This window comes from Lathyrus oleraceus, chromosome 7, assembly GCF_024323335.1.
Source record: "Lathyrus oleraceus cultivar Zhongwan6 chromosome 7, CAAS_Psat_ZW6_1.0, whole genome shotgun sequence".
NCBI classification, from domain to species: domain Eukaryota; kingdom Viridiplantae; phylum Streptophyta; class Magnoliopsida; order Fabales; family Fabaceae; genus Lathyrus; species Lathyrus oleraceus.
Window position 1 is genome coordinate 457,839,713 of NC_066585.1, and position 72,089 is coordinate 457,911,801.

The following is a 72,089-nucleotide window of genomic DNA, read 5'->3' on the forward strand; positions in this document are numbered from 1 at the left end:
ACTTCTTGTGCATCTTTGAACAGTGTAGGCCAGTACAATTCATACTAGAGGACTTTTGTTGCGATTCTATCTCCGCTAAAATGTCCTCCATATTCTGAGTTGTGACAGGCTTTTAGGATGTCCCTTTGCTCTTCCTCTGGAACATATCTCCTGACCAGGCCATCTAATCCCTTTTTGTAAAGGAATGGATCGTCCCACACATAAAACCTGCAATCATGCAAAAACTTTTTTCTTCTGTTAGAGTCAAAGTCATCAGGTATTAGTCCACCTACCACAAAGATAGCGTAATCGGCGAACCATGGGATATGTGTAACGGCTAGGATATGTTCATCTGTGAACTCATCTCTGATGGGGTGTGTTTCTTCTGTTTCTTGAATCGGAGTAATCTGAGATCAGTGATCAGAAATAATGTTTTCAATACCTTATTTGTCTCTAATTTCCAGGTCGAATTCTTGTAGTAGTGGGATCCATTGCAACAGCCTTTGCTTTGATTCCTATTTGGCAAAAAGATATTTTAAAGCAGCATGGTCAGTATACACAATTACATTTGATCCCAACAGATAGGATCTGAACTTATCAAACGCGTACACAACCACCAGGAGTTCTTTTTCAGTGGTTGCATAGTTCATTTGAGTAGGGTTCAATATGCGGCTTGCATAATAGATCACATGCAAGAGTTTCTCCTTGTGTTGCCCTAGTACTGCCCCTACTGCGTTATCACTAGCATCGCACATTATCTCAAAAGGAAGAGACCAATCGGGGGCAATAACTATGGAGGCTGACATAAGTTCCTTCTTCAAGGTCTCGAAGGCTTGCCTGCACTCCTTGTCAAATAAGAACAGTGTATCCTTCACCAGTAGACTAGTTAGTGGTTTTGCGATCTTGGAGAAATCTCTTATGAACCTGCGGTAGAACCCCGCATGTCCTAAGAAGCTTCAGATGCCTTTTTCATTTACCGGAGGTGGTAAATTTGCTATTACCTCCATTTATTCCATGTCCACTTTGATACCTTGGTTGGAGATCTTGTGTCCCAAGACTATTCCTTCACGTACCATGAAGTGACACTTTTCCCAATTCAGGATCAAATTTGTTTGCTAGCATCTTTCTAACACAAGTGACAAGTTAGTCAAACAATTATCAAATGAAGAACCGAATACTGAAAAGTCATTCATAAATATTTCCATATGCTTTTCGAGCATGTCAGCAAAGATTGATGTCATACACCTTTGAAAAGTGGTTGGTGTGTTGCATAACCCAAATGGAATTCTTCTATAAGAAAAAATACCATATGGGCATGTGAATGCAGTCTTCTCTTGATCTTCAGGGGCAACAGCAATCTAGTTGTACCCCGAGTAACCATCTAGGAAACAATAGTAATCGTGTTCGGCTAACCTTTCCAGCATTTGATCAATGAATGGTAACGGGAAGTGATCCTTCCGTGTTGCCACGTTTAGTCTTTTGTAATGTATGCATACTCTCCAACCAGTAACAGTCCAGGTTGGAATCAACTCATTCTTCTCATTTTTTATCACCGTAGTGCCCCCTTTTTTTGGTACCACATGGACTGGACTGACCCAAGAACTGTCGAAATAGGATAAATTAGGCTCGCATCCAAGAGTTTTACAACTTCTTTGCGTACCACTTCTTTCATGGCTAGGTTAAGTCTTCGTTGTGGTTGCACCACCGGTTTGTGACCATCTTCCATTAAGATCTTGTGCATGCAAACGATCGGGCTTATACCTTTCAAGTCCTCAATTACCCATCCGATTGCACCTTTGTATTTTTTTAGCACTTAAATGAGTTCTGCTTCTTGGACACTTTGTAGACTGGCATTGATAATAGCTAGACATTTTTTCTCAGTGTCCAGAAACGCATACTTCAGATTTATTGGTAACTGCTTCAGATTTACCCCTGTTTTTGGTTCTTCAATGACATCTGATGGTGGTGGTCTTAAATCTTTCCACCGGTGTGGTCTAGATCTAATCCATTCAGGTTATTTTTCAATCATAGCGAGCACCTCAGACTCTCCTTCATCTTCATCACTTTAAAAAATTGATAGACTTAAGACCCGTTCTAGTGGTGACTGGGGTCTATGCCTTTCATTTTCTTGAGCAATTACTTGATCTATTATCTCTATAGTGTTGCTTGTGCCAATATCATCTTTGTATTGCATTGTGTTCCTCACATCTATTTTTAACTCTTCATCGTAGACCTTGAGGGTCATAGTTCCTTCCTCGATGTTTATCATACACCGTTCTGTTTCTAAGAAAGGTCTACCCAATATGAAAGGAATCTCCTCATCTTCAGGCATTTCCAGAATGACGAAGTCAACTGGGAAAACAAACTTGTCAATTTTTACAAGAACATCTTCCATAATCCCATAAGGTCACCTCACAGAGCCATCCGCAAACTGAAGTGTCATTCGAGTATCTTGAATAGTGTCGATGCCTAATTTTTTATAGATGGACAGTGGCATCAAGCTTACACTCGCTCCTAAGTCAATCAGAGCCTTCTTGAATTTTCTATCACCAATAGTGCATGGAATAGTAACTGATCCTCTGTCTTTCTTTTTCACTGGAATTTTCATACCTTGGAGAATGGCACTGCATGTTTCAGTTAGGATGATCGGGTCTCTATCAGTGGAACGCTTCTTGGAGATGATGTCTTTCATGAACTTGGCATATATTGGCATTTGTTCTAATGCCTCAGAAAAAGGGATGTTTATTTCCAGTTTTTTGAACATTTCCAGGAACCTCTCAAAAAATTTATCATGTTGATCTTTCTTTTTCTGTCTTGGAGGGTAAGGGAGTTTGATGACTGATTTTGAAACCTTCTCTTTCTCCTTGACAGGTGGTAGTATCACTTCTTCATCTTGGTCCTTGGTTTCCTTGATTTCTAAATCCACTTCTAACAATCCATCTTTTTCAGCACTTTTTTCCTCTGTTGACTTTCCACTTCGAGTTACGATAACGTTAACAGTGTCATTTTCCCACGGATTTGTTGTCGTACCACTAGGTAGGGTGCCCGGGGCTTGAGAATTTGAAGCTAACTGTTGTACAATCTGACCCATTTGGACTTCAAGATTTTTAATGGAGGCCGTGGTGTTTTTCTGATTAGTCCTGGTTTCTTCTTGAAACTGTATGTTGTTGGCTGCTAATTTTTCAATAACGATTTCCCATTCAGCCTTTTTAGGTGCCTGTTGTTGCTGCTATTGCTTATATTGAGTATGATATTTCCCTGTACCTTGTTGCGGAACATTCCCTCTCTGATCTTTCCAGGAGAAATTTGGATGATTCTTCCAACCTGGGTTGTAAGTGTTGGAGTAGGGATTATTCTGCTTCAAGAATTTGATCTCTTCAATTTGTTGTGGAGTAGCAAAGCAATAGACCGTGTGATGAGGTCCATTACAGATTTCACAAGTGCTAGCCTGAGTTGGCTGGACTTGCGCTATCTATTAAGTACCTATATTCATAGCTTTCAACTTCTTGTCTACTTCGACAGCAACTGTGTCTTCCAGACGGATTTTATTTGTTTCTAATTTTAGATCAATCACCCCCTCTGGCTGACTAGTACACATGTCGTATAATTCTAGATGCTCATTGGCAGCTATTGCTTCAATAATCCTCTTAACACCAGTGGCTGTTGAGAAATTTGTTGAGCCACTGACTGCTGTATCAATCAACTGCTTTGTTTTTATTTTCAGCCCATTAACGAACATCTGCATTTGTTCGGTTTGATCCATATTGTGAGTTGGACACGCTACTAAGACCCTTTTTGAATCTTTTGTAGGCGTCTCCCAATGATTCACCATCCTTCTGTTTGAAATTAAGAATTTCATACCTTTTTCTCAGGAATACTGATACTGGAAAGTACTCATTTAAGAATGAAGTTTCCATCTCTTCCTATGATGTGATACTGCTAGCAGGAAGAGAATAGAATCATTCTTCCGCATCTTCAGCTAAAGTGAACGGGAACATTCTTAATTCTTTTGCTTCATCAATATGACCATCAATTTTCAGCGTGGTGCTCATGGTCAGAAATCTTTGCAGGTGTTTGTTGGCATCTTCGTTAACCTTTCCGGTGAAAGGTTTTCTTTCCAATTGATTGATTGTGCTAGGATGTAGTTGAAAATTCGTCACATTCACCGGTTGGTTGACAATGGTCAATCGACCACCCGGTGCGTTTGCACCTCCATAGTCACCCAGGAATCTCTCTAGAGGTGGAGGAGGTGGAATTTGAGGAACTTCAGCCATTGGTTCTTTGACTTCGGAGTGATCAGAGGTACTTTCTTCTTTGGAATCCACTCTTTGATTTATGCGTCTTCGGTGAAGGGTTCTCTCGATCTCTGCGTCAAAAAGAAATTCAGCTGAGGGTTCTCCTCGCATACAAATTAGTAAATTATAAATGACAAAAAAATAATTTTATTGCAGAGCAACAAAATTTTAATTGAATTTAAAATTAAACTCTATATTTTGGCAGTCCCCGACAACGGCGCCAAAAACTTGATCGGGAAAATAGCAAGTGTACTATTTTGCCTTTTATAGAAATAATGGAGAAATTCCCCGAATGTCGATCTCAAGGACTTCAAGCCAATATCGAGTTTAAATTATCATTTAATTAAACAAAAAATATTAATTTGGTTTTTAGGTGTAAAAATATGCGAATAAAGGTAAAGGTAAACAAGAATGAAAATAAGGGTTTATAGAGAAAAAGGAACAATGCCAGGGAAGGTGTATGATTTATCCCTGTAACAACTCTGAGTCACTGTTGCATCAACAAATATCAATTGCTACTGTCGTACCCCAAAATTTGTCCTACCCTTTTTTAATTCGCCTGGCTTATGGTTTTGTTCATTTGCATACTTTGCTTCTATTTGATCATGCATTCATCGATATTTGTATATGGTAACAAATTTATATCAAAGGTTCGATGATACTAGATTTAATCGGTTTAAGTATATTTTCGAGATGGATATTATTTGGTAATTATTCGAGTTTATTTCCCGTATTACTTGTGGTGGGGATCATCTCTTTATTTGAGATCTATGGTTATTTCAGAGGTTTGCTTGGATTCAAATAAATGGGCAAAGTTGGAATAAAAGAAAGTTTTCATTCATTTATTGGAAAATATCACTTCTCCAAAGTACTAAAAGTCATGGGTTAAGCCACTCAAAATTCAAGTTAAAAGTGGTAGAAAAATCAAGGCAAATGCATGAAAATTCAAGTTAATTATTAGTGACTTTTTGCCTTACATCCTAACTTGGTACTTTTGCTAAACTTCAACACCATTGGTCTTTAACTACCCTTAACTACCCATTTCTCCTCAAGCCATCAATTTACCTAATTACCCTTAACTATCATAACTTTCAAACTAACACAAAACTTCCAAACAAACACAAATCTCAACTTCCATTTTTTCACTCAATCCTAGTCACTCTTAACATTTAATCCTATGGTTGAAATTGGTGATCCGCAACTAATGATTAAATTAACTTTTAATCGTTGATAAATCAATTACTTGGATCATAATCCAAGGGTGATCATTCAACTACCAATTCTATATAAACATGTTATTTTTTACATTTTGGGGGGTTAACTAACCTAACTTGGAAAATTCACAATTAATCATTATTTTTCCATTACTTTTTTTTCTCAATTTCTTTCTCAATATTCATTTTCTCCCTCACCCTCACTAAAGTTCATCTTCATCACCATTTTAAAATTTCACATTGAAATTCTAAAATGGTGGAACTTAGCCATCAACAATTTCTACATTATCATCAACAATAATCATCTAAAGTTTATCAAGATTCATCAACAATCTTCATCCAAGATTCATCAATTCAAACTTATTAATCAATATTCTACATTTATGGTTTATCTTCTACATTCATTCATCATCAAGAATAATTATCAAAGTTTGGAAGTTAATTGGATTAATGGAGCTTATTCTTGAAGTTTTTCGGGTTTCACTACGCCAAAAAGGTTTTTTAACAGCGCATCTTAGACAGCGCTTTTAAAAGAAAGCGCTGTCTAAGGTTAAAATAAAAATAAAACACGGAAAATGTTCTAAAAAAATAATGAAAGCGCTGTCTAAGGGGGGGTCTTAGACAGCGCTTTTAGAAAGCGCTGTCTAAGACCCCCCCTTAGACAGCGCTTTTAGAAAGCGCTTTTAAATATAGACCTTAGTCAGCGCTTTTGAGAAAGCGCTGTTTAAAGTCTTTCAATTAAAAAAAAAATTAAAACCAAAAGCGTTGTCTAAGGTGGGGGTTTAGAAAGCGCTTTTGGAAAGCGCTGTCTAAGGCATATCTTAGAAAGCGCTTTCCACAAAAGCGCTGTCTAAGGTCTAATTAAAATTAAATTTCAGACTTCTATTTTCGTTCTCAGTTCTTTTTGTTTTCCCTCCTGCGATTAAACCCCTCCAGCGAACCCTAACAGCGAACGAGAATACATTGTAATCATTCGGTTTCAATACCAGAAAGTGTTTGAAGAATCGGTTTCAGAACGTCATTTCTACTGCGGTATGTTCTTCATTTCTGCATTTTTCATTTCTGATTCAGTTCGTCATTTCTACTGCGTTTTGTTCGTCTTTCACCGTTTCCGAAACCCGCAATACGTGAAACAAATTACACAAAGGTTATTCGTTATCGATTGCATACCCAAGACAAATTTTTTCATCTTTAGCATGTGAGTAACAATGGGCTCGGCAAATTTATCACCATCTTCTTCTGGCCATATTGATATGTCAATCTCAGGTTTGGTTTTTTCTTATAATCAGTGTTTTAGCATTCACTCATTAATGATTTTTGGTTAAATGTATTTTACTTGTCTGTGAAATTTCATTAATTTGGATCTGTGAAATTGGCTGTCTATTATATAGATAGCTACTAGATTTGATTATGACTTGGTTTGATTTTGAATGGATGATTTTTTATGTGTGTGGTGGAAGAAAGTTTTTATTTTGTCAGTATTGTTTTTCTTCCGGGTTAATGGAAAGTGCCCACTTTCTAGTTTTTTTTATGTATCGGACTCTCAGTTTAACCTTAATTTGAAATTCAAATCCAAAGGAGTATATTTATCATGACCTATGAAGCACATACACAGTCACTAGACACCGGATAGACATTGTAATTTCCGTCTTCATTGCGGTCCGTCCCTAGTCGCCTAAATTGTTCACGCTTCAGTCTCATTGAGGCCCAAGCGTGAGGAGGTGCGTTGAAATTTATGCCTTGATGTCCACCCCTAGTCGATTAAATTGTAGCATTTGGTCTGCCTTCATTGCAGCCTCCAACACCTTCACTGTGTTGGGTTTGAAGGGGTGGATTTAGTCCCATATTGCTTAGATATATAGCGCAGTCTGTGTTGTGTTTAGTGTTATCAAATTGCGGCGCCATGACTGCAATGGTGGATATACATTGCAGTTTTTGGGTTTGCTGCAATGGTAAATATCGGCCGCTATTGCAGGTTTTCCCGCCATAATCCACAATAACAATAACGGTGCAGCAAAGTGGCCGGTATGGTGGGATTTTGGCTCTCCTCCATGGACCGCCATCTGCCATCAACAACACTTGTGTTTATAAGAGGGGGCAATTTTCACCTTACAATCCGGTTTTGTAGGGATGAGTTAAATCCAACCCACATATTCTAAGATGGTATTAGAGTCTATCCTAGATCCCTTGTTGGGCTTCCCGCATCCTCCACGCTTCGGCCTCGTTGGGTCGAGCATGAGGGGTGTGATGATGCTACACATATCATGGTTAAATTAGTTTGCATGGTTATAGAAGCTGTTACTACGTTTCATCACAAAAAGGTTAAGCTTAGGGTAAGTGGGGAGGAGAAGTTGAATTGCTAGGTAAGGTTCAGAACATAAAACAAGGCATGACATGATAGCTATTAGACTTAAGATAAAGCGTAGAGATTGCTAAAAGTAAATCTATTTGCAAACTTGGATTGCCATTATTATGTTTGAAAAATTCTCCTAAAAGTAAGAATAGGTTGACTGACATGTGTTTATTTTGTAGGGCTTCATGAAAATGCGTTTTGGTCGTATTTTCGTCTGGATTAATTGTTTACTTTAATAAGTAGGAAAACCATGGATAAAACATGGATCTGTGCCGATCGAATGACCAAAGAGTACGAGAGTGGGGTTTTGGAATTCGTTAAGTATGCTGTTCAACACGCTGAAAACCCCAGACAAATGCATTGTCCTTGCTTGCGTTGTTGTTATATTGGTAAGGTTGACGCACATGGATTGAAATCGCATTTGCTGAGGCATGGAATTGATCAAAGTTATCAGTGTTGGATATTTCATGGTGAGAAAATTAACGAGAATGTTGAATCGAGTGGAAAAAGTAATACGACCTATGCTTCATACGACAAAGACACGGAAACATACGATTGTGATCGAGTTGAAGAGATTGTAGAAGCACTGGAAGAAGATCTTCATGATTGTCCTGAAATGTTTGAGAGGATGGTAAGCGATGCAGAGAAACCGTTGTACAAAGGTTGCACTAAATTCTCAAGACTTTCTGCAGTATTAAAGTTGTACAACTTAAAGGCGGACAATGGATGGTCGGATAAAAGTTTCACAGAGTTGTTGGCCCTTATGAGAGAAATGCTACCGGATGATAATGTTCTTCCTAATCGAACCTATGAGGCAAAAAAAATGTTGTGCTCTATTGGCATGAGCTATGATAAGATACATGCTTGTCCTAACGATTGCATTTTGTTTCGTAACGAATATGCAATGTTAACTGAGTGCCCGAAATGCGGTTTGTCTCGATATAAGAAAAGATTATCTCCCGCAAAAGTCTTATGGTATTTTCCGATAATTCCGAGATTTAGGCGCATGATTCGTAGTGAAACCGATGCAAGACATCTTACTTGGCATGCAGATGAAAGAATTATTGATGGAAAGTATCGGCATCCGGCTGATTCACCACAGTGGTCGAAGATTGATAATGATTATCCTGAGTTTGGATCAGAAGCAAGAAACCTTCGATTGGCATTATCTACTGATGGAATGAACCCACATGGTCTTCAAAGTATCTCACATACCACATGGCCTGTGATTCTTATGATTTATAACCTACCTCCGTGGCTATGTATGAAGCGTAAGTACATGATGTTATCTATGTTAATCTCTGGGCCTAAACAACCAGGGAATGACATAGACGTATACTTGACACCTCTGATCGAAGATTTAAAGATTTTGTGGGAGAACAGAGTGGAGGTTTATGATGGATATAGGAAAGAAAGTTTCAATTTGAGGGCGATGTTATTTGGCACAATTAATGATTTTCCAGCATACGGGAATCTATCTGGGTATAGCATTAAAGGTCAACGTGCGTGTCCTGTTTGTGAAGACGGAACCGATACGATTCGATTGGAACTTTGCCAGAAGAATGTGTTTCTCGGTCATCGTAGTGGCATACGAATGGATAAGTCTGGATTTTTGCAAGTTGATCTTACTAGGGTGGGGTACAAAGATGAACCTTTTATTCTAGCATCTCAAGCTAAACAAGTGTTCTATGTGAATGACCCGAAGAGTACAAAATGGTCTATAGTGCTTTTCTCTAACAAAGTGACTGATGATAGCGGTGTCGATCAATGTGATATTGATGTTGAGAATGAGTCATGCATTAGACGGAATGAGTTGAATAGAAATGATGAAGTTGAGGATCTTATACCGGATGAGTCATATATAAGAAACGATCATAATGAGGGAATTTGGATCAATTCATCCGTACGCATTGCTAAGAAACAAGTGATTAATATTCCAACAAAGAAAAGAAAGAGATGTTAGTGACTTAGGTAAATTATCCATGGTTTCTTTATTTATTTATTTTCAATTGTTTTGATTATAAGTTATATGTGATAATGCATGATTTCATTATATTTTTGTTTTCAGTTGCTTTGATTATAAGTTATATCTGATAATGCATGATTTCTTTATTTTTTTGTTTTCAATTGCTTTGATTATAAGTTATATCTGATAATGCATGATTTCGTTATATTTTTGTTTTCAATTGCTTTGATTATAAGTTATATCTGATAATGCATGATTTCTTTATTTTTTTGTTTTCAATTGCTTTGATTATAAGTTATATTTGATATTTGATGGTTTCCTTGGTTTATTACAGGTTAGACATGGCTGATGACCAACATGAGGAAGTTAGTAAAAAAGTATCCGCGGAAGAAGAAATTCGAAGAGGCATCACAGTAATGAGAAGGGTGGTCCAAGGAAGATCTCGAGGCATCATACTAGATGTCTATTGGAGCAACCAGGGACAGCTTATAGAACCTAATGGGCATACCTTAACTAGTTTTATCGGTGCACTAGTAAGGAATGAAATTCCCATTACATGTGATGATTGGAGAAACAAAGAGCTGAATGAGTCCAAAGAAAAATTTGGAGTGAGATAAAGGTACAATCATTTGGCCCTTAATTATACGGTATCAATTATGTTTTTTCAATTACCGATACTAACTATCAATCTGTATGTTTTTCTTAGCGATGTTTTAACATCGAAGAAGAAAGAAGAGGTTTTTGTATGAAATTGGCCGGAAAGCTTCTAAGAGGGTTTCAGACATTTTTATCATCCAAGTTCCTTAAGGATGCGGATGGTAATTTTGTGGATGCGGAGCTTCCTAAAAAATATGAAAGTTTGATATCGGCTGAAGAATGGGAAGCTTTCAAATCCAAAAGACAAGACCCGGTTTTTTAAAGAATAAGTGCTACAAATCGGGAAAGAGCATCAAGTCCCGCATATCCATACCGAAAAGGACGTGTCGGATATGGACGCTTAGAACAATCCATGGTAAGTATTTATAAATTGCGATAACAAATTTGTTCATCATATATTAGTTTTATCTGATCAAATTGTATGACTTAATGTGTAGCTGCAGAAGGAGGAAAGTTCAGAAACATCTCTTCCTGCACATGTTTTGTGGAAGGAAGCCCGTGTGGGCAAATCTGGAGTTCCTCAAGAAGAAGTTTTACACGTATACCAGAAATGTGTAAGTATAACATTTTTTCATTAATTGAATAACATTTTTATACACAAATATTTGACAAGTATACGGTATTCATCTGATTTTTCAGGAGGAGCTATCTCAGTCTTTATCTCCCGATGATACTAAGGGCATACTTAGTCGGGCATTAGATGTCCCTGAGTATTCTGGTCGGGTGAGGGGTAAGGGATTTGGAGTCACTCCGACCTCCCTGAGTATTAAAAAAGGAAAGGCTCCTAGTAATCGGGAGCTTCATGCAAGATTGGAAGCCATGCAAGCTGAGCTTGATGCATTGAGGAGAGAAAGAGAGGTTGACGCCTCAACAGTATACAGAGATGCTTCGGACAAAGACAGTATCAAGCTCAAGTCTAAGGCTAAAAAAAGCGCTGTCTAAGGTCTTGTTTGTTGTAGTGTTTCTTTTCGACGCTCCATTTTTCAACACTAACCGGAGCAAATCTCCACTCCGTCGGTAATCCTATACTTTTTCCACACCCTTGCCATAAATTATTGGATATTTGTTGGTTGATTTACCTTAAGCTACTATTTTGGAATTGCTTATTGGATAATCACTTATTTTTTACATAAGACACATAAACTTGAAAATAATGATTTTTTAATTCTTAACTATTAATAACATGTTAATATACCATTTGAATCGATTTTTTACGCTGTTCATAAATATTTTTTTATTCCGATGCATATTTTAGCCGAATCGACGCATTCTTTAATCGAATTTTTCGTCCACTTTTGTTGCTCTTTCAATATAATTTGTAGCTTGTTTCGTAACTTGTAATATATATTTGATTTCTTTGTGAAATTCCGATTCCAATGACATATTAACTCGTTGAATTCGGTTCCATTGGCCATTATCGAAAGCTTGTTCAAATTTTATTTTTCATCTTTTATCTAGTGTTAGTCTTTCTTACTACTAATGTATATGTTTTTATTAGTACCGCATGAGTCACCTTCTATTATACTACTGATACCACATTTTTCACTTTTCTCTTATGTATACATACTTTTAGATTTTTAAGACTTGTTCAGTGTGAAATGATAATTGAGGAGCATTTCTTTATAATGATTTGTTTATATTGAATTGTTTTTCATTAAAGAGGCTTAATCTAAATTGTTAAGGTTGTTAGTTTCATTGTTCCACTACAGTGCATTTTATAACAGTTCCATTTTCTTATCATTTTATTTAATTACTATTATATATATATATTTGGTTAATACTAATTTTATATGCTTAATATGTATTGCCGCATGTTAATATCAGTTTAGAAAATGTTAGTTATTTTTTTATAATTAACATTAGCTTAGAAAATATTAGTTTTAGTTTATAAAATAATATACATTAGTTAGTTAGAATATACACATTAATTACTATACAATAGTTTTGGCTAGATTAACACATACGTTAGCCTTAGATTAGAAAAATAATACATTAATTTTAGTCTAAGAATATTTTAGTTTTAATTAGATTTTTTAGAAAATTAGAACTAATTAGAATTAATTAGGATTTCATGATTAGGATTTAACTCAATATCAATATTCCTGAGAAATGTACATTTTACTCCTTAAGGGTTTATTTTGTTATTTTGACCATATAAATGCATGCTCTCTTAGGATTAAATCAAACCTTGACTAACAATAACATGCTCCCTTAGTTTAGACTTTAATCAGTTTTGTCTAATTCTATTTAATTGATTAACTTAATAGTGTTTATTATTGTATATAATTCGACTATTATTTTAATCTCATCGATTAGTGTTGACCAAAGGACACTTTGGTCAACCAAATCCTTTGTAATCATGATGTAAACCCCAATCCTATTTTAAGTGATCAAAATACCCTTGATCACTTGATATGGCAAGTTCATTGCGCTCAAGCTATTGTGGATATGCTAAATCTCTGAAGCTCAAGACCTCAAGGTTCAAGTGCAAGATCAAGACTTCAAGTCAACATCAATCAAGCATAGCTAGCAAAGTGGACTACTTATCAAGCATCGCAAAGGTATCAACACTTGTTGGTCGTAATTCAAAGTGTGTGGCACGAGCCTTAAGTAATAGAGAAGGAGTGGGACTGGAGTATTCCTACCCCCATTCTGATTATCTTTGGGTATGGGACGTATGACCCAGCGCTCATCGTATTCGCCTCTATTCATAGACTTTAACACGATTCTAATCATACGATTAACAAGTCTATCTTCACAAAACAAAAAATAACAAAAGCAAGGACAACAATCAACAACTTATCAACCATGAATCAAGTTGTACAATACGAGCCTTAAGTAATGGAGAAGGAATGGCACTGGAGTATTCCTACCCCCATTCTGAGTATCTTTGGGTATGGGACGTATGACCCATCGCTCATCGTATTCGCCTTCATTCATAGACTTTAGTGCAATTCAAATCTAACGATTGATAAGGTCTTCATCTTCCATGCGAGAAACCACTACAAAGACTCTTCTCTCTCCACTTGAAAGTTAGTGTGATTCTCATCATCCAGTAACTATCAAGTCTATCCATTCTTCATTCTATTCAATTCTCTCTATTCCATTCATATCACTTCAATCTCAATCATCCATTTCTTCTTGCCTCCAATCAATTTCTTTTCAGCCCTAGTGGGCTGAACTACGAAAGCTCTGATTTCCTTATTGCACTATAAGGATACGTAGGCAGGAGAATCCAGATTCTTTGTAAGCTACCTTACTTATCAATTTATCTTATCTATTCCTATCTTACTTATCAATCTATTATATATAACGGTCAATCATTCAATCCTCATTCAGTTCATGCAAGGGTCACATACCCATTTCTCAATCAATAGCTTCATGCATTGCTTATCAGTTCAGACTATGGCTTACTTTGTTGCTTGCCCTCAATGTGCAGACCTTGGTAAGCTTCTTTAGCCCATGGAGTTCAGACTCTTGCTTTATCCTTTTCCCCAAGGTGCAGACCTTGGCGACTTCCTTTAGCCCATGGAGTTCAGACTCTGGCTTTGCTTCTTGCCCTCAAGGTGCAGACCTTGGCAACTTCCTTTAGCCCATGGAGTTCAGACTCTGGCTTTATCCTTTTCCCCAGGGTGCAGACCTTGGCGACTTCCTTTAGCCCATGGAGTTCAGACTCTAGCTTTGCTTCTTGCCTTCAAGGTGTAGACCTTGGTAACTTCCTTTAGCCCATGGAGTTCAGACTCTAGCTTTATCCTTTGCCCCGAGGTGCAGACCTTGGCGACTTCATTTAACCCATGGAATTCATACTCTGGCTTTGCTTCTTGCCTTCAAGGTGCAGACCTTGGTAAGCTTCTTTTAGCCCATGGAGTTTAGACTCTGGCTTTGCTTCTTGCCCTCAAGGTACAGACCTTGGAAAACCCCTTTAGCCCATGGAGTTCAGACTCTGGCTTTATTCTTTTCCCATAAGATACAAATCTTGGCATCCTCACCCTATTGAGTTCAGACTCTGGCTATCTTGATTTTTGGCTATACATTTCAGACTTTAACATACTACCCTGCCTTACAGTTCAGGCATTGGAATTCATTTATCCAGCCCTTGGAGTTCAGACTTTGGCTACCTTTTGCGTTGCACATATAGTTCAGACTTTGGAATGATACTCTTCCTCCCAGATGGAGTTCAGACTCTGGCATTCAAATCAGTTCCTTTGCTTTATAGTTGACTATGGCTTGCTTATCCATCTTGCCCATGGAGTTCAGACTCTAGAAACCTTTGACATTAACTCCAAGTTCAAACCTCGACATTATATCTCTGTTGCCCCCTTTGAGTTCAGACTCTGGGAATCTATTCCTGGCCTTGAATTTAGTTCAGACTATGGCACTCATCTATCTTACCCTATGGAGTTCACACCCTGGCAATATCTCATTTGTCCTTGTGGTTAATTACCATCATCGGTTAGTACCACGTCCTTGCTTGTTAAGCAATTTACCTCGCCTCTGGGCAATCCTATCGAATCTCTCTGTTTTCAAGCGTAGTAGGTTGAACTACGATTGCTCTGATTTTCTCATTGTGCGATGAGAATACGTAGGCATGAGGGTTCGAATCCTCCGCGAGCATACTTATTTATTATTCCTGCCTTAGGGCATTCCTTCCGTTCATCTCCATGGAACATTAATCACGACTTACATTCATATACTACCTTCCTTCACTCCATGTGATATACCTTATTCTCTAAGCCAAATACACTATACCTCTTTGTGAACTAAGAGTTGTTTGTACTATGTAATCAAACACTTAATTCATTCTTTTTTCGGTTATTCCAATACGATGTTATAAGCCCTCACGTGTTAGTTCATACCAGTTTTACTCTTTGGTTCACGTTTTCACCCTTGTTGGAGTTCAAACAACATTATTCTTTGGTTCAAACCATACTTTCTATAACACTCTTTCCACCTCCTGCCTTTAGTTCCTTGAACTACGAAGCTCTGAATTCCTCATTGCACTATGAGGATACATAGGCACGAGGGCCCCAATCCTCACCGAGCACTCTATCTATTTCTTTCCTTTCCCTTGATTCTTTGCGAGTAATCTCCAGTTAACACCTATTCGAGCGAGAACAATCAAAACGGTTCCCATGGAGTACCATGGATGTTTGGGGTGCTAATACCTTCCCCTTGCATAACCGACTTCCTTACCCAATATATCTCTTCCCCCCGGGGTTTATCGATGTTTTCCCTTCCCTTTGGGGATAAATAAAGTTCGATGGCGACTCTGTTGCATGTTCGAGCGTGCGATACGTTCGGATATATTTCCGCTAGCTTCAACTACCAGTTCTTAAGGGTATTTTCTCCCAAGTCCTTGGTGAGAAAACCTTTAATCAATCTACCCTAATTTCTATGTCCATAGCCAATTAAGGTGAAGTTAAGCTTTATAATATCAAGAATACTATGGTTCATACAGGGTATCCCTAGTCCTAGGTGATATCTATTGTAGAGTAACCTTACGAAAACCTTATCAATGACGGTCCTTCCTAATTGATAACCACAAATTAATCTCGATTTGTCCGAAAGAGAAAGCCATAAACACATCAAAAGGTTACCATAAAAATAATATTATAAATGCAAATGTAAACTCAAATTCGTTACAATTCTAAATCAGGGACACCCCCTAGCATTGGGGGGTTTAACTCTCATATTGTTTAAAACAAATGCAAGATAAAAATTACACATTACAAGTAATTGGATGAATTTGATCTTCAATCGCTCCCGCTCATGAAAACCTTCAGCTCTCCGAATGCCTTGCTCTCTGTAATACTTGATTGCTTCACAATACTGTATTTTGTGTTATTCCAAGATGATTTTTCCTTAGGCAGAAGGTCCTCTTTTATAGTGAAAATTCCAAGCAGCAGTTGGACATGTCCAAAAATATCTTTGAAAAAGCCCGATGAACAAAAGCCCGAGAAAACTAAAATTTTGGGCTTGGGCTTACACGGCCCGTGTCAACTGACACGGGTGGTCGTGTCAGCATACTGTCCTAGCTGTCACGCCCCTGGCATAGGTGACACGGCTGGGTATGGTGCCTGACACGGCCCGTGTCAGGTGACACGGGTGACCGTGTCAGGTGACACGGGTGGCCGTGTCAGGTGGCCGTGTCAGGTGACACGGGTGGCCGTGTCAGGTGACACGAGTAGTCGTGTCAGGCCTCCTGTATCGGGTTTTTCTGCTTCTTTGCTTTCCGGAATCTCGCACTGTCTCATTCTGAGTTCCCTGGTTCTTCTACTTGGACCTGTCGGACAAAAACACAGTTTTTACACGCATAAAATCGCGAAAATAAAATTAAAATATAACCATGATTGAAAATTCTTAAATATAATACCGGAAGTAAAATTGACTCGAAAAGTATCAAAAATGCTTACACAATATTTCAAAAGCCTCGGTTTCTTGTCGGATCAGTAACGAAAACTTAATGCAAATGGTGACTGATCAACAACAAGCAGATTATATCACACAAATAAGTATACAAACATCAAATATACATACACATAAAAAAGTAGGATAAACCCACTGAGGATTACTCCCCTAGTGGAGTCGCCACTTAATTTATGTAGTGGAAATTCATGACCATTAAGCCATGGATAAACTTAACGTCAACAAAACTAGAGTCGTCGCCGCGCTTTTATTGTTTCCAAAGGAAAAGGGAAAAGTACGAACAAAACCCAAAGATAAGAACTTTTCAAATCAAAACTAATAAAATGCCAGAGATTACATGTAAGGGGGTTGGTTACACATAGGGAAGGTATTAGCATCCAAAGTGGCATAGGTACTCCTAGGAGTGCTTTTTTTTATGTGTGTATGTGTTTTGGTATAAAAGATGTTTGAGAAAGATAGAGTGTGGGGATGAGAAAAGAATTTATTGATTTATATTTTTGTGTTTGACAAGACATTTAGACTTGTGCCTACGTACCAACATAAAAATGAGGGATCAAAACCTCGTAGTTCATGGTATCAATTTTAAAACGAGTGGATCACTTTTAATGAAACTTTAAGTTAAAAGAGGCACAAAGGGCCCACAAGTTTGAATGAGTGTGAATTATTTTTGTCTTTTGAAATTTTTAGTCAATATGATTATATTTATTTACAAGTTTGATTTAAGAAAAAGGTTTGAAAATTCATTGGCATAAGGCCAAAGTTTCTAATTTGAAAATAAGGTCAAAGTTTGAAATCACAAGCACATAAGATTTTGAAAAGGGGGGGGTTGAAATTTAAGAAGTGGGAGGAGATGAAGAGACTAATCCTAAGCATAAAATTAAAAGTTAAGAGTTGAAAATATCTGGTCAATGGGATGTAATCCACCAGACAAGAATGTCATATAGAAAACCCACTTTCCCTTTTGGACTTTGAATCAAGCAATTATCAACAAGCAATTAGCAATATCAAACAACATGAAGATCAAGGCATCAAATAAAGATGGTCATATCCAAGCAAGCAAGTCCCATAGCTAGTAGTCTTCTTTGTCTTCTCATGTATTAGATGAAATACTCCTTAATTAACTCAGAATAATGCATTAGGCATGAGATCAAAATAACAGTTGCATCAAGACCATGTAGCAGATGAATTTAAATGGATCCCAATACTTGGTCTCAGAAATGTTGGCATTGGCCAAGTCCTTTTGCATATGGAATATTGTCTAATCCTAAGTCCAAAAGTTCAGATCAAACCCAACAGTCCACACAAACATTTCTTTAGGGTTTTTGTTGTTTATTAGGTATTTTAAGGTCCTAAGACCACAAGCACAAACAAACTACACAAACAAATATATACAATCACAATATATGGCTCAAATGAGCAAAGTGAAAATGACATAAACATAAATAAGTTAAATGATATATAAATGATAATGAATGGTAAATGACTAAAAATTAAATTGTATAAAGTAAATGACTTGAAAGTAAAGCAAAGTTAATAAGAGTTAGTCAAATGTTAATCAAGGTTAATCATATGTTAGTCATGTTTTGCTTTTCAATTGATTAAGTCATTCTTTAGAGAACACTCAACCATCTATTCACAAGCATGAATCCTTGAACCAAGATATCTCCCAAAGGAAGGAAAAAAGACCAAGTTTCCATACAATACCATGAAAGATGGGAGACTTACAATCTCACTTACTAGAATGTTATGCCTTTAGGGTCAAATTTAGCTCTATGTTAAGCAATCGTAATTGGACTTATGTAGAAGTCACAACTATCTGAGGTCAGGCAATAAAAATTTAGGTGCTAATGCATGTTAGAGATTTGGTATAATGAACCAAACTCCTAAAACATACCACACACTAAAAGAAAGGATCAAAAGGATGGACCTATCTCATCCATACTTGTATTGATTCATCTAACACAAGGTTATTGATGAACCAATTAGCCTTAGGATATTGATATTTCATTGGTCAATGAAATGGATAGGAAAGAATGGGAAGAAGATGAAGAGGGAGGATAAATGAGAGAAACACAAATTGATAATGGGAGGAATTTTATCAAATTAAAATCATTCATTCATTTTGGGGGATGAAATGTACATTTCATCAATCCCCTAAATCCAATGATTTTAATCCAACAAAATTCAAATCAACCTTGACCAAGGCCCAAACAAATAGTCAAACATCATAAGACCATAAAAATGACTCAACATAATTTTTACACAATTAATCAATTAAAAATCAAATTAAAAATACATAAAAATTCAATTTAATTTGGTCAAAACCTAAAATCTCTTCAAAACACCAAATAAATGATCAAGAGATTTATCCTAGGTCAAACAAGGTCAAAGGACCTTAGACAAAAAAATTCAAGATTTTTGAAAGGTCAGAAGTATTTTTAAATAATTAAAAATATGCACAAAAACATTTAATTCACGAAAAATATCAAAGTTAATCCAAAAAATAATTTTAATTTAGAAAATGAAAGAGAAAAATATTTAAGGATTTTTGGTGAAAGTTCCATATTTTTTGGATTAAAAATGAAATTATTATGAATTAAACAAAATAAAGCAATTAAATGAAAAATCAGAAAATACAAAAAAATAAGGGCCATCAGATTTCCCTCTTTAATTGAGGCGGCATATCTGATGGCCACGTGCGTGTTATCCATGGTGGACTCAAGTCAAAGCACCACACGCATGGTAATCAAAACCAATGGCCAAGATTAGAAGCTATGGACCAGATCAGATGGTTGGAACCTTACCAACACACCACCGGAGCCCTAGCTCCGGTCATCTTCTCCGGTGAGGACCACCGGATTGGTCCAACCAAAATTTCATGAAAAATGGAAAATGAGTACACTGATTTGAAGAAAAAATGCTCAGGGGCACGAATCTGACATCCATTTCTTCCAATTCCAAGTATATTGAAAGATACATGGATTTGAAAATTGAGGTTCATGATCTAAGTTGCTTCGATTTGACCTCAAAGCAACTTAATCTTGTTGCCTACATTAGTAGAACTTCAGCAAACCAAAAATCACAAATAATGATGAAGAATTAAGAAAGAATCGAAGAGATGAAGTTTCTGAATTTTCACATTCGAGTTACTTCAAATTCATTTGATCTTGATCTGGATTTGCTTGCTTCCTTTTCCTTTTGCTTGCAGTGATCAATTGAGATGAAAAGGGCAATAAATTCTTGGAGTTTAAATTTCAAAATAGAAGGTGAAATTCAAACTCGATTTCAATTGAAATCTTCAAGAATTCTAGGAAATGGAGGGTTTGGATTGTTCTGGAAAAGCTTGGGCAAGGTGTTGATGAAATTCTGAGCTCATTGCACTTGTATTTATAGGGTTATCACATGCTTTCCACACACTTCCATTTGAAATCCAAAATTAGCAATTTTCCATCATGAGCTTGTATAGGCGTGTACAAAGGCCAAAGAATGATTTGAAAAGGTCCAAAATTGTGTACAAGTCATGCTGAAAGCAATGCATTAAGCCATGCTATGTTGAAATGAGTTTGATCATGAGAATCTTCCAAATGGTACCATGCATTACACCCATGCGCAAGTCCTTCAATATTGATCCAAATGAGATGATCTTAGACTTTTTAGAAATGTGAGATCAAGGAGAACAACTTTCATGTTGAACACTTTTCCATTTTAAGCTTGGATCATTATGAATTTTAAGGTGGAAGTTTGGAAAATCAAACATAAATGAAATTTTTCTAAGTACCAAGTCAAATATTCACTTCTTCCACCATGAATAACTTTTGTTATGGATTTCAAATGGAAAACGTTCCTTCATCAAAGTTATATATATTTCAAACCTCTTAAATTTGGTCACAAATTTGACCTCATTTAGATTTGGCATGAAGGAGTTATGCATTTTAGAAGTTGAGGAAAATCACTTGTTCAATGGTAATGGCCCAAAATGACCTATAATGTTTCCTCTTGGAACATGCATTTTCAAGTTTAATTTGAACTTCCTGAAAACATAAAATTTGAAGTGTACATCTTGAATTTAATCATGGAGTTTGAATGGCTTTCATATCATAAAAAATGAGCAAGTTATGGTCTTGGGAAGTTGACCTCTTAACTAGGGTTCAAACAAAATGACATGTAATCTTGCATCATAAAAAAATGACTTTCCAAGAAAAACTAGCTCTAGAATTCAACATGAAAGTTGTTTGGAAGGTCATTATAAGTAACGTCTCTCTTTGAATCATTTTCATATGACAAAAACTGTAGGAGATAGGGTCTAGGGAACCCCAGTTTTGACTAGTTGACTTTCTCTGGTCAACCACCATGAATCATCTTGCTAGCTTGACATTCTCTTGATTTTTGGGACTCGTGGAGGATCATATATGTGTAAGATGGTGTAATATGAAGTATACCTTGACATATTTGGTCAAATCTTAAAGAAACTTGTTGAAGAAGTCACACAAGATACCTAGATGAATTAGGGTTTCCAAGACAAACAAGCTTCAAACTCTTGATGATTTCTTGATCAAAATGATATGTGAAGACCATGGGGATCCATATATGATGCTTAGAGTCAATGTAAGTGTCATACCCCAAAATTTGCCCGTTAATATTACAAGGCATTTTTCAAGGCACTCCAACTCATTGTTCAAGACATTGACCTTAAAGGAACAAAGACCCAGCTCACAGGGGGCCCAATCCAGAAAATGACCCAAATTGGCCTGCTCGCTAGGCGAGCAAATCCTTCGCCTAGCGAAGCTTGCGAATCCCAGAATTATTGGGCTTCATTCTGAGCCCATTAGGTCACAAATGGCCTGCTCGCTAGGCGAGCAAATCCTTCGCCTAGCGAAGCTTGCGATATATCAGAATTTTTGGGCTTCATTCCGAACCCATTAGGTCACCTCAATCACTATAAATACCGACACTTCAGTCACGAAAAGGGACAGGGGAGGATGAACGGAAACCCTGGTATAGAAACCCTGCTAGCCCAGAGAATTCAGAATAAGGGAACCCTGAAGGCAGCTCATCCGCACCGAAGCGACCGCCGCCCAACTCAACCCGATACCTAGAGTGATCAGTCCCTTTCAACATTGCAATTGCAAACAGGTTTGCGCATCATTACTGTTTTATGCTTCCAATCGGTAATCTTTACCTACATAATGCATCATGAGTAAATTTTTGGATAGGTAATTTGATTTCACATGTGAATTTAAGTATGCCTGAATATCCTGAATGTTTGTCCATGCTATTCCTGTAATTAAATGCCATAAAGTTCAAGGTTCCGAAGATGGTGCTGTTGTCAAACTCAAAACCCGTAGCCGCTCGCTAGCACATCGCTAAGCGAGCCTGTAGCGAGTACTCGCTAAGACTTCGCTAGGCGAGGCAGGGGCGAACGTAGCAGTGGCTGTTTTCTCTTTTTTTTGTTTTGTCTTATGTTTGTCTTATTATAATCACGCATTATTTGGCCATGTGACTGCTGTGTTTATTTTGTGGTGCAATTTTCAATTGCACCTTATCTCGATGTTCTAACCCGTGTGCTGAATTGTGTAAAGGCTTACATATTCCCGAAGAAACGGCCGGCTAGGTATTCCACTTTATTTGTGGGATACCCTTATGGAGATGGATTCTGAATTACTTAATTGACTTTAATGTGGAGATTCATCCTAATTACTTAATTAATTTTAATGTAGAGATTCATCCTAATTGATCATAATGTGGAAATTCACCTTAAATACTTAATTGCAAAATATTGACTTTGAATATGTGATCTTGGACCTCTCTTTGTTGCCTTACGGTATTATGGTCATGTCCCGCAAATGTGGGGATACCCTTAGCCAAGGCCCTTCGATTAAATCATCATGTCCCTCGATGACCCTTCGGTGCAGCCTACGGTTAAATGATGATAGTCCCTTCAAATGCTAAGGTATCCTTACAACTGTTGCCTTCAATGACCAATCGATGACCCTACGATGACCCTTAAATCCAAAAGGACAAGACTACTTATTTCTCAATAGTAAGGACAATTTTACCCTCATAAGGATAGGAAATGCCCATAAAGACCCTAGGAAGGTATAACTCTTAATTGCTGGCTCACAACCTAAAATATTTTTCACACCCCACCTTTTCAAAACATCTTTTAGAAAATCACCACTTGGTATACATTCATACTAGAATCATTATCGAGTTATATTTTTCTAAACTACTTTTAAAAATAAACAAGATAACCACTTTGTATACATTCATACGAGAATCATTACAAAGTTAAATTCTCTTTTCAAAACATTTTCTAAATGAATCACAACCACTTTTTCCAGACAAACATAAGTGATCAAGCAATTAAGAGCCCATGGATAACCATGGATACAAAGGGTGCTAACACCTTCCCTTTGTATAATGTACCTCCCAAACCCAAAATCTAATTAAGGTCTTTCCTGTTCTTTTCCACCTTTCCTTATTGGATAAAAGAAAAGTCGATGGCGACTCTTGCTATCCGCGACATTTGCTTTCCAAACCAAAAACACAAAAAGTCAGTTCACCGTATGACAGTAAGCCATCTATTGATTGGTCTCCTTGCATTGAGGGTCTTAAACCCTAGATATGAGCTTGATGGAGCATGGGTGAACTCACACACTACCTACAAAAGCAACAAACTATACATGGACACATTTTTGGTATTTTGGTTACTAAATAATGAAAAAAAAAAGTATGATACAATTAAATGTGCTTGGTGATATCTCCCAATGCAGACCTAATGAATGGGGGGGAAGGAGGATGCCAAGGTGTGATCCTAATGCTAATGCATATGATGAGATAGCATGAGGGATCTTAAGGTCAAAATTGGGGTCTTACAATAAGTTATCGCATCTTATTAAGCAAGAAGTTAGAAGTAAGAACTGGAAGTCTATGAATATAGGGAGACATGACACTGGAATCTCGCATCTTATGTTCGCAGATGATCTGTTGCATTTTAGAGAAGCTACAGAGAAATAAATGGAGTGTGTTATGAAGACTCTTAACCTCTTTTGTAACATGTCAGGTCAGGAAGTGAGCCAAGAGAAAACTAGTATGCTTTTTCCCAAGAACGTGTCAGGAAACATGCAGAATAAGTTGACACATCTTTCTGGTTACAAGATCACCAACAAGCTGGGGAATTATCTTTGGATTTCTCTAAGTGGCTAAATGCTTATAAGGAATGACTTTTAGTATTTAGTGGACCGGATTGTTGTGAATCTCAATGGTTGGAAAATGAACAATTTATCCTTCGCATGAAGGATTACCTTAGCCAAAAGTGTGATTGAAGCAATGCCTTTGTATCCAATGATGAGTAATAGAATCCCTAAATCGATTATTATGGAGATTTACGGTCTACAACATAAGTTTATTTGAGGGGATATTGATAAGCATATAAAGATGCATGCAGTTGGGTGGAACTCACTAACAAAACCTAAAGAGCACAGTGGTATTGGTTTAAGGAATTTAGAAAGTTTGAATTCAACTTGTCTTATGGAGCTTGGATGGAAGCTTGTTGCCAATGCTAAGCATTTGTGATGTACTGTTATGCGGGAGAAAAATGATGCCCAAGAGGATGATGCTTTTCAAGGGTGAGAGGCGTGGATTCTAGTCTTTGGAAGGAAATATCTAAGGTATCCCAAAAGATTCGAGATAATGTTCCTGGTGTGTAGGGACGAAAAACGGATAAAACCTTGGGAGGATAACTGGTTGGGGAAAGAAGTTAGAGCTAGTGACATTGAGAATCTCATCCCTGCCAGTCCGATTGTAGCTAGGGTGTTGAACTTAGTGAATGATTAAATGGAGTGAAATTGGACATCCTCAAAGATTGGCTGTCGTGTGATTGGATGGATAAAATTCGACCGTGTTTGCCTTTATGCATGGGGAAAGAAGCTGACATTTTCTATTTGGCAGGTAATGACAATGGAGAATTCTCGTTGAAGGAAGTGTATCAGTCAGTAGCTGGTTTAGAGATAAGAGTGAAAGATGATGATTGGAAGATTACTTGGAACATTTATTCCTCAGAGTGATGCCGAAGTTTTACGTGGTTTCTAAAGCATGATAGAATCCTAATAAATTTAAGCAAAAGCAGAAAAGGGCTTGGTCATGCTAGTTGTAAGATTTGTAGTAATGCTTGAGAAACTACCTTGCTTGTTATAAGGGATTGTGCCAAAGCCACTGTTGTTTCGTCAACATTCTCTAGCCTTCATATGAGAGGGTTACTTACAGGACCGGTTACAAAGTCCTGGACATAGTGTTTAAGCGTATGGTGTTTTGGTAAGCAATATCTTTAAAAAGTTAAAAAGGCATAAATGTAACTCTTTATGAGTTAAGGATGTAGTAAAAAGTATGACAAATGGGAATGTATTTAAAGTAAAGCAAGAAAGTAAAGGTAAATTTGGTAAGATTAAATGACTTATGAATGTAAATGGAGGCAAAGGTATATTTTTGTAGGGAGAGGACTCTTTTCTCGTAAACCTTTGGTACTTCAAGTTTACTCCTACTGCAAATGCTAAAAATGACATCCCTAAAATCATCCCTAACACTTGTTTAAATACTAATAAAAAGTAACCGTTAGGGGGGTACGAACCTATCTTATGATGACACATGTCGGTCCACTTCCCCCATGTCTGTAGATAACTATCCACGTTCTTTGACTGCCCAAGATCGCCCTCTCCATTCAGGCATTTCGACTTCGACCAGGGACTATAAATGTCGACCCATGGATTTGTTCACCTTCCTGTCAATGTTGTTCTGACGGGTTCCTTAGTCGGAATGAATTCCTTTTTTGGCCGAAGTTGGTCAGCTAATAAATTGCCCCCTGAAAAGGTTGGTTTCGACATGAGCTCATCGATTGAGGAACTTGCCTTTTGATTCCCCAAATTTCGGCTAGCCGTCTTATCACTACTCATGACCTAGCATGTGATGATGATTTTTCCGGATGCTCAGTTCCTAAACACTCCACCATCATTAGTAGTTATCCCTAGGTCGTGAGATTCCAAACGAACCCACTAACTCTTCTTACTACTTCCTAACCAGCCATTTGTCAATCGCTCAGTGCTCGGTTGTTCACGTTACCAACCTATAAATAGTTCTCTCTTCTTCCTCAAACATTTTTATGCTTCCATACCCAAGAATATTTCTTGCTCATATCTTTAAACAACCTCTGAATTGTAATTTGTCACTGAGAATCTCCAAACTCAACCCATTTGCTTCATCTCACAATGACTTATTCTTGTCATGTCAAAGAACTTACCACCTACGCCACCGGAAACAACCCCATTGCTTTCAAACTCACTGCCAAATAGGGTATAAACTGTATTCCTTAACCCACGTCCTCTGATGAAACGGTGGTCAAGAACTGGAAACACCAGATGCTGATTCCCTTTGTGGTTGATAGGAAACTATTAGCATTCCATGGACCTCTCATAGACCAGAAATCTTCCCCAAAGGCTGTTGCAACCTTTTTCCCTGGATACAAACCCACTGCTCTTCCTGCCTTCAACAAATCTGTCATACTCGACGTCAGATTCATGGAGGCGAAAGTCAGGGTCTTTAGGTCCATGCCTACTCCTGGCAACAAAGAATACCTAGCATGGATTAACAAAGTCCAACGAAAACTTCAAGACCAATGGATGAGTGCAGGGATCTACGACATAATTCAAATATCAAGGTATGTTCATCGTGTAAATCCATGTATGTTATTGGCGTCTCTATATTTTTTGGAAGGCTCCACCAACACATTTCAGTTGCCCTGTGGGATGTTAACACCCACCCTTTTTGATGTGATGACAATCACTAGCCTTTCATTGTTGGGGAAAGTCTTCAATCCCACCCTTTTGACGGAGAATACCTTCTCGTTTGGTCGGGCCAGCCTTCTGAATTACATCGAAGATCACTACAACAAGTATTCCGTTGAAGTGTCCGACAAATAGCATATAGCCTTCCTTACTTTATGGCTTTCATACTACGTATTCTACCCTGGTTCTTTGCAGATAGTGAATAGCTATATTGCCCCGGTGATCCAGATTCATGAGGGCCGACAGGTGTCTTTAGGTAAACTGCTGCTAGCCTCCTTATATCAGACTCTGGGGCTGGCAACCCTGAAACTGAAATTTCTCTCTAACACTCCCAAGGCCTTGAATCTGTCGGGTCTATTATGGCTTTTGCAACATTGGTTAAATACTACTTTTGAGTACCAGTTGGGATACCTCGTGTTAGACCGTATCGTGAGGATGACTGAAGATCGACCGATTGAAGGAGCCAAGTTAGCTTTGACGACCTGCCAAGAGACTCCCAACACACATCTCTTCATGAAGTACTTAAATATCTTCATTAAAGTAGATAAATTCGCTTCTGGTATGACGCCATTTGCTGACCAAACCTTCGGCCCTAAGTGGTTCAAAGATCCTTTTCCAAGAGGCTCTCCATAGACTGCAGCCAATCGAACGCGACATCGATAACCTTCTTGACTCCTAACTTGTTGTCCTACAAAATTGAGTTAGGGTCAAAGGGGTTCAGTTTCATGAGCTATCAACCGAATCTGGTGGCTCGCCAGTTTGGCTTCAGTCAGATGGTTCTGAAGCCTCTGATATCGCATGGCACCAATATTGTATGGTTCGGTCGATCATTAACTGCTGATGATCACAAAGCTTATCTCCGTTTTTGTAAATCCACTAACCGTTATGAGCTTCCAATTTTCAAGTTCCAACAATCTTTTTTAACAATAATTGACTTCGACGAATGGTGGAATTCCTACCAGAGTCATTCTTTCCCAAGTGACCAATTTCTCCAAACATGGTTGACGCTCTCTCCACCCTCGCCGGTGATATACAGCCTCCGCCTCCATCCGTTAACGCTCCTGACCCAAAAATCTAAAATTCTCAAGTCGACGAAGCCCCAAAAAAGGTATAAGTCACTGGTTTCGTTTCCCTCTTTTCTGGGGATGTACAATACTAACACTTTCTGTTATCAGGGTCGAAAGAGGGTCATCTCCTCTGCTGAGCCGACTCTAGCCAAGCCCTCTAAGAAGCAAAAAGCGCCTTCGACCCCCCCTTCACAGGTATCACATGTCAGCCTTGTGAAAAGGTTTTTTACTTTAGCAATTTCTATTACCTTTTAACCCATCTTGAGATTCAACCTTGTGATCTAAGACTTCTATCTTTCAAGGGCCCGTGGGTTCTCCGATTGAGGTTGAAACTGCAGTCAAAGATAAGACCGACTATCCTTACGTCGACGTTATCATGAGTCCACAACATAAAGTTGAGTTTCAAAGTGCCTCACCAGCGGTTCCTCAAAGTCCTGTTTCTCCACCAACTTTCAATCTGTCGAACATTGTTGACGGAAGTGCGTCAACCGACGTTTTAACTTCGAGAGAAATCAGGATTATCAAATAAAGGAACCCCGTTAAGGCCCTTCAGAAGGTACAACAAATCCACCGCCTGTCAACTAATGCGTCACTCCCATCTTCGACCGTCCTTCCTCCCTCAGAGCTAAATGTTGAGGTCGTTTTCATTCTTCAGCAACTAAAGGCGTCACTTTTCGAGGGAGACTTTTTACATGCTCTTCAAAAAGAAGAAGAACTTGCTCGTGACATTTTTTAGTTCCTCGACTCACTTTCCCTTCATGATCTTCCTACCTCAATGGTCAAGTATTTCGTCGAGTTTAAGGCCTTCTTTACCCAATTTGTCAAGGACCTTAACCTTCGGCAAAATGCTTACCTTCGGATTAAGATGAAACTTAATGAGGCAATGCTTGAATGGGACTTTAGTGAGGCCTATGAATGAAAGCTCGACAAGTTTGAACACAAGAAAGAGGAACATCTTCGTCAGCGGGAAGCCTTCGACCAATAGATCTTCGACTATCAAGCCCAGATAGCTGAACTTAATAAAAAGATTGCTGAGGTAAAAGCACAAAAAGCTTCCTTGGAGATGACTGAGGGAATTCCAGCGCAAGAAGCAGTTGATAGTGAGGTTCTAAAGGGGATATCCCATGGGGAAATAGCCCTCAATATTAAGGCCGACGTAAAATACTTGCGTGGAAAGAAGGTTTCTCTAGACAATAAGATTAGTCATGAGATAACCTCTTTTGAGGATTTTAAGTCTAGATTCCTTGTTTGATCTCTCTTGTAAGGTCTGTCGACCATGTTTTATAATACCTTTTTGGCCACTTTAAAGAATCAATGAATCTTGTTATGTTCGGACTTGGATCTCTTGTATCATAGGTTTATATTTCTTTAAATATTTCCCATTTAATCTCAAGACTCTTTGATCCCTACCAAGCTCTTTGATTTCATACACATTGTTGGCGAATGTTCAGATTACCTGAAATGGTCCCTCCCACTTCGGAGACCATTTACCTAGAGTTCGATCTCAATGATCCATAGGTAAGATTACTTTTCAAACATAATCATCAACAGTAAAGGTTTTTGCCCTTACCTTTCTGTTGTATACTTTGGCTACGCATTCCTTCTATCGTGCCAGCATTTCCACCGCAACCAATCTTTCTCCGTCCAAATCAACCAATTCGTCAAACATCATTTCCCAATATTGTTCTGGCTGGATGTCGTTCTGGCGTTGTACTCTAACGAACTGTAAACAGATCTCTAATGGCAATACGACATGGTGCCTAAACGTTAGTCGAAAAGGCGTCGAATTTGTTGCCTCCTTTGGGGACGTTCGACAGGCCCATAGGATTTGGTCAAAAGTCTTGTGTCAATTCTTTGGTTTTTTGGAAACATGTTTTCTAATCAAACTTATTATCACTTTGTTGGCTGCTTCGACTTGGCCATTTGCTTGTGCATAGTAAGGCGTAGAGGTAACCAACCTGAAACCTGTTTCGCCAGCGAACTCTTGCATCCTTTGTCCCACAAACACCTACCCTTGATCTGTGGTAATGGTCTTTGGGATGCTGAATCTATATACAATATGTTTTTGGATGAATTCAATCACCGCCTCCTGATCCACCTTCACCAGAGGGACGACTTCGATCCACTTGGTGAAGTAGTTTATCCCTACTAGGATGAACTTTTGTTGCTTCGATGAGGCTAGTCGAATTTCTCCAATGATGTCTAATGCCCATCCCCTAAAGGGCCACGACTTGATGATCGCATGCAACTCACTCGCTGGCACATGTTGAACACCTGCGTGTCTTTGGTATTATTGGCATCCCTTGGAAAACTCGATGCAATCTTTCAACATCCTAGGCCAATAAACCCCTTTCTGAAACAACAACCACTTCATCTTATGACCTGCCTGGTGGCGCCACAAGCTCCACTATGTCCTCATATATGGCCAAATACGCTTCAGTATCTCCCATACATTTAAGTAATACCCTTATGGTGTTTTCTTCAACAATTCATTTCCTGACAACCCATAGCTCAAAGCTCTATATTTGGTTTTCCTGTCAGTGCCTCCGACTGGGTTCTCTAAATATTCCACAATTGGTTTCCTCCAGTCTGTTGGTGATGAACTGTTGACAATGAAAACTCCATGTTCCCAGGATTTCTTGACTCCATAGGCTTCCTGACATTCTTTGTCGAGCCCTTCATTACGACTGTCATACTTGTCAAGGATATCTTTTGTCAGTGGTGGTGTGTCTGACACCATCTTCTCCCGAACTTCAATCATATCTTGGAATTTCGACTTAGATATCTTATATCCGGAAGCGATTTGGGCCAACTCGTTGGCTTCTTGGTTTTCGTTTCTCGGTACGTGTCTTATGACCGTAACCTCAAAGTGTTCTAATAATTGAGTCGTAGTCACAAAAAATTTCAACAAACTTTCCTTGATGCACTTGTACTCACATGTGACTTGCTTGATTACCAACTCCGAGTCTTCCCTTAATTCAATTCGGCTGGCTCCCAACCCTTTCAAGAGTCGAAGATCAATTATTAAAGCCTCGTACTCGGCTTCATTGTTGGAACACTTTTCACTGATCTTGCACTTAAACTTCATCGGGCCATCTTGTAGGGATAATATTAATACCCTGACTCCCATTCCGTCCTTGTGACTCGACCCATCGAAATACAAACGCCACGGTTTGGTGTCAACCACGTTTAGAGATGATTCGACCATGGCATGATCTACTATAAAATCTACCATGATCTGGCCTTTCATAGCCTTTAAAGGTTTAAACGTCAGAGAAAACTCTGTTAACGCCAGTGCCCACTTCCCAGTTCGATTATGTAGAATAGGTTTAGACAACATATGTTTAATAATATCGTAATGAGATGAAACATAAACATCAATTGGTTTTACATATTGCTTTAATTTCATACAGGCAAAGTACAAGTACCTGCACAGTTTCTCTATGAGACTGAACCTAGTTTCAGCACCTATTAACATTCTACTGAGGTAATATATGGGTCTTTCAACACCATTAATATCCTTTTGGGCTACCATACTCCCTATAGTCGTATCCGATGCAACAAGATATAAAGTCATGTTTTTCTTCCTACTAGGAGGCAACAAAATATGAGGCTTGGTAAGGTACTCCTTGATTGTGTCGAAAGCCTCTTGTTGCTCTGGGCCCTAGTAAAAATCACTTTCCCTCTTAATTTTGAGCAGTGGTGAAAACACCTTCATTTTACCACATAGGTTCGATATGAACCTTCTTAAGAAGTTGATCTTCCCAAATAAAGACTGGAGCTGCTTCTTTGTCGATGGGCTTTTGAGGTCTAAGACCGCATTGTTTTGTTTTGATTGATCTTGATACCTCGTTTGTGTACCACAAATCCCAAGAAGTCACATGCGTGCACACCAAAAGCACAATTCAATGGATTCATTTTCAATCCATATTTCCTCATTCTATCGAACAAACGTCGAATGTGCTCCAGGTGACCTTCATGTGCTGACGATTTTATCATGATGTCGTCAATATATATTTGCATAAAATTTTCAATGAAGTCATGGAATATGGCATTCACAACCCTTTGATAGGATGCTCCTGCATTTTTAAAACCAAACGACATTACGACCCATTCGTATGTCCCTAAGGCTCCAGGACATCAGAACGCTGTCTTGGGGACATCTTCTTCAGCTATAAGGATTTGATTATAACTAGAGTAACCATCAATGATGCTTAGGTATTCAAAACATGCAGCTGAATTGACCAACATTTATTCTACGAGCATCGACTATTCATCCTTCGGTGTGGCATTATTCAGGTCTCTAAAATCTATACAGATTCTAAGAGTTCCATTTTTCTTGATGACGGGCGCTATGTTGGCCAACCATTCGACGTATCTCGCCATTCTGATGAAACGACTTTTGAGGAGTCTTTCGATCTCCTACTTGATTTTCGAGGTGACGTCTGAAGAAAATCATCGAGGGTGTTGCTTCACTGGCTTTTTCCTAGGTTGGATAAGCAGTCAATGCTCCACCACGTTTTGATTTAAACCCAACATTTCGTTATAATCCCAGGAAAAACATTCCCTGTATTCAGTCAATACCTCGATCAGTTTCACCCTCATTTCTGACCCCACCTTAGTACTTATTGATCGGTCACCATTTCCATTGAATTCCCGACGGTAATCCGACATATTTTCATCACCTTGGTAAGATTTATGTTTGTTTTTAGTTGCATTTGAGTCAAGTATCAAGTTTTGTTGGTTTGGTATTACATTACATTCGATTACGAGTTTAAGTCAAAAAGACCTTGTTTATGCTTCGTTTGGGTAGTGTCATTGTTCCAGGTTCAAAAGCAAGAATGGTGAAGTCGGGACACTCTGAAGGACGAAAATATGACAGAACAGCAGGTCAACACGGCCACCCGTGTGCCACCACACGGCCGTGTTGCTGGCCAAACAGAGAAAAAGATGAAGCAGACAGCAGAAATCAACACGGCCACCCGTGTGCCACCACACGGCCGTGTTGATTAAAACAGTGCATTCACACGGGTGCCCGTGTGCAGGAACACGGCCCGTGTTGTTGCTACTGTAACTGATGCGAAAATAAATAAATCATGAGGATCCACACGGCCGCCCGTGTTCCACCACACGGCCGTGTTTTTTGCACGCAGTTGGAAAACCTAATTTTTGCTATTTGAATGGGTTCTGCTCAGCAAGGGTAGTTTGGACTTTTAGCTTTGGAAAAGGTCATCTGAAGCTATAAGAAGACTTGGAAGAGAAAGAGAAAGGGACCTTTTGACAGACGAACGAAAGCATTACCGTGGAGAAGATAGCGAATACAACGGATTCGAAGACGGCGAGATTCAACGGTAGCCACCATTGAAGATCAAATTCTCCTAATTCTTTGTAATGTCTAATCTTTACTTTATGAATTCTTTAAGTACTATGAGAGGCTAAACCCCCTGATGCTAGGGGGTGGTCCTGATGTTATCGTATGTTATGAATGTGAACCAATGATTCCTTGATTATTATGTTATGTCTTTCAATTTAATTGTGTGATGTTATTATGCTTTTGTATCGGACAAATACAAATTAATCTATGACTTCCAATAACAGGACTGTGATTGGTAGGGTTTTCACACAATTGGGTTTATGAATGCATCATCTAGGACTAGTAACTTTCATAAATTACCGTAAACCTTGATATATTGTATGATTAAAACCAATGATTAATTGAATGGACATTTGAGTAAGAATTGGTAGTTTAATAGTTTCTCACTTAAGGACTTAAGTAAGAACATTCTGAGGTTAGGTGATTGAATGTATCATAGGCATTAAGGAAATCGGGATAAATTCATAACGGGCTAACTCAACCACTTACCCTAGCATCTTTTATCTTAATCAGTTATTTTTACTATCTTCGTGTCACTATTCGCAATTCCAAAACAAACCAACCATTATCTTTTTGTTTGAATAGAATCGAATTGAAATAAGTAATTCCTACGCAATCCTCGAGATCGATACTGGGAAATAAACTCCCTATTACTACATCGGTGAAAATAGTACACTTGCTATTTTGCCGATCAAGTTTTTGGCGCCGTTGCCGGGGATTGCCAAACTACATATTTTAATTTTTATTCTATCGAAATTTTGTTGTTTACCAACTAAAATTTATCTGTGACAATTTTGTGATTCAATTCTAATCGTTGTCTAACTTGTTTATGCGAGGTAAGGCCTCAGCTGATTTTCATTTTGACGCAGAACCAGAGAGAACATTGCGGGCAAAGCTCAGAGAAGCTAGAAGAAAGAAACTGGCAAACTCTGACAGCGAAGAACAGGCCACACCGAGAACACCAGCTTCTGTTCACTCCGAAAAATCTGAGTCAAACACAGATTCCCATCCAGACACTGTTAATATGGCTGCAGACCCACCTCCACCAGAAAGACTTTTAGGTGACTATGGCAGACAGAATAATCCAGCAGTGCGGTTGACCATTGTGAATCAACCTGTTAATGTTGCTCACTTCCAGTTGCACCCGTCTACTATCCGCCAGTTAGAAAGCAAACCTTTTGCGGGAAAGATCAATGAGGATGCAAACAAGCATCTGCAGAGGTTTCTGACTATGACTACATCATGTAAAATTGATGGGCATTCTGAGGAAGCAAAGAGATTGGTCATGTTTCCATTCACGTTATCTGAGGACGCTGAGGAATGGTTTTATTCCCTACCTGCAGGAAGCATTACTACATGGCAACAAATGGAAACAGCATTCTTGAATGAGTATTTTCCTGCTTCTGTGTATATCCGTAAGAGGTATGACATTGTGAATTTTAAACAGAAAGAAGGAGAGACACTTGGAGATGCCTACAAAAGATTCAAAAGATGTTTAGTTGCATGTCCTACACATAATCTGGATGAAACTGAACAAATGCAGAATTTTGTGAATGGGCTGAAGATGAGAACTAAGCAACTCATTGATACAGCTGCTGGTGGCTCGTCTAATTTTTCTACAGCAACCGGTATCAAAAAAATCATCGAAGCTATTGCAGCAAATGAGCATTTGGAATTGTATGACCGTACTGTAAATCAGCCGGAGGGAAAAATTGACTTGAAATTAGCAAATCAGGTAGTGAAAATGGAAGACCAGATTGCTGCTGAGGTTGAAAGGAGATTGAAAGCTATGAACTTAGGTACCCAGACTGTTGCTCAAATTCAGCCGGTTCCGACCATGATTTGTGAAATTTGTAGTGGACCACACTTTGCCATGCATTGTGTTGCAACCGCAGAACAAGTGCAAGCTATAAATTACCTGAGGCAGAATAATCCCTATTCAAATACATATAATCCGGGGTGGAAAAATCATCCTAATTTCTCTTGGAAAGATCAGCAAGGTAATGTTCAGAAGCAAGAACCTCCACAACAACAATATCAGCCGCAACAACAACAGTATCAGCAACAAGTACCAAAGAAAGCGGATTGGGAGATTGCTATAGAAAAAATGGCAGCTCACAACATCCAATTCCAGGAAGAAACTCGAAATAATCAAAAGAACACCACAGCCTCAATAAAAAATCTGGAGATTCAGATGGGTCAAATTGCCCAACAGTTAGCGTTAAATTCCCATGCACCTGGCACGCTTCCTAGTGGGACAATTGTTAACCCCCGTGATCAAAGTCACATTAAAGCTGTGGTCACCAGAAAAGGAAAGGCTAAGGAACCACAAGTTGACGAGCAGGTTGAAGAAGAGGGATTGTTGGAAGTTGACTTAGAGATTAGAGAAGAGCCAAAACAGACTGAAGAAGTGTTAGGCGAGTCGACAAGCCAGCAAGAGAAACAAAAACCAAAAATCATTCTCCCTTTTCCGACAAGAACAAAGAAGAAAGATCTCCATGAAAAAAACTTTGAAAAATTCTTAGAATTATTCAAGAAGCTTGAGATCAACATACCTTTTGCCGAAGCTCTGGAACAGATGCCGATCTACGCCAAATTCATGAAAGACATCATATCAAAGAAAAGATCGATCAACAGCGAACCGGTCATGCTAACTGAAACTTGTAGTGCTATTTTGCAGGGCCTAAAAATTCCAATGAAGAAAAAAGATAGAGGTGCAGTCACTATTCCATGTAGCATTGGAGATAGATCCTTCAAGAAAGCGCTGATCGATTTAGGGGCAAGTGTGAGTCTGATGCCCCTCTCCATTTACAAAAAACTTGGGTTAGGAGAGGTGCAGGATACTCGCATGACATTGCAGTTTGCGGATCATTCTATGAAGAGACCATATGGTATAGCAACAGATGTTCTGGTGAAGATTGATAAATTTGTATTTCCTGTGGATTTTGTGATACTTGAGATGCCGGAAGATGAGGAGATTCCTCTCATATTGGGAAGACCATTCCTAGAAACTGGAAGATGCATGATAGATATTGAAGAAGGAACGATGACCCTCAAAGTTTACGATGAAAAGCTCAAAATTGATGTGAGGGATGCTATGAAATTCAAAGAGGACGAAGGGGCGAGTAAAAGTATCGAAGTGTTAGATACGGTTTTTGCTCAATCTATGCAGATTACAACACCCAGGCTTCCGTTGGAGAGAGTTTTAAGTTTATCTATTGTAGAAGATACTGAAGGAATTGATGAGGAAGAATCCGAAGTGGTAGAAATGTTAAAGGAACAACCGCCTTGGGCTCGTTCCCGACAGCAACGTTGGGAGGAGCTTCGACCCAAAATATCTTCAGAATCAACACAGGATGTAACAAAGGGGATAGAGTTGAAAAAATTACCGGAACATCTCAAATATGTTTTTCTTGACAATGAGGAAAAATGTCCAGCAATCATTAATTCAGGTTTGAGAGAAACACAAGAAGGAGAGCTAATCAAAGTCTTAAAAAAGTACAAAGGTGCTATTGGGTGGGCGATGGACGATTTGAAAGGAATCAGCCCGACAATGTGCATGCACAAGATTTTAATGGAGGATGATCAGAAACCGGTCGTCCAACCTCAAAGAAGACTGAATCCGGCCATGAAAGAAGTTGTTCGCAAGGAGGTCGTGAAGCTGTTAGATGCAGGGTTAATTTACCCCATATCTGATAGTTCATGGGTAAGCCCAGTTCATGTGGTACCAAAGAAGGGTGGGACAACTGTGATAAAAAATGAAAAAAATGAGTTGATCCCCACCCGTACTGTTACAGGATGGAGAGTTTGCATAGACTATAGAAGACTGAACACTGCTACAAGGAAGGACCACTTTCCTTTACCTTTTATCGATCAGATGTTGGAAAGATTAGCAGGTCATGATTTCTACTGTTTTCTGGATGGATACTCAGGGTACAACCAAATTGCGGTGGCACCGGAGGATCAAGAAAAAACAACATTCACATGTCCATACGGAATCTTTGCTTATAGAAGAATGCCCTTTGGGTTATGCAACGCACCTGCAACATTCCAGAGGTGCATGACGTCCATATTTTCCGATATGCTTGAAAAGCACATGGAAGTATTTATGGATGATTTTTCTGTTTTTGGATCTTCTTTCGAAAATTGCTTATATAATCTATCACTTGTGCTGGAAAGGTGTCAACAAACCAATCTAATTCTGAATTGGGAAAAATGTCACTTCATGGTGAGAGAAGGGATAGTACTTGGTCATAAAATTTCCCATCAAGGGATCGAGGTTGATAAGGCAAAAGTGGAAGTGATCGCAAATCTCCCACATCCGGTGAATGAGAAAGGTATACGGAGTTTCTTGGGACATGCAGGGTTCTATCGGCGGTTCATTAAAGACTTCTCCAAGATTGCAAAACCTTTGACTAGCCTGCTTGTGAAGGATACTCCGTTTCTGTTTGACAAGAAGTGTAATGAAGCCTTCGAGACTCTGAAAAATAAATTGGTGTCTGCTCCTATAGTGATCTCGCCTGATTGGTCTCTACCCTTTGAGATAATGTGCGATGCGAGCGATATAGCTGTAGGGGCTGTCTTGGGACAAAGAAAAGAAAAACGCCTTCACGTCATCTACTATGCTAGCCATGTATTGAATCCAGCCCAGATGAATTACGCAACCACAGAGAAGGAGTTACTGGCTGTGGTGTATGCCTTTGACAAATTTAGGCAATACTTGCTGGGAACGAAGGTAATTGTTTATACTGACCATGCTGCGTTGAAATATCTTTTTTCTAAACAGGACTCAAAGCCAAGGCTACTCAGATGGATCTTGCTATTGCAAGAATTTGACCTTGAAATTCGAGATAAAAAGGGGTGTGAAAACACCGTCGCTGACCATTTGTCTCGAATGTCCCCGATTGAAGAGACGGAAGAGGACTATCCCATAAAGGATGAGTTTATAGATGAAAGGATCCTCGCGGTGGTGGATGTTCCTTGGTTTGCGGACTATGCAAACTACCTGGTAGGTGGTGTAATTCCTGACGACTTTGATTATAACAAAAAGAAAAAGTTTCTTCATGATTGCAGGTTTTATCTGTGGGACGAACCATTCTTGTATAAGAAAGGAGTAGACGGACTAATTCGTCGATGTGTCCCGGAGGAAGAACAAAACGAAGTGTTAAAGGCTTGTCATGACTCCGACTATGGGGGACATTTTAGTGGAGATAGGACAGCCGCAAAAGTTCTCCAATCCGGGTTGTACTGGCCCACGTTGTTTAAGGATGCCCAAGTAGTGGTGAAAGAGTGCGACAGATGTCAACGGACAGGAAATATCTCCCGCATGAATCAAATGCCTCAAAAAGGAATGCTTGAGGTGGAATTGTTTGATGTCTGGGGAATAGACTTTATGGGACCATTTCCAACATCATATGGGAAGAATTATATTCTGGTGGCTGTGGACTACGTCTCAAAATGGGTGGAAGCCATAGCTCTCCCCTCGAATGATGCTAGAGCAGTGGTAAGCTTCCTTAAACAAAATATCTTCTCCAGGTTTGGTGTACCTCGTGCACTTATCAGTGATGAAGGAACACATTTCTTGAATAAGCTCATGGAGAACTTGTTAAAGAAATACAATGTGAAGCATAAAATTGCCACACCGTATCATCCCCAAACGAGTGGGCAAGTTGAAGTATCTAATCGGCAAATTAAAATGATTTTGGAAAAAACAGTTAGTGCTTCACGGAAGGATTGGGCAATCAAACTGGATGACGCACTATGGGCGTACCGAACCGCGTTTAAAACGCCAATTGGCATGTCTCCGTATCAGCTAATTTATGGTAAGGCTTGTCATCTTCCTTTGGAATTGGAGCACAAAGCCTTTTGGGCATCCAAATTCTTAAATTGTGATCTTGCAAAAGCCGGTGAAGCCCGAATTCTTCAACTTCATGAGTTAGAAGAATTTCGTCATCAGGCATATGAGAATGCAAAGATGTATAAGGAGCAAACTCGAAAGTGGCATGATCAGAGAATTATCAGGAAAGATTTCTGGGAAGGCCAATTGGTGTTGTTGTTCAATTCGCGGCTCAAGTTGTTTCCTGGGAAATTAAAGTCCCGATGGTCCGGACCATTTGTCGTGCATAAAGTTTTTCCACACGGGGCAATAGAGATCAGGAACCAAGACAATGGAGATATCTTCAAGGTAAATGGCCAGAGGCTGAAGCCATATTACAGTGGCCAACAACCAGGTTTGATTGACCAGATGCGCCTCACCTAAGGAAGCGGTGAACCGTCGAGCCATGCGACGTTAAACGAAGCGCTTCGTGGGAGGCAACCCATGTGTTCGATTTCTAACTTATTTTGTTTTGTTTTTGTTTCGTTATTTTCTTTTCTGTCTAGGTACGAAACACTGTTGTAGGTAAGGAGTGGACTTGGAGAAGGTGATCATAATCTCTTCCTAGCGAAAGGAGGCAGACAAAAGAAGCCGTGCCGAATTCAAAAAAATCAGACAACAGGGGCATCCACACGGCCGCCCGTGTGCCTACACACGGCCGTGTTGATTACTCCAGTGAGTTTACACGGGCACCCGTGTTTCGACACACGGCCGTGTTAAATGTTCCAGTAAGTTTACACGGGCGCCCGTTGTAGCACCTCAAATTTGCACCTATCATTGCCCATACATTTTCATATTAAGTCATAGCATATCATGATCCATTGCATAGCATTTGCATTGTCCTCAGTTGCCTCAAGTGCAAGCAAGCAAGAATTAGGTCAAACTGATCAGGAGATCAGTCTACCAATCAAGCAAAGATGTTTCTCAAGGAATCAAAGCCCTAAGGTTTATCCAACAAGTTCACATGTCTTGGAGCATCATTTGAAGTGTTCAAGTCAAGGGTTGAAGGCTCAGAGGTCATCAGTCAATGCATAGCCAGGCAAAAACCCTAGAAAAGTCAAAGTTGGTCAACTGTGGTTGATTTTATGGTTTTGATGGATGGAAATGGTTTGAGAGAGTTTATTCATGTCCTAATAGGCCTCATGTGTCATGGCAATTAACATCATGGAAGAATTTGAAGCCAATCAGAAAATTTCCAGAAATAGAAAGTGGACCTGTAATTTCAACTGCCAAAAATAGAAACTTCTTGATCCTCAACTTGCATCATGATACAAGCTCCAAATGAATTTTTGCCCAACATGAAAGTTGAAGATCTTTTTCTCCCATTTTCAAAAAGTCCAAGAACTCTCAAATCCCATGTGTGGTTGTCAAGATATGATCAATTCAATTTCAAAAATTTGTGAACTTCAAAGGGGCATATCTCTCAAACCATAAGGCCAAATTTGGTGGGGTTTTTTCCTACAAACCACATTTTTCATCCTCTTTCCAAAAATGTAAATTTCATGACCTAAAACCTTACCATTCAAAATGGCATTTTTTGACCTTTTTCATTAAAAATCAAAGTTTGACCCAAAGTTGACTTTTTGATTTATGGACTTTTTGCACAATTGGCCAATTGGGATTCACTCTATACCATATTTGTGACATGTTCCAAGCTTAATTCCATGTTCATTTCATCATTATGTCATAATTTTGGCCAAAGGTATAAATTGGTGCAATTTTGCAAATGGCATCTTTAAAACAAAACAAGTTAACAATGCATGGTGCAGACCAAAAACAGTTGAGTTACAGGCCATTTTGCAGCCAATGCCAAGCCCAGCTCGTGTAGATTACACCCTCCATTTTTCACTTATGCAAGTTTAGCAACTTTTGCAATTAGCTTCATAAAACAAAAACAAAGTGAGCAATTCTTGAGCAAGTGAAAAACAGCATAAGTATTGGTCCTGTACAGCATAACCAAGGCCCAATTTCGCAGCACATACACCTCCATTTACTCATTTGTTTCCAACATTAGCAATTGGCATTTTGTTCATTAAGTTAAAACCTGGTTTAGCATTTCACTAAGTGAGCTTAAACAGAAATATAAAAGGTGTTTCTCAGCATTTTGCAACCCTAGCCACCAGCTGAAAACACACAGAAAACCTCCATTCTCTCATCTTGCATTTTGACCTTTTGAGAATTTCTGACTAAAACCTTAAGAGTGCTCGAGCAATCTTTGATTCCCTCATCACCTAGCCAATCTTTGGGAGCATTTTGAGCCATAAAATCACGACTGGAATTCCTTTTTGAGATCTGTTTCTTCAAGCTACTTACAAATGGCAGATTGTGAGTTGTTCATTTCCAAGCATCGATGAGCTGAAGTTACTCAACCATATACCTTAGGGAAGCATAATCTTCATCTGTATCAAGCATTTGCAAGCAGAAAGTACCAGAATCATCCTCTGCTCTTCATATGGGTCAGTATTCGAATCTTTTGTTTTTTTAATCCTTGCCATGTTTAATATAGACCTTAGCATGCTGAAGATGATGAGCTTTGTCTCATATGAAATGGTTAAGTAGGTTGCTAGGAATCTGAAAATGAAGATTTGTGTGCATATGCATTTTCGCTCGATTCTCTTTTATTAGCATGTCTCCATGAAAACTGAGCTTGGTTTTGTATTATGCATGTTCCAATGGTTCTAATGATATGTTGCTCGATCATTTCTGGATAATTTCCTTCATGACCAAGTTTTGATGTTCAGTTCTTCCTCTGCTCGATTTGTGAAACATGCTGCGATTTAATGAAAATAACTATAGAATTGTTGTTGGCCTGGCTTTGATGAACGTTTCTGGGTAGCCATTTTAATTTCTGGGATTTCGGTAAAAAATTTCGAATTGGTGATGATGATGTACACGGTGCTGAAGCTTAAACCCTAATCTTCTTTTTTAAAAAAACCAGAAACTCAATGATGATTGGCTGATGTTGTTGGTGTTACTGTTTCATTGGATATGGACCAATCAAATTATTTCGTGGCCTTGCTCTAAACACAGTCGTTTGGTTAAATGAATGGGTTAATTACATCTTTGCCATGCGCTGACTTCCTTGTTGACCTTTGCCATGCCATTTGCTCATGTTATTCCAATTTTTGTACTCAACTTCCATAATTCATTTTAAGTTCATTTCAACTCCAAAAATTGTGAGATTTTTTGCATTAAACTCATGAATGTGTCCTCTATTTTATCATGATTTTTAATTAATTTTCCATGGTCTGGATTTTAAATGATAAATGATTTCCCAACATGTATGCATAAATGATACATTGTGCCATTTCAATTGTGAAATACTCATGTTATATCCAATGCCTTTGAAACTTTTTGTGGTGAAACTAGACACATTGACCTTTGTTTCCATATAGACTTTATGCATTTCCCATTTGTGGTTTGTGAGCTTTGAATTTTTGAAGTTATGTGTTACATTTGGTGCTATACCATGATCATGTATTTTCCCAATTTTTGTTCACATGCTTCCTCTTATCCAATTGACCCCAAATTTTGCATGAACCATCCTCCACATGTCTAGTTTGTGTATGAATTTTCCTGGAATTAATCTTGCTGTTTTCCATTTGATTGAGAATTTTCTTCCATGCTTGTTCATTTGTTGACTTTATGTGATACATGTTGCCAAATCTTTTGTGAAATTCTCAAATCTTATTGTATGACCATGAAATTTCATATGTGATAACTAGACATCTCAAGCTTTGCATTGGTGTTAATCTCATTCATTTCTCATCTGTTTTCAATTTGATATGATTTTTTGAAGTTGACCCATGCTTGTTGACTTTCTTTGTACATGCTTGAACTTGGTTTGACTTCATGATTTTAGTTGACTGCCTTCCTCTCATCCAAATGCCATGAAATTTTACATGTCTACCATGTTAGATGTTAGGTTTGAGTGTGATTTATTTGATGATTTTTGAGATTGTTTAGGTTGACTTTTGATGCAAGTCATTCTGTTGACTTTTGTATGCTTTCCTTTGCCTTACTTTGATTTCAAATGTTCATGAAATGATAATGATGCATGATATGATTGTGGGCCCAATTGTGATTGCTTTCTAATTGGTTGACTTTGACTTTGAGTTGACTTTTCCTTGTTGCCTTGACTTTTTCTTTCATCTTTGACCCTAGGCTAGCCCTAGTGGTCCTTTGGACTTATGTTGAGTTCATCTGTTTCAGGTTGAGCATAGTGCTTCCAAGATCATACCAATTTGATTGATGTTTGTTTGTCTATATTGTGCTAACCTTTTGTTTTGTAGGTGACTCATGTAACTTGAGTCTTGCTTTGCACAGTTGACCTTCTGTGGTTGACTGTTTATCCATTTCCTTTAGTTTTAACTGTTGAACTGTTTACTGATTGGTTTGAATTTTTCAGGTACTTTAGTTGCTTAAGTTCTCTGAACTTGCTTGCTTTGTTTTTTTAGCATTTGCTTTGAGGTATAAACCTTTCTTCTTCATGTAGTCTGGAGACCCGGTCTGTTATTTGACCGGGCAAACTGTCTGAAGTCCTCCTTAAGAGGCAATGCCTGTGTTTGTTTAAAATTGTCCCAAGCAGGAAAAGTCCTCATTTGAGGCAATTGGTGGAAGGTAGGGATAAGCAATCTATCCCCCACTATTCAGTGTGTCCTCTCTCTGCTCCCATTACATGGTTGAAGCACTGAGATAAAAGCCCAAGATCTATCGAGTCAATAATGGGGAAAGAGTTCCATCTTTCTGAACTCCCCCACTTTCTATTATTTGATGCTCTCCCTGATTAGGGATAGAAGCAATGAGGCACACCCCTCATCTCCTTTCATCTGCTTCACCTTAGCCTCTCAATGGCAAGGTTAAGAGCAACCTCTGACCCTATTCCAGTTGGCCCTAGTGCCTAACCCTGGTGTGAGCCTCTTGTGTGCATATAGTGTGTGCATCATGTGATTGTATTTGCTTGCTTTGCCTTTTAGGTTTAGCTTAGACTTGCTCTTGTGCAAGATAGGTTAGCTTAGACTAATCCTTGCTTGCTTTCGCCCTCGTTGCGATCCTTTCTCTCGCCCTCGTTGCGATCGAGCCTTTCCCTTTCTCTTGCCCTAGTTGCAATCGAGTCCTTTTTCCCTGCCGGCCGAACTACGGCAACTCTGATTCTCACGTTCAGGTGAGATACGTAGGCACGAGACGCGATGTCTTGCCGAGTTTGATTAACGACTAACAGCTAATCCGTGCTTGTTTTCGCCCTCGTTGCGATCCTTTCTCTCGCCCTCGTTGCGATCGAGCCTTTCTCTTCTCTCGCCCTCGTTGCGATTGAGACCTTTCTTTTCTCTCGCCCTCGTTGCGATCGAGACCTCCCCTTTCTCTTGCCCTAGTTGCAATCGAGACTTTGCTTTTTCCTGTGTCTGTTCAGGATAGGTTGGCCCTTGTGCCATTTAGCTAGAAACCTTAACTTAGGGTTGATTTTGCATGACAACATCTAGGCTCGAGTCGTAGTCTCCCTAGTGTTGTGTCTCCCTCTGTTATCTGGTTAGGCTAGATCCTTGTCCCTGCGTAGGGGAACTACATCGCCCTGATCTTCACACCAGATGAAGTATGTAGGCAGGAGATTGAGCTGATCTCTCCGGGCGCCCTTTTGTGTGTGTTGTCTGACCTTTGCTAGGCTCGAGTCCGTGACTCCTTAGCATTTGCTGTCTGTCTGTTTGAGTGTGTTTGACAGTTATAGGCTCGAGTCCCCGACTCCCTAATAACTTGTTGTGTTGTTGTGTGCTTGGAAGCCGATGTAAGTCCATCGAGTGGCATTTGGGTTCCAGTGTGTGTGCGTTTTGGTTCGGATGCTGACATAAGTCCAGTGATTGGCAGTCGGGCTCCACGTTTGCCTTTGTCTGTTTGTTTGCGTGCGTGTCAGCCGAGCTACGAATGCTCTGATTCTTCTCTCGTCCGAGAAGATACGTATGCATAGGATGCGACATCCTAGCGAGCATGTGTCGTTTCCCCAGTCCGAACTACTTCGACTCTGATGTCTATGCCTGATAGACTAAGTAGGCCCAGGATGCGATATCCTGCCGAGTCAGTTTCAGTCATTTTCTTTTGTCTCTTTCAGCCAGTTGTGCGTGAGTTTTGAGCAGTGTTTAGCAACCAATATTCTTTCCTTTTGTGCGTGGATCCCGTAGAGTACTACGGATGCGTAGGGTGCCTAACACCTTCCCTTCGCATAACCGACTCCCGAACCCTTTCTCTTTGGTCGCGAGACCATGTTCTTTCCTAGGTTTACTTCGAGCGTTTCCTTTCCCTCTTTTGGGATAAATAACGCACGGTGGCGGCTCTGTTGTTTCTTTCTTTTCCCGCCGGTTTCTCGCGCGATGCGACAGCTGGCGACTCTGCTGGGGAGTATAGAGAAGTTGACCTATGCTGGTCCATCTTCCCTGAGCGAGTCTCTCCTAGCGCTCTCTAGGATTAGGGTTTTGGTTGCTTTCTGCTTGTTGTATTTTATTGCATTCATTGTATATATGTACATTTACTGTTTGCATTTATTGTGTACACTTATGTTTGCATTCTTTCATTCATATTCATCTGCTTTGAGGCTGTGTTTCTCTGTTTGGGGGGGATTACTTGAGGTAAAAGGCCCAATACCCAGGCTATGAGTGAAATCTAGGAAACCTAGGAATAGAGTGATTCATGGGAAGCGGGTGGTATGTCGCCACTTAGCAGAACATTGATATCACGAGCAGTTCAGACCCTGGTGGGGTATTATCGGTGCATACATCGGGTGTGCACAGGATAATATTCTGCGAAAGGTTATTTATCCTGCGTTTCTCTCGACCTTACCCTGGCCTAGATGACACCCGTGAGTGGGGAGGGGTTTGATCATTATTACAGGTACAGATGGTGACTGTTGGTGACTTTGGTTCAGCCTGATTTATGGATCTTTATTTCTGGACGCTGGAGGTTTGACCCTGGCATTGATCAGAGGGTTCCGTTTATTTCGGATCCCTGAGCTGAATTTGAGGGTACCTGTTCAGATAACAGTTGACCAGATAACTTTGGGGTTCAGATGGATTGCAACTCCCAGTTCAAGCCGGACCTTTGACCCTGTGTTCAGCGATGCACAGCCTGGCCAGTCTTGGCTACATCATTTGCATCATAGCATGTTTATTTTCAAAAAAATAGTAATGCATGAAAATGAAAAAAAAGTTAACTCGCATACTCATATCTTTTCCAGGATCATTCATAACAAAATAGCATCCGCATCATACGCATATCATGTACATATCATCCTTGCATTACAGACATGTTTGGGGACGTGGCTTCTCACTTTGGGTTTTGACTGAGACAGGATTGCTGATCGTCGTCCACACCGGTATTCAACCAGGCTTAATCAACAGAGAAGTATGGATCAGGTTCAGACAGAGCTGGCCGAGATGAGGGCAAACATGGCCCAGTTCATGACAATGATGCAAGGGGTCGTTCAGGGGCAAGAGGAGCTGCGTGCCTTAGCCCAGAGACAGGAAGTTGTGATTCCAACATCCAACCGTGCTTCGCCTGTTGCTGCACCCGCTCATGAGACTATCAATGTTGCTGCTCCCACTAACGACTATGCCGTCGGGGAAGAGTTGAGAGGAATAAGAATCAATGGTCAGCCTCTTGCTGCAGAGGTCAATGCCAGAGCTACCCGGGCTCCGATTCTGCGTCCTGCTCCGCCTTTTGACAAACAAGAGGACATCTTTACCCTCCTCAGTGAGGACTATGATATTGTGAAAACCGAAGAGAGGGACAGAAAAGTGGATGCTCTTGCTGAGAAAATCCGAGTCATGGAATGTCAGAATTCCCTTGGGTTCGATGTGACCGACATGGGTCTGGTGGAAGGGTTGAAGATCCCCTACAAGTTCAAGGCACCCTCATTCGACAAGTACAATGGCACTTCCTGTCCTCGCACCCATGTGCAGGCGTACTTCAGGAAGATCTCTGCTTACACTGACGATGAAAAGATGTGGATGTACTTTTTCCAAGATAGTCTATCTGGGGCATCTTTGGACTGGTACATGGATCTGAAGCGAGAATCAGTCAGAAGCTGGAAAGATTTGGGTGAGGCCTTCCTAAGGCAATACAAGCATAATATGGACATGGCGCCGAGCCGAACTCAGTTACAGAGCTTGTATCAGAAAGACAAGGAGAGTTTCAAAGAGTATGCTCAGAGGTGGCGTGAGCTAGCCGCCAGAGTGCAACCTCCTATGTTGGAGAGAGAGCTGACTGACATGTTCATTGGAACCCTGCAAGGTGTATTCATGGATCGTTTGGGAAGTTGCCCGTTCAGTAGCTTTTCAGATGTTGTCGTCTGTGGAGAACGAACTGAGAGCCTTATCAAAGCAGGAAGGATACAAGATCCTGGCTCTTCAAACTCTTCCAATTCTAAGAAGCTATACTCTGGGGCACCCAAAAGGGGAGAGAATGAAACAAATGCTGTGCACCGTCGAAGGAGTGCAAATAGAGGACCATATCGGCAAGTCGCTGCTGTGACTATCCCAGCAAATCGAACTCAACAACAGCTGAGAAGACCAACTCAGCAGTATCAGACTCCACAACCTCGTCCTCAGCAACAGGCTCTCCAGCCTCCAATGGATAATCAAGCTGGTACAAGTAATGAGAGGAAGAAGATCATTTTTGATCCAATCCCCATGTCCTACGCCGAACTGTATCCCACTCTGATAGAGCGGAACTTGATCACTCCCAGAGACCCGCCGCCCATACCCGTCAACCCTCGGTGGTGGTATAGGCCCGAACAACACTGTGTGTATCACTCGGGTGCTCCTGGTCATGACGTGGATAGTTGTTTCCAACTGAAGATGAAGGTTCAAGACCTTGTGAGGTCAGGTATTCTGATCTTGGAGGACTTAGGTCCCAATGCTAATCAAGTTTGAAGATAACAAGTCCTGGGCTGGCGCCGACTTTTCTTCAGAAGGGTTGTTCAGAAAACAGAAGCTGCTAATGCAAGAGATATTGACAGTTGTCATCCCCGGTGGGATCTATCACAATTGGGTCACTGTGGGCTTCCCTACAGTTGTTCATAAGTCTTTGTAATAATCACTTTGTTTAAAAACCCTTCTCCCATGCCAAAAGGAGAAGTGATGACATTGTTGGCAACATTTTGTGCAATGATATTTTCATTCAAATAAATTCATGTTAAACATTTGTTTTTCCATTTGTTTTCCCTTTTCGCTTTTGCATGAAATTGGTGATCACAAAAAACCTTAAAAAACAAGAATAAAAGCAATCTTTTCATCTGCATAACGATTGTCTTGTTTGTTTTTCAAAAAGCTTTTCATATCAAAATCATTATGCAGGTTGTTTCTTAAACCCATTGAACATAGTGATCGGACGTCATCTCCCAATTTTGAATTCCCTGTATTCGAAGCGGACGAAGATGATGTTGAAGGGATTCCTGACGAGACTTCCCGACTTCTTGGGCAAGAAAAGAAGATCACTCAGCTGCATCTCGAGAATCAGCAGAACAGCCAACTGGGGCATTAATCAAAAAAAGAAAAATCAAGAAAAAAAAAGAAAAAAGAAAGAGGAGGGTGCAAAACCTAATCAAATCAAAAAAAATCAAAAGAAAGCAAAATCAAAAGAAAAAAAAACACAAGAAAGATAGCACCCTCAAAGTCCCAAGTTGGCTGATGCTGAATTCGATCGAAAAGAAGAGATCAACTGCCATGTGTCATGGTCAGTCATATCAGCAGAGAGTGAAAAAGCATTCAACAAGAAGGTCAAGCCTCGTGTGTTCCGAGGGACCTTGTGCTCAAGAAAGTCTTGTCTTTCGTACCCGATTCCAGGGGCAAGTGAACCCCAAGATATGAACGTGCATATGTTGTCAAGAGAGCCTTTTCAGGCAGTGTTCTAACACTTACAACAATGGGTGGAGAAGTTCACTCGTCCTGTGAATTCCGATGCAGTCAAGAAATACTTCGCCTAAAACAAAGAAAAAAAGCAAAAGCTCGCTAAGTCGAACACCCCAAAGGGCGACTTAGGCAAAAAGGAGCGTCTCGGTGGATTGAAAACCCGAAAGGGCGATCCAGGCAAAAATTAGAGACATTGAAAAAGAATTTGCATCCCGCTAGATTGATCACCTCACACTGGGGCAATCTAGGCAAAAATTAGGGATTTGGCAAGTAACTGCATCTTGACAAGACTGTGTTGTACATCTGTCATCCGTCAGGGATTCTCGATTCGTCGTCAACTGAAGCTCCGAATACATCGAAAATTCAGAATGGTAGAGGAAAGGTCATTATGTTCAATGTAGCCCTCTCCAATATATATCACCGATTTCAAACTTGTACGGATCTATGGAGTCTCGCCCTTTGCAGACTACCATCCCATCACATTAATTTGAGCTTTTATCCAATTATTTGCACTCTTATTTGTTTCAACTCAACAAACGTTTTGCATGTTTTCATTGATAAAGTATCATTGTTTTCAAAAATAAACAATTTTTTCAAAAAGATTGTTCTTAAACAAAGTGAACATTCACGATGATGGAAGAATACTTAGGAGACCCACGGTGCTCTCCCGGGGGTGGTATGATTACCAACAGGTAAGACAATTGTTCGTATCTCGAGCATGACTGTATCTTTGTCCTGCAGAACCTCGTATGGTCTCTCCTCAGTGAATTTGCCCGACGCAGTGTTGTTTGAAGTTGTTCATCTTCACGTTCCCGGCAGTACAGATTCTTCCTCCAAATCCCAGTTAGCTCTATTGTGGGGCATCCCCAGTAGAGTGCTGTTTGAGCCCTATCGTGGGGCATCCCCAGCAAGCTTGCTGTTTCGGACATTATTGTGGGGCAGCTCCCCAAGCAGAGTGTTTATTGAAGACTTCAACTTTCGCCTCTCCAGCAGGCCAGTCTTCCTCTCCACCAGCATGGGTGTTTTTCTTTGAAGATTCAGTATTCGGTGGATTAACATCCCAGTACTATGTCATGCCCTCAGATGGATCCCCCAGCGGAGTTGTTGGCAGGATGAGCTTTCTCAATGCCTACCTATCCTTACCAGAGATCTGGTTGCTTCTCGGTATCTCTGATCTTCAACACAAGTTGTTGTGGCGCGTCCGCCAGTATGTTGAACTCTGTTCTCCGGTTGCGACTGACGATCCCTCCGGAAGCCTCCGGTGGCCTTCCTCCCCTGCAGGATAAGTGTTCCCTGATATCCCAGTCCCCAGTGGATTTTCTTTGCTCTCTGGTGGCTTTGGTTTTCTCTCCGGATGGTTGATTCCCGGACCTATGTGATGAGCATGTCTGTTTGTCAGCATTCATCATACATTCATCATGCATAATGCATACATGCATAATCATAGCATTCGGATACTCATGTTGCAGCTGTTGCCGGGTGTCTGTTGATTGTTACCTCCTGCTATTTGTTGATACAAATCTCTCCAGTAGATTTTCCCCTAGCAGATACGGGTGTGTCCGATCTCTCCATGTAGAGTCTACCCCTTAAGCAGAAAGTGTCAATCTTTTCCTGCCATTTCCCCACTGAGATACATCCTCGTGGATGACGGTTGCTTCCGTTCCCTCCCTACACGGGATGGGTTTTTCCCTATTGAGTTCTTTCCTCATTAGGATGAGTCTTGTTTCAGTCTGCCTTTTTGGATCAATCCTGAATTGGCTTCCTATTGGCTGTCTCTTGTGCTTCCCTGGGGGCATAAATGAATAGTCGCTCACTAACCGGCACTCATTCATCTTATCCTCAGCGGAATTTGTTGGCTTCTACCTACGAACCGGTAGCTGTAAGTCCTTTCTTTACGGTCTTCTACCCACTAGCTGGTAGTTGTAAATCCTTTTTCTCACTCTGTCTCTCAGCAGACTGTTTGATGGCCTCTACCTACAAACCGGTAGCTGTAAGTCCTATCTTTGTGGTTTTCTACCCACTAGCTGGTAGTTGTAAAATCCCACGTTCTCCCCTTGGTGAAGTTAACCCTTTGTGCTCATCCCGATGATGACTGGTTACCTTTCCATTGGCCTCTGCCTACAAACCGGTAGCTGTAAGTCCTATCTTTGTGGTTTTCTACCCACTAGCCGGTAGTTGTAAAATCCCACTTTCATCCCCTTGTTGGAATTAACCCTTTGTGCTCATCCCGATGATGACTGGTTACTTTTCCGTGGTTTTCTGCCTACAAACCGGTAGATGTAATCCCCTCTTTGCAGTTATCAGTATCCGCTTTGCGGTATTGATATTCTTTCCCCTTTGGATACTTGCCTTGATCAAGCAGTATTGTCCCCATTGGGTCTTCACCTTCCGTTTGGACACTTGCTCCGAGTTAGCAACTTTATCCTCTTTTGATTGGTCATCTTTGGCATACCTAGTTTGGTACCCAGATGCCTTTCTTTTCGGTCGATTATTCATCTAACAACCTACAACCCGGTTATGGATAATCTTCCATGCGAGGTTATTATCTACGTTCTGACGGCTATAGATAATGTATCTCATGCACTCTTTGGTCAATCCTTCGATTGTTATCACCGGCAGAGTAAGATTCGTATTCCCCGTGGAATCGGATGTCCATCCTTTAACAAGTTTGCCTTTGCTCTCTTCAGGATGTTTTCGGTCGTTTATCCATCTAACAACCTACAACCCGGTTATGGATGATCTTCCATGCGAGGTTATTATCTACGTTTTGACGGCTATAGATAATATATCTCATGCGCTCTTTGGTCAATCCTTCGATTGTTATCACCAGCAGAGTAAGATTCGTATCCCCTGTGGAATCGGATGTTCATCCTTTAACAAGTTTGCCTTTGCTCTCTTCAGGATGTTTTCGGTCGTTTATCCATCTAACAACCTACAACCCGGTTATGGATAATCTTCCATGCGAGGTTATTATCTACGTTCTGACGGCTATAGATAATGTATCTCATGCACTCTTTGGTCAATCCTTCGATTGTTATCACCGGCAGAGTAAGATTCGTATTCCCCGTGGAATCGGATGTCCATCCTTTAACAAGTTTGCCTTCGCTCTCTTCAGGATGTTTTCGGTCGTTTATCCATCTAACAACCTGCAACCCGGTTATGGATAATCTTCCATGCGAGGTTATTATCTACGTTCTGACGGCTATAGATAATATATCTCATGCACTCTTTGGTCAATCCTTCGATTGTTATCACCAGTAGAGTAAGATTCGTATTCCCTGCAGAATCGGATGTTCATCCTTTAACAAGTTTGCCTTTGCTCTCTTCAGGATGTTTTCGGTCGTTTATCCATCTAACAACCTACAACCCGGTTATGGATAATCTTCCATGCGAGGTTATTATCTACGTTCTGACGGCTATAGATAATATGTCTCATGCGCTCTTGGGTCGAAGTCGTCCTCCCCAGTCGAGTAAGATTCGTATCTCTTGTGGAATCGAATGTCCATCCTTTAACAAGACTGCTTTTCTAGCCCTCTTCAGGATGTTGAGTGTTTTGGAACACAAACCAATTCACGATTTGGCACTCAGGCCAATCTTCCGGTGTTCAGACCGAAGTGGCATCCAGGCCAATTTCCGATGTTTCAGATCGACATCAAATCTCTCGTATCCCGATGCTCAGTATTCAAACTGACTTGCGGCGCTCAAGCCATGGTTATCCCTGTGTTACCATTTATTTTGGTATCCAGGTCGACGTTTTCTGTTTCGGTGTTCAGGCCGATTTCTTTTCCGTTCCAGACGGACTGTTCTTTCAAGACTGTTTCTTTGCCGATCCTGACAGGCATTCCTGTATTATATCCAGTCGGTGCAAATTTCTACGGTTCTTTTGTATTCAATCCCTGTTTACCCTGAAAGTCTGACAGCCATTGCTATCATCCGTTCGGGTTCCCAGCTGATTGAATAGGGGCAGCTGTAGCACCTCAAATTTGCACCTATCATTGCCCATACATTTTCATATTAAGTCATAGCATATCATGATCCATTGCATAGCATTTGCATTGTCCTCAGTTGCCTCAAGTGCAAGCAAGCAAGAATTAGGTCAAACTGATCAGGAGATCAGTCTACCAATCAAGCAAAGATGTTTCTCAAGGAATCAAAGCCCTAAGGTTTATCCAACAAGTTCACATGTCTTGGAGCATCATTTGAAGTGTTCAAGTCAAGGGTTGAAGGCTCAGAGGTCATCAGTCAATGCATAGCCAGGCAAAAACCCTAGAAAAGTCAAAGTTGGTCAACTGTGGTTGATTTTATGGTTTTGATGGATGGAAATGGTTTGAGAGAGTTTATTCATGTCCTAATAGGCCTCATGTGTCATGGCAATTAACATCATGGAAGAATTTGAAGCCAATCAGAAAATTTCCAGAAATAGAAAGTGGACCTGTAATTTCAACTGCCAAAAATAGAAACTTCTTGATCCTCAACTTGCATCATGATACAAGCTCCAAATGAATTTTGCCCAACATGAAAGTTGAAGATCTTTTTCTCCCATTTTCAAAAAGTCCAAGAACTCTCAAATCCCATGTGTGGTTGTCAAGATATGATCAATTCAATTTCAAAAATTTGTGAACTTCAAAGGGGCATATCTCTCAAACCATAAGGCCAAATTTGGTGGGGTTTTTTCCTACAAACCACATTTTTCATCCTCTTTCCAAAAATGTAAATTTCATGACCTAAAACCTTACCATTCAAAATGGCATTTTTTGACCTTTTTCATTAAAAATCAAAGTTTGACCCAAAGTTGACTTTTTGATTTATGGACTTTTTGCACAATTGGCCAATTGGGATTCACTCTATACCATATTTGTGACATGTTCCAAGCTTAATTCCATGTTCATTTCATCATTATGTCATAATTTTGGCCAAAGGTATAAATTGGTGCAATTTTGCAAATGGCATCTTTAAAACAAAACAAGTTAACAATGCATGGTGCAGACCAAAAACAGTTGAGTTACAGGCCATTTTGCAGCCAATGCCAAGCCCAGCTCGTGTAGATTACACCCTCCATTTTTCACTTATGCAAGTTTAGCAACTTTTGCAATTAGCTTCATAAAACAAAAACAAAGTGAGCAATTCTTGAGCAAGTGAAAAACAGCATAAGTATTGGTCCTGTACAGCATAACCAAGGCCCAATTTCGCAGCACATACACCTCCATTTACTCATTTGTTTCCAACATTAGCAATTGGCATTTTGTTCATTAAGTTAAAACCTGGTTTAGCATTTCACTAAGTGAGCTTAAACAGAAATATAAAAGGTGTTTCTCAGCATTTTGCAACCCTAGCCACCAGCTGAAAACACACAGAAAACCTCCATTCTCTCATCTTGCATTTTGACCTTTTGAGAATTTCTGACTAAAACCTTAAGAGTGCTCGAGCAATCTTTGATTCCCTCATCACCTAGCCAATCTTTGGGAGCATTTTGAGCCATAAAATCACGACTGGAATTCCTTTTTGAGATCTGTTTCTTCAAGCTACTTACAAATGGCAGATTGTGAGTTGTTCATTTCCAAGCATCGATGAGCTGAAGTTACTCAACCATATACCTTAGGGAAGCATAATCTTCATCTGTATCAAGCATTTGCAAGCAGAAAGTACCAGAATCATCCTCTGCTCTTCATATGGGTCAGTATTCGAATCTTTTGTTTTTTTAATCCTTGCCATGTTTAATATAGACCTTAGCATGCTGAAGATGATGAGCTTTGTCTCATATGAAATGGTTAAGTAGGTTGCTAGGAATCTGAAAATGAAGATTTGTGTGCATATGCATTTTCGCTCGATTCTCTTTTATTAGCATGTCTCCATGAAAACTGAGCTTGGTTTTGTATTATGCATGTTCCAATGGTTCTAATGATATGTTGCTCGATCATTTCTGGATAATTTCCTTCATGACCAAGTTTTGATGTTCAGTTCTTCCTCTGCTCGATTTGTGAAACATGCTGCGATTTAATGAAAATAACTATAGAATTGTTGTTGGCCTGGCTTTGATGAACGTTTCTGGGTAGCCATTTTAATTTCTGGGATTTCGGTAAAAAATTTCGAATTGGTGATGATGATGTACACGGTGCTGAAGCTTAAACCCTAATCTTCTTTTTTAAAAAAACCAGAAACTCAATGATGATTGGCTGATGTTGTTGGTGTTACTGTTTCATTGGATATGGACCAATCAAATTATTTCGTGGCCTTGCTCTAAACACAGTCGTTTGGTTAAATGAATGGGTTAATTACATCTTTGCCATGCGCTGACTTCCTTGTTGACCTTTGCCATGCCATTTGCTCATGTTATTCCAATTTTTGTACTCAACTTCCATAATTCATTTTAAGTTCATTTCAACTCCAAAAATTGTGAGATTTTTTGCATTAAACTCATGAATGTGTCCTCTATTTTATCATGATTTTTAATTAATTTTCCATGGTCTGGATTTTAAATGATAAATGATTTCCCAACATGTATGCATAAATGATACATTGTGCCATTTCAATTGTGAAATACTCATGTTATATCCAATGCCTTTGAAACTTTTTGTGGTGAAACTAGACACATTGACCTTTGTTTCCATATAGACTTTATGCATTTCCCATTTGTGGTTTGTGAGCTTTGAATTTTTGAAGTTATGTGTTACATTTGGTGCTATACCATGATCATGTATTTTCCCAATTTTTGTTCACATGCTTCCTCTTATCCAATTGACCCCAAATTTTGCATGAACCATCCTCCACATGTCTAGTTTGTGTATGAATTTTCCTGGAATTAATCTTGCTGTTTTCCATTTGATTGAGAATTTTCTTCCATGCTTGTTCATTTGTTGACTTTATGTGATACATGTTGCCAAATCTTTTGTGAAATTCTCAAATCTTATTGTATGACCATGAAATTTCATATGTGATAACTAGACATCTCAAGCTTTGCATTGGTGTTAATCTCATTCATTTCTCATCTGTTTTCAATTTGATATGATTTTTTGAAGTTGACCCATGCTTGTTGACTTTCTTTGTACATGCTTGAACTTGGTTTGACTTCATGATTTTAGTTGACTGCCTTCCTCTCATCCAAATGCCATGAAATTTTACATGTCTACCATGTTAGATGTTAGGTTTGAGTGTGATTTATTTGATGATTTTTGAGATTGTTTAGGTTGACTTTTGATGCAAGTCATTCTGTTGACTTTTGTATGCTTTCCTTTGCCTTACTTTGATTTCAAATGTTCATGAAATGATAATGATGCATGATATGATTGTGGGCCCAATTGTGATTGCTTTCTAATTGGTTGACTTTGACTTTGAGTTGACTTTTCCTTGCTGCCTTGACTTTTTCTTTCATCTTTGACCCTAGGCTAGCCCTAGTGGTCCTTTGGACTTATGTTGAGTTCATCTGTTTCAGGTTGAGCATAGTGCTTCCAAGATCATACCAATTTGATTGATGTTTGTTTGTCTATATTGTGCTAACCTTTTGTTTTGTAGGTGACTCATGTAACTTGAGTCTTGCTTTGCACAGTTGACCTTCTGTGGTTGACTGTTTATCCATTTCCTTTAGTTTTAACTGTTGAACTGTTTACTGATTGGTTTGAATTTTTCAGGTACTTTAGTTGCTTAAGTTCTCTGAACTTGCTTGCTTTGTTTTTTTAGCATTTGCTTTGAGGTATAAACCTTTCTTCTTCATGTAGTCTGGAGACCCGGTCTGTTATTTGACCGGGCAAACTGTCTGAAGTCCTCCTTAAGAGGCAATGCCTGTGTTTGTTTAAAATTGTCCCAAGCAGGAAAAGTCCTCATTTGAGGCAATTGGTGGAAGGTAGGGATAAGCAATCTATCCCCCACTATTCAGTGTGTCCTCTCTCTGCTCCCATTACATGGTTGAAGCACTGAGATAAAAGCCCAAGATCTATCGAGTCAATAATGGGGAAAGAGTTCCATCTTTCTGAACTCCCCCACTTTCTATTATTTGATGCTCTCCCTGATTAGGGATAGAAGCAATGAGGCACACCCCTCATCTCCTTTCATCTGCTTCACCTTAGCCTCTCAATGGCAAGGTTAAGAGCAACCTCTGACCCTATTCCAGTTGGCCCTAGTGCCTAACCCTGGTGTGAGCCTCTTGTGTGCATATAGTGTGTGCATCATGTGATTGTATTTGCTTGCTTTGCCTTTTAGGTTTAGCTTAGACTTGCTCTTGTGCAAGATAGGTTAGCTTAGACTAATCCTTGCTTGCTTTCGCCCTCGTTGCGATCCTTTCTCTCGCCCTCGTTGCGATCGAGCCTTTCCCTTTCTCTTGCCCTAGTTGCAATCGAGTCCTTTTTCCCTGCCGGCCGAACTACGGCAACTCTGATTCTCACGTTCAGGTGAAATACGTAGGCACGAGACGCGATGTCTTGCCGAGTTTGATTAACGACTAACAGCTAATCCGTGCTTGTTTTCGCCCTCGTTGCGATCCTTTCTCTCGCCCTCGTTGCGATCGAGCCTTTCTCTTCTCTCGCCCTCGTTGCGATTGAGACCTTTCTTTTCTCTCGCCCTCGTTGCGATCGAGACCTCCCCTTTCTCTTGCCCTAGTTGCAATCGAGACTTTGCTTTTTCCTGTGTCTGTTCAGGATAGGTTGGCCCTTGTGCCATTTAGCTAGAAACCTTAACTTAGGGTTGATTTTGCATGACAACATCTAGGCTCGAGTCGTAGTCTCCCTAGTGTTGTGTCTCCCTCTGTTATCTGGTTAGGCTAGATCCTTGTCCCTGCGTAGGGGAACTACATCGCCCTGATCTTCACACCAGATGAAGTATGTAGGCAGGAGATTGAGCTGATCTCTCCGGGCGCCCTTTTGTGTGTGTTGTCTGACCTTTGCTAGGCTCGAGTCCGTGACTCCTTAGCATTTGCTGTCTGTCTGTTTGAGTGTGTTTGACAGTTATAGGCTCGAGTCCCCGACTCCCTAATAACTTGTTGTGTTGTTGTGTGCTTGGAAGCCGATGTAAGTCCATCGAGTGGCATTTGGGTTCCAGTGTGTGTGCGTTTTGGTTCGGATGCTGACATAAGTCCAGTGATTGGCAGTCGGGCTCCACGTTTGCCTTTGTCTGTTTGTTTGCGTGCGTGTCAGCCGAGCTACGAATGCTCTGATTCTTCTCTCGTCCGAGAAGATACGTATGCATAGGATGCGACATCCTAGCGAGCATGTGTCGTTTCCCCAGTCCGAACTACTTCGACTCTGATGTCTATGCCTGATAGACTAAGTAGGCCCAGGATGCGATATCCTGCCGAGTCAGTTTCAGTCATTTTCTTTTGTCTCTTTCAGCCAGTTGTGCGTGAGTTTTGAGCAGTGTTTAGCAACCAATATTCTTTCCTTTTGTGCGTGGATCCCGTAGAGTACTACGGATGCGTAGGGTGCCTAACACCTTCCCTTCGCATAACCGACTCCCGAACCCTTTCTCTTTGGTCGCGAGACCATGTTCTTTCCTAGGTTTACTTCGAGCGTTTCCTTTCCCTCTTTTGGGATAAATAACGCACGGTGGCGGCTCTGTTGTTTCTTTCTTTTCCCGCCGGTTTCTCGCGCGATGCGACACCCGTGTTTCCACACACGGCCGTGTTGTTTGTAACGGAAATTTTTTTCAAATTTTGACATTTTGGGTATTTTAAATAGTGGGCCCAACTTGCTTTTATATCTCTTCTCCACCACTCATAAGCACTTTTTCTGATTTTGGTAACTTCCCTCTCCCTCTTCCTCCATTGTTAACCTAGCCTCCATCAAAGTAACCTCCATATTTCTCATACTTCCATTCACTTAAACCCTATCTCACCTTCACAAAAAGTGTTCCCCTCGCTGTCCTCTACACAGTGACGGTTCCGCTTTTCACTAACCCCTTCTTTTGGAATTTTGAGAATTTTTCTGTAAGGTACACTATGCCTCCAAAACGTGCAACCAAGGAAAAGGAGGTGGCTTCGTCGTCTCGACCAAAGCAACGGGTTCGACGCGCTTCCAACAATCATGGCATTTTGTTTGACAAACAGGAGCATCAAGAGAGGTATGCCATTCTTGCCAAACGCAAACTTATCCCGACTAGATATATGTGTGATGCCACCTTGGATGAGTTAGGTTTGAAAGAAGAAGTGCATCGCATGTTCCACACCATTGGTATGTTGGAGTACATGCAATTTGAGGCACCGACTTTCGCTCGGATAACACTTGAGTTTTTGAGTACTGTTGAATTTAAGATGCGGCGGAGGTGGACAGGGTCGGAGTTGGAGTTTTATGGACAAATTACCTTCCGCATGTTTGACGAAGATCATGAGCTATCGGTTGCGGAACTAGGGAGTATTCTGAAACTCCCGGTATCTGGACCCGGAACCCCTCCGGACACTTTCTCTGCGGTTGAATTCTGGCAAGCGATTACAGGAAAAACGGGGTATAATCCCAGCTCAGGAAAGGCTTCTGGAATTCACAACCCGTGCTTTCGGTATGCACAAAAAGGGTTAGCATACACCCTGTTCGGACGGGGCGAGAGTACGGGGGTTGCGGCAAAGAGAGAATTATATTTTTTGTATTGCATGGCTCACAATGAGCGACTCAATGCAGCGGCTTTCGCCGCCAATCATCTGAAACAGGTAGCCAATGCAACTACTGGAGATATTTCTGTCGGTGGAATGATAACGCAGATAGCGGGTCACTTCGGCTATGATCAACTGCTGATGGAAGAACCTGAAATCACGGGCAAGACCAGGATTGACATGCACACGCTAGTCAATCAACAAATGATTGTCATCCGGCCAACCCATTATGCGCTGATGATTCACAATGCGGAAGTGCTCGCACTTCCGGCACCTGGGTCCATTGGCATTGCCAATGCTGCTAATTGGTTGTATACAGGTGCAGCCCAGGCAGGAGGGGAAGATGCACAGTTTGACCAGGATGTTGGAGGTGAGTACATGGAAGAAGATGAGACACACACTATGCAGCCCCCACATGATTCGAGCATACCGGGTGAAGGCTCCTCCTTTATGTCGCAGGATCAGTGGGGTTGGATCCAAACGGAGATGGGAACTCTCCGCACTGAGCAGACCAGACAAGGTGCGGAACTTGATAGACAGGGTGTAGAGCTGTTCCGGCAAGGGACAGTCATGGATGATATGCAGGCCATGATGCAACGTCTGATGTTGCATTTCCCACAAGATCCTCCGCCTCCTCCTCAACAGTGAACACTGTAAGTCCCCGTCATGCGTGAATTTAAACATTGAGGTCAATGTTTAGTTCAAGTGTGGGGGGGGTTTTTCTCCTGTCATGGTCTATTTTTATTATGTATTTGTGTTTTATCGTTATTATGTTATCTTTGTTTATCGTTATTATGTTATCTTTGTTTTGTTTGTTTTTGTTTTCTATTTTTGGTCGTTGGATTTACTGTGTGTACAGGGTGATGAGAAACAGTGGACGAGTCCGGGGTCAATGGTAGTGGATGAATGACACCCCTCAAACTGAGGCTGATAAGGCGCCCCGGAAGTTGATGCAACCTTGAGAAAGGAAAGTCGGACACATTCTGGGAACACCGGACCAAGAAAGCGGTAGGGAAAGACCAAGTCAGGAAAGAACCACATAACACGAAGAGACTTCAGAGCTTGCAAGCTAACCAACATGGTGAGGTCACAAAAAGCCAAACACGAAACATCAACATGAGAGTTCAGCCAGGTATAACTTTATCACTCTGATTTTGCGTATGTTCTGTTGACACGTCACAGCATGACAACACACACTGAGGCAAGTTGTTTGTGTAGCCAGGGCCTTTCTAGCCATCCCTATATGCATGTTTCCCTTCGTAAAACCCCGTTGAGCCTTAGCCATTTGTTCATTGTAAACCCCATGCTAACGTCAAGCATTATTCCTCATAAATCCATGTTAACTTTTTATTATCCATTCCCTTTTGTGTCATAACTCGGTATGATTGTGTGAATTGCAAGATGTGCAATGAAAATAAGTTTGGGGTGGAAATTTTGAAAGGGAAGGCAAGTGCATAAAATGAGATCATACAAAAAGAAAAACAGTATGTATGTCATTTATAAAAAATAAAAAAATAAAAAAAAAAAAAATAAGGAAAGAAAAATGCACTTGCCGATGACCTTAGAGATATGAAAGGCTCGGAAAGAAAAAAAAAGAGAAAAAAAAAAGAAAAGAAAAAATGCACTTGCCGAGACCTTAGAGTCCAACAGATATGAAATGCTCGGAAAGTTGAGTAGAAAAAGAGGCAAAAGAGTTTTTACCCCAAAAATATATGTGATGCACAGGAAAAGAAGAAAAAGTGCACAATATGATTACCGAGTTCAAAACCCTTTGTTACCCAATTTTTTTGTTTATCCCACCGTACCCAAGCCCCGTTACAACCTAAAAAGACCTCAAAAAGTGTGTGAAATCTGCTGTGGTAATGACATTAGAATGTGTTCAAAGTTAAGAGTTTGATACTGTATACTGTGCTGTGAGTGTACACACTTAACCCCGAGAGATATTGTGAGTGTGTGAAAAGCTTGCAGGTGAAGAGGTTTCGGATATGGAATGTGGTAAACTGCCTGAATCGGAGAGACCTGAAACTCGATTGGAAAAGTGGAACACGAATGGTGAAAGACTAGGTTGCATTGTGGAAAGCAAATTCGAGGGTGACCTTTGTTTGGACTCAATACATCACTTGAGGACAAGCAATGAGACAAGTTTGGGGTTGTGATCGGTCACCATTTCCATTGAATTCCCGACGGTAATCCGACATATTTTCATCACCTTGGTAAGATTTATGTTTGTTTTTAGTTGCATTTGAGTCAAGTATCAAGTTTTGTTGGTTTGGTATTACATTACATTCGATTACGAGTTTAAGTCAAAAAGACCTTGTTTATGCTTCGTTTGGGTAGTGTCATTGTTCCAGGTTCAAAAGCAAGAATGGTGAAGTCGGGACACTCTGAAGGACGAAAATATGACAGAACAGCAGGTCAACACGGCCACCCGTGTGCCACCACACGGCCGTGTTGCTGGCCAAACAGAGAAAAAGATGAAGCAGACAGCAGAAATCAACACGGCCACCCGTGTGCCACCACACGGCCGTGTTGATTAAAACAGTGCATTCACACGGGTGCCCGTGTGCAGGAACACGGCCCGTGTTGTTGCTACTGTAACTGATGCGAAAATAAATAAATCATGAGGATCCACACGGCCGCCCGTGTTCCACCACACGGCCGTGTTTTTTGCACGCAGTTGGAAAACCTAATTTTTGCTATTTGAATGGGTTCTGCTCAGCAAGGGTAGTTTGGACTTTTAGCTTTGGAAAAGGTCATCTGAAGCTATAAGAAGACTTGGAAGAGAAAGAGAAAGGGACCTTTTGACAGACGAACGAAAGCATTACCGTGGAGAAGATAGCGAATACAACGGATTCGAAGACGGCGAGATTCAACGGTAGCCACCATTGAAGATCAAATTCTCCTAATTCTTTGTAATGTCTAATCTTTACTTTATGAATTCTTTAAGTACTATGAGAGGCTAAACCCCCTGATGCTAGGGGGTGGTCCTGATGTTATCGTATGTTATGAATGTGAACCAATGATTCCTTGATTACTATGTTATGTCTTTCAATTTAATTGTGTGATGTTATTATGCTTTTGTATCGGACAAATACAAATTAATCTATGACTTCCAATAACAGGACTGTGATTGGTAGGGTTTTCACACAATTGGGTTTATGAATGCATCATCTAGGACTAGTAACTTTCATAAATTACCGTAAACCTTGATATATTGTATGATTAAAACCAATGATTAATTGAATGGACATTTGAGTAAGAATTGGTAGTTTAATAGTTTCTCACTTAAGGACTTAAGTAAGAACATTCTGAGGTTAGGTGATTGAATGTATCATAGGCATTAAGGAAATCGGGATAAATTCATAACGGGCTAACTCAACCACTTACCCTAGCATCTTTTATCTTAATCAGTTATTTTTACTATCTTCGTGTCACTATTCGCAATTCCAAAACAAACCAACCATTATCTTTTTGTTTGAATAGAATCGAATTGAAATAAGTAATTCCTACGCAATCCTCGAGATCGATACTGGGAAATAAACTCCCTATTACTACATCGGTGAAAATAGTACACTTGCTATTTTGCCGATCACTTATGTAGGTTGGTCTTTTTGTGATCCCATCTCCCAGATCGATCTCTTCAAGGGGATCTTGTGCTTGCATCTTCTGGGACTCATTTAATGGGTTCTTTTCAAACCCCAAAGGCTCGTTGTCATACATACAATCAAGCCTCTGGCTTTCTGAAGCTGTTGTTTGGTCTTGTCGACCATTTTCTAAGCCTCCAGCCTTACAGGCCAAATCCTGAAGCCCCTCCTTTTCTAGAATTGACTTCCTCTTGTTTTCAGGCAAATAGGACGAAATTCGAGCCAAAGTTTCTGACTCAGCAGTCATCCTCATCGACTTCAGGCCACCCCGTAGGTGGATTTCCCGTCTTTGATCCCGTGTATTCCTCATTATCCCATATGAAACCATGATCAGGGTCTAAGTTCATAACTCGACCAGTTTTGATGGAAGTATAGAAGCCTGATTCGTCATCACATGGCACTATATTCGCCAAGTGTTGGTCGAAAGACCTCTTGGAACCCCTATCGTCGACCCGATAATAACTTTGGTAGGCCTCAATGTTTTCCATGATACCGTATTTTCTCCATATTATAAGTCTCTGGTGAACAGTCGATGGTACCGCTCCCATCCCATGGATCTATTCTCGACCCAAGAGTAGATTGAAATTAGCTTTGGAGTCTATTACAATGAATAGTGTTAAGCGTGTTGTTATGCCCATATCAAGATCGACCCGGACAACCCCCATCGTATTGTTGGTTTTCCCTTCATAGTTTGATAGGACCATGTTGTGTTGTCGAAGGTATTCGTCACCCTTTCCCATTTTCTTAAATAGAGTATAAGGCATCAGATTGACTATAGCGCCTCCGCCGACAAAAACCTTATTCACCGCTATTCCATCGACCTTTGCTCTGATGAACAATGGCTTTAGATGATACATCATCCCTGGGCTGGGTCTCTCAAGCATGGCTTTTTGTTCTTCCACCATGTCGTTATTCATGACATAGTAGTACAGGGGTTTTCCTCCATCTGTCTCATCTGGCACATAATCTCCCTTAGTTTCAGAGACATCGGATACCATGTCGTATTCAGCTGGCAACACCGATATAATGCCACAGTTTACAACAAAATTATCACCATAAATGTTATCATTGTTTTCGTCGTACATGTCTTCGTCAAACTCCTCATCGGATTGAGGAGAATATTCAGGCTCTCCTTCCTCTGGTTGAGGGGAATACTTGGGCTCTTCTTCCTTCGATTCGCCCCTGCTTCGTGGATGCTTTTGGACCTCTGACGAACATTCCACATTTTGAGTGGCTATTACTGCCTTCTTTCCCATTGAGTCGACAGTCATGGCCATTGTCTAATTGAACATCATTTTTCCTTGTCCTAAGACCTTTGGTATCTATTTCTTTTGTCCAGAGGTCTCTGAAGGTTTCAACTGTGGGGTGGTAACGTCCTTCCCAACTTTCTTGTTTCGTTAGTAGCATCTCCATTGTGTCCTAGTCATCAGATTCTTTCCTTTGTAGTTAGGAGATATTGTGTAACCTTTGTCGCATCCGCGAAAAACAACCGGCGGGCAAAACAAAACAAACAGAGCCGCCACCGTGCGTTATTTATCCCAAAAGAGGGAAAGGAAACGCTCGAAGTAAACCTGGAAAAGACATGGTCTCGTGACCAGAGAAAGATGGGATCGGGAGTCGGTTATGCGAAGGGAAGGTATTAGCACCCCTACGCATCTGTCGTACTCGACGGGATCCACGCACAAAAGAATAGAAGAAAGGTTGCTAAACACTACTCACAAACTGCACACACACACTGGAAGGAAACACAGATGGAAGAAGAGGGGAACGGGCTCGCTAGGATATCGCATCCTATGCCTACGTATCTCATCTGGAATGAGAATCAGAGCTACCGTAGTTTGGCTCACGCACGCCGAAACAAAACACACGCACAGACGCTGAGACGTCAAAACAAACACACAAACACAACCTGGAAACCGAATGCCAATCGCTGGACTTACGTCAGACTCCACACAAACAAACACAGGAAACCGACTGCCAATCGCTGGACTTACGTCAGACTCCACAAAAACAAACACATGAAACCGACTGCCAATCGCTGGACTTACGTCAGACTCCACACAAATAAGAGGTTAACCAGACGCTGAGTCGTCAAAAGCAACAAAAAAGTTGAACAAACAAGCTAACAGGGAGTCTGGTACTCGAGCCTGCTAGCTGTCAAGCAAACACACACAAAAAAGGAAAAGGGTGCCCGGAGAGATCTCGCATGATCTCCTGCCTACGTACCTCATCTGGTATGAGGATCAGGGCAACGTAGTTCCCCTTAACAGGGGAGAAATTTCTAACCTAACCAGAGACTGGGAAATGACAAACTAGAAGGGAGCCTGACTCGAGCCTAATAGTTATCATGTAATCCACAATGGCCCTAGATTGAGGTTTCTATCTAACTTGCACAGGGAGCAAGCTATCCTAAACAGCACAGTTAAACAAACACAACCACAATAAAGCAAGCACACACACTATATGCACACAATTTGGGCTCATAGAAGGCTAGGCTGCAAAAGCAAACCAACTAGAATGGGGTGTGGTTAGCTCTTAACCCTAACATTGAGAGTTAGGGTGAAGCAGATGAAATAGTAAGTGAGGGTAAGACCTCACAGCTCTTATCCCTGGCCTGGGAGAGCTTGACTCAAATAGAATGTATGGGAGTTCAGAATGTAGGAACTCTTCTCCACAAGTGACTGACACAACATGATCTTGGGTTATTATCCACAATGCATCAACACAAGGTGTGTGAGCAAAGTGAATGACACACTGAGTAGCAGGAGATGGATTACACATCTCTTTTATCTGCCAATTGCCTTCTAAGAGGTCTTTACCTGCTTGGCACAAATTTAAACATTCACAAGCATTACCTCTTAAGGAGGGCTTCAGACAGGTGCCTGCCCACATAACAGGACAGGTCTTCCAGACTACATGAAGTCAGAGAGTTATACCTAGGTGGTAAGCAAACCACAAGCCAAGCAAAAGCAAGTTCAAAAGAACTCAAAGCAACTTAGGTACCTGTGAAACATCAAACAAATCAGTACAATATTCAGACAATCAAACAACAGTCAATAAGCAACCAACAATCCCAATGTACAAAATGTGTAAGCCAAAAGTCAAACTCAAGTGAGTCAACATCAACCTACAAAACACACAAATGTTAGTACTCAAAAGCAAACATCAATGCTCAAATGATGAAGCATCAACAACTATGGAACTTGGATGTTCAACCTGAAATCAAAGCTCAAATGTGAGAGGCAAACCACTAGGTCAAAGCCTAGGGTCAAAGGTGGAGAAAAAATTCAAAACAGAAGCTGAAATTTAACATGAAGTAACTTCAAACACATCTTGACACATTCCAAAAGGTATCACATCAATATCATTAACCAAAAGCATTTCATGATCAATTGAATTTCAAGGCAATTTTAAAGCTCAAATGTGACCATCCAGAATGAAAAATCTCAATTAAATCAGAAATGATTCAAATAATTCCAAAAAAATTCATGAGCAATCACAACATCTATAACATGCATCACACAAAAAATCAGGAGCATTGGACATCATTTGGCATGGCAAACTCATCATTCAAGTTGAACATCACAAGGTGTGACACAAATTGTCACACCAACTTAGCACATTCATAAAACAGAATTGACAATTGATAAAAATACCAAATCAACACCAAAATGTCAAGCAATGTGTCTAGTTATAGCATGCAAAATTTCAGTAGCATTGGATTAAAGACAAGCATTTCATGATCAAATGAACAAGGCAATAGCACAAATGAACACATGTTCAATCTCCCTAGGGCAAAACATTTTTCAAGCCAGGCACAACTTGCATTTTAATAATCACAAAAAAGTAGACAACATGAGGATCATAATGCAAAAAATTGGAGGTCATTTGATGCATTTTTCAATTTATTGTGAATTTTAGAAGTTCATGGAAGAAATAAAAAATGAAATGGGAGGCATGGCATGAAATATGAAGGAACTAGTGAAAATGCAAGGCAATGTGAGAAATGCCATCAGCCAGGCTCGAACCCTGGCCAGTTTTGAACCTACATGCGCGCCAAACAAAAATGCCAGCGTTTTGATCATCAAACCCTAAAACGCGCGTGCTGCATGGATTTAAAAATCCGCAGGTAAACCTTATGAACTCGCAGCAAAATCCGTAGGAACACACATGCATTTCCTAACTAAATTCGCAGGAAATCTGGAAACGATATGAACATGATGAAGATCATGAAGATCTTCATCCAGAATTTTCCAGAAAAATTCAAAACGTCCAGAAATGAAAATCAAGCATATCAATCAACTCATTAGGTCATGTACATCAAGAATCCATGAATATTTCATGCAAAAACAACATCACACGCATGGATCGAAGAAATTAAAAATCATCATCCAAACTTGAATCACATGGATCTTTGTGAATATGGCACCAAATCACTCCATTCAAAGCTCAAATTTATCACCATTCAAAGATCTTCACAACTAGCATAATGGATTGGAAAATTAAAGAGGTCGAAAAACCAACCTCTTGATGAGCAGAAATGAAATCACGTGCTTCCAAGGTTCTTGATGCTCAAATTCTTCTCCAATATGCTTCTTGAAGTAAATGATTATGAACTGGAAGCTTGAATGCACACGAATCTAGCTCAATCTTCAATTGCCATGGATGCTCCAAGCTATGAACATGAACAATACAGCCACAATTTCTCTTGCTCACACGTCCAAAAGTGCTCAATTATGCTTCATGATGATGAATGGATCAATGAAAAGTGTTTAGGTTTGAAGAATTTTGAAAAAAATGTGAGAGAAAAATTTGGAGAATTTGGTGATTCTAGATCTAGAATTGATGATTCTGAGCAAAACAGTTATGATTAAGCATATATACTCCATGCTAATCATGTTTAAGAAGTGTTTAGGGCAAATGCAAATGTGATTAGTGAGCTTTGTGGTGTTTGTGCAAAAATGCATTTTCTACTCCATGCACCTCTATGCACGTGAATAGTGCATGCTCTGGCCCAAAATGCCTTAAAAATGATTCCATGCACACATTGAAATTGGTTTGGTATGCACATGTTCAATCAAAATGAGTTTATGAAATTTTTCCCAAAAATCTTCATGAATGCACCAATGATCATGCAATGAGATTTCATGCCAAGTGATAGTATGCTTGAAAAATACATGTTACAAGGATCAAAGTGCAAAAAGAACCACCCAAATTGGAGTTTTGGTTTGAAAGTTATGCTCATTTGAAGTTTACACCACACTTTGCCATGATTGAACCATATCTCCTCAACCACACATGAGAAATCCATGATCTTGGACTTTTTCGAAATGGGAGAGAAAGATCTTCAACTTTCATGTTGGAAAAAATTTCATTTGAAGCTTTCTTGATGATGTAATCTTGAGTTGAAGTTGGCCTAAAACCTTTTCATTTTTGGAAAGTTCAAATTACAGGTCACTTGCTATTTTTGGAAAGTCTTGATCTGGCTTCAAATCCTTCAATGTTGATGTTTGAAATGTCAAATGAGACTTGTTTGAACATGAATGAGGCATCTCTAACCACTTCTCACCTCCAAATCCATAGTTGACTTTGCAGTTGACTTGATCATGCACAGATGATTTTGAGCCTCAACCACCTGATGAAATGGCTCCAAAAATGAAACCCTAGCTTATACAAGCTCAATAAAATCATATGAAGATCTCCATCTCAATAAAGACCTCATCTCCTTGCAAAACCCTGACTGTTAGAATGCAACTGATTAGGGTTGACCAGAGGTCAAAACCCTAATCCTAAGGAACATGATCAGGAATAATGAACCATGATGATGATGGTGTACCATTTCAACCAAGATAATACCCAACCTCCTTGAGGAACCAAAACCCTAATTGAAGCACATACCTCAGATGATTAGTGATCAATTTATGAAACCCTCAGGCTTGAATCTTTTAACCTCTCTATCTTCTGAGAAAGACCTAGGAGGATGACTTGCTTATGTCACATAATATGCAAAGATGTAATGCCTAATGTCCTAAAAATGAGATGCAATATGCTAAGTTAAGTCCCAAGAGAGAAGGGCAAATTTTGAGGTGTTACAACCCCTTTTCTTCTCTGGAGATATTGTTTCTTTCTTTAACACTCTCCATTTTGGTTTTTTGCCCCCTTTATTGTTGATAGACTCTATCCATTTTTCCCATGGAATATCAGTCGGCGGAATGAAGGTATTTGGTTGGGAATGCTGAAACTGCCTTCTATAATCTTCGTTCCGTAGAGGTGCCCCATGCTTGTCGAACACAAATTGTGAGACAAAAAGTTTCTCCTTTTTCACAGCCTTATTGTTGGCCTCCAATTTCTCGATGGTTTTCTTGTCGAACACCGCACTGCACTTTGGGCATAGCAGAGCCCTTGACCCATTCTCTTTTCACTTCTCTTGGAATTATGATAAAAAATTTCCTGGTTGGGGATAGGCTGACTCAGCCTTCCTTTCGGCCTTATTCCCGAAACCCTCAGTAGTTTCGACCATCAGCACTTCAAAAGATTCAGCTAGGGAATTTGCTTCGAGAACCTCTATGAGACCATCAATTGTCTCAACCATCATTCATTCGAGAGGTTCCGCGTACAAATCTTCTTCCACCTTCAAGTTGGTGTAAGCCCTAGAGGCCAATACTTTTGGTACTTGTATCGAATTATTTATTAATAATAAAAGGCATTTTCTTTATTATGGTTGATTAATAAAGTCCCTAGAATAGATAGTTCGTTTAATGTATTAAGTGTGACTTAGTCATGAGAACACATTAAACATAAGGGCACTATTCTTAAAGTATCCGTAGTCGAGCTTTAATGTGAAGTGGGATAACATTAAAGCATTAAGACTATTATGTTTGTAGACTGATGATCACATCTCATGGATCATGGATAAAGAGTTATCAAGTCTTAAACATAGGTATGAATATTAGGAGTAATATTTATACCGGATTGACCCGCTATGAGAATACTATATAGAAAGTTATGCAAAGTGTCATAAGTTATTCTCATGGTGATAATAGTGTATACCACTCTTCGACCTGAAACCACTATGGATCCTAGATGTAGAGTTGAGTGCTTTATTACTGATCCAACGTTATCTGTAACTGGATGACCATAAAGACAGTTGATGAGTACTCCACGAAGCATGCTGAGGGACATGAGTGTCCTAGATGGAATTTGCCAATCCTGCGTAACAGGATAAATGTCTATGGGCCCAATATTGAACTGGACAAGGGTGACACGGTCTATACCTTGTGTTCAATATAGACATAAGGGCAAAGGGGTAATTATACATATAATTATTATCACAAGAGGTTTTGTCAGATCACATGACATTTTCGTGACTTGGGTAGCAGTGATGTGTTGCTAGATACCGCTCACTGTTTATTATGTTAAATGCGTGATTTAATATAATTGCCAACGCCGCGAAAACCTATAGAGTCACACACAAAGGACGGATTGATGAGAGATAGAGTAACTAAGGAACACTGTAAGGTACGGTGCACTTAAGTGGGAGACGAAATATGGTAAGGTACCAAATACTTAAGTGATTTTGGGCATATTATAAGATATGGGCCAAAATATGTAACACCCTTCTAAAATACCCCAATAATTAATTAAAACAACAAAATATGAATCAGAGTAGATATGCAGTTTCAGGGTGTCACACTTGACACTTCACACCATTCATCAAAATAACTTGTCATGCTCGTTTATTAATCAAAATAAAACATTGCACAATTCGCAGCGGATAGAAATCTAACAACATGCAAACCATGTAACACATCACATGTAAAATTGTTCAACAACCAACAATGAAAACAAAGTAAAACATCCCGTCCCGATGTTACAAATACCAGAGCATGACTCACTAAGGAACTACACTAGACTCCAAGCACTAGCTTCTACTCAATCACTGCTCGTTACCTGAAACATAGTTGTAAGGGTGAGTTCCTCAATCGATATAATAAGCATTATAAAATATCATGTAATGCTAAGTAAATTAACACATTTCATCACCCTAATCATATCACACATTCAGCAACGGCAACATCAACTCATAATCATACTCAACACAAACACAAAACACACGTATAATATTGGAATACATCCATTCATATTATACGCCATACATACATTATGAAATGAGACTCCATGCATGCGGTACCGACTATTCGTGAACACATAGTTCAACCTCACCGATCAAACCCAGATACGGCTACCAAGCTCACTAGTCCCACTCATTTGAGACCTAGTGACTCACTCACTAATTCCTCACCATGGGAATTAGCTACCACCATAAAGGCTATGCTATGCACGCTAAATCACCTAGCATGCAACCATCAACAACAATCCACAATGGACATATGCTCACACTCTAAGCTATAAACAGTCCATCCACAATTGCATACATAATAGATATATTCACAGCATTATGTATACCATCATACATCGTCAGCATATTTATCACAGAATCATATCATGTCATGCCAAATAATAAATCACAGTATTAGCACACTCTACTAATACCTATACTGCTCAAAACAACGGGAAATGATCCCTACTATATCATACATGCAATATATCATTCACCAATATAGGCCAATCATCAAATATGTACACATAATTCCATTCCAAAACGTACACAATATTTAAATATCAATTTTTCACTTTTCAAACAGTGTTAACCTGTTAACGCAAGACAGAATACAATTTGTACAGTATTTCAACAGTGTTAACCGGTTAACGCCCTGGGTTAACCCGTTAACGCAAGACAGAATACAAATTTAACAGTTTTTCAACAGTGTTAACCGGTTAACGCCCTGGGTTAACCTGTTAACGCAAGACAGAATGCAATTCTAACAGTTTTTCAACAGTGTTAACCGGTTAACGCCCTGGGTTAACCTGTTAACGCAAGAC